At 33.4% G+C, this 72,089-nt stretch overlaps 2 protein-coding genes and 1 non-coding gene across 3 annotated transcripts; 2 read left to right on the top strand and 1 right to left on the bottom strand.

Annotated features, from left to right (window-relative positions):
* The first annotated feature begins 8,359 nt into the window (after window positions 1-8,359).
* On the top strand, window positions 8,360-17,595 carry LOC139861799 (RNA-binding KH domain-containing protein RCF3-like). Its single transcript, XM_071850305.1, has 8 exons — window positions 8,360-8,476; window positions 9,262-9,829; window positions 10,701-11,102; window positions 11,608-11,865; window positions 12,288-12,545; window positions 12,637-12,695; window positions 12,825-12,868; window positions 17,234-17,595. Exons 2-7 carry the CDS (start codon window positions 9,293-9,295, stop codon window positions 12,865-12,867), a joined length of 1,557 nt encoding a protein of 518 aa, XP_071706406.1. The 5' UTR covers window positions 8,360-8,476; window positions 9,262-9,292; the 3' UTR covers window position 12,868; window positions 17,234-17,595.
* Window positions 17,596-23,515: 5,920 nt separating this feature from the next.
* On the bottom strand, window positions 23,516-25,715 carry LOC139864758 (uncharacterized). The gene is made up of 5 exons (XM_071853327.1): window positions 25,557-25,715; window positions 24,861-25,490; window positions 24,551-24,766; window positions 23,978-24,211; window positions 23,516-23,821 (listed from the first exon to the last, which is right to left on the bottom strand). The coding sequence occupies exons 1-5, from the start codon at window positions 25,713-25,715 to the stop codon at window positions 23,516-23,518; spliced, it is 1,545 nt and encodes a 514-aa protein (XP_071709428.1).
* A 14,638-nt stretch (window positions 25,716-40,353) lies between these two features.
* On the top strand, window positions 40,354-40,460 carry LOC139865302 (small nucleolar RNA R71). The gene has a single exon (XR_011764829.1). It is a non-coding gene; the product is annotated as a small nucleolar RNA R71 (small nucleolar RNA).
* Window positions 40,461-72,089: the final 31,629 nt, after the last annotated feature.

The raw sequence follows: 72,089 nt of genomic DNA on the forward strand, positions 1-72,089 counted from the left end.
CAAGTAGTACATACTAGTTAAGATTCACACGTAATAGCTTAGTACGAAATTATTTATTAAACCATATATATATATATATATATATATATATATATATATATATATATATATATATATATATATATATATATATATATATATATATATATATATATATATATATATATATATATATATATATATATATAAGTATACATATATAATTCTTCAGGAAGAATGCGTCAATACATCTTAACTCATTATTACTAATATTCCTTGGTATCTAGGGGCGTATGATGTTGATATCCGAGGTACCGAGTGTGATGTTGAGGCGTGGAATGCAGATGTTGTTGTTGGTGAAGCTGATGCTGTTGGTGGTGATGCTGATGGTACTGGTGGTGCTGGTTATGCTGCTGGTGCTGCTGATGCTTGTAGATATTGCACCATATTCTCCAGAGCCACCACTCGAGCGCGAAGCTCGTTAACTTCTTCTATTATATTGGGATGATTGGCGGTTCGGACATGGGGATGAATAATATCTAGAATTCTAGATATTATATAATCGTGGTGAGCTGTTCTGGAAATGAGGGTGAAAATGGTGTTTCGGATCGGTTTGCCGGTAAGTGCTTCAGGTTCTTCGCCAAGTGGTGAATTCGGTTGGTGGAAGGGATCACTTTCTTCTTGCCTCCATTGATTGAGTCTGCTATGAACCCACCCCCAATTTATCCAAAATAGATGATGGCTAACTGGTTGGTTCATTCCGGTTACGCTGATATTGGAGCTCGAGAAGTTCGAAGAATCCATATTATGTGTTTGGAATTAGGGTTTGATATGAAATGGGTGTTGAATATTGAATGATATATTTGTCTCCTTGAATATGTATATATAGCAAAAGATTTTCGTAATTTACGGAGAAAATTTAGGAAAAGTGTCAGACAAAGTCTATTGGGATAGATATGATAAGATATGATTTGTCTATACTCCAATAACGGCAGTATGACGTGTCGAGATCATAAAATGATAAGTATGTAATCTGATAATCTTTCGATTAAAGACTTTCAATTCGTATAATATGATAACCCAATGACATTTTCTGGTTCGCAAACCGATGCATAAAGGCATAAGGCATATATGTACGTGACATATAACAGGGAGTTATATACGTTTGAGTATGAATAGTAACAATTATAGGAGTTTCAAAAATCATGGATAATGTTTCATGTAATACATATGTTATACACAAAACCATGATAAATGACATAGGAATGTCAAGAATTTTTGAAATCATGGTGTTGCATTTAAATGCGGTGGCGGAATTGGATAATACTTAGGACAGTGAGCAGAGTTCTTAGATTGACTTGACATTCTAAGATAAGTAAAGTTTCTAAAGTATAGTGTAGCATTTAACAGTTAAAGGCAACAAGTAAAGGCACTATGGTCAAGGAAAGTTGTAGTCCTACATTGCTAAGGTACTTAATTGTATAAGGCACACATAAAATGCAATCCTGGTTCTCTACAACAAACTGCTCTGATACCAATCTGTGACGTCCTCCAGATAGGGCCTGAAAGAATAACGTCACTAAATATATCAAATTACAATTGTATAAACGAGAACGACTCTATATGAGACGTTTTATTGAGTTTTGCAGCGGAAGATAAATAGATTACATTGTATTTAATGAACAATGCATTAAATGTCTTTAATTGATATGATATGAAATGCATGACTCCAAACATGGCAAGCAATCATCATCAAAGCAGCAGATATACAGCGGAAGCAATATTTAAGTACCTGAGAATAAACATGCTTAAAAAGTCAACACTAGGTTGACTGAGTTCATAGGTTTGTCATAAATAATGATTTCAGTAATAGTGTTAGACCACAAGATTTTTGTTCATAAGCTTGGCCTCGTAGGGACCAATTAGTAGATCTCGCAGATCCAAAAGTTGTTCATAAAGTTGGTCTCGTAGGGACTAAAAAGTAGATCACGCAGATCCAAAAGTTATTCATAAGCTTGGTCTCACAAGGACCAATTAGTAGATCACGCAGATCCAAAAGTTGTTCATAAGATTGGTCTCACATGGACCAATTAGTAGATCACGCAGATCCAAAAGTTATTCATACGCTTGGTCTCGCAGGGACCAATTAGTAGATCACGTAGATCCAAAAGTTGTTCATAGTTTGCCCCAAAGACAAGTTGTGTTTATACTTGTCGGTTAGGAACTTAGTCGGACATAGCCGGGTATAGCATAGTTTAAAGTTGGTACTTGTGTCTAGCGTGTAAAACAGTTATAAAAGTTGTGCATGTATTCTCAGCCCAAAAATGTAAAGAGTAAAAGGGATCTATAAACTCACGAAAAATCAGTTTTAGTATTTGTATTCATTTCATAAAAACAGTTATAAAAGTAGCGCATGTATTCTCAGCTCAAAAATGTATATAAAGTTTAAAAGGGAACTATAAACTCACGAAAAATCAGTTTTAGTATTTGTATTCATTTCATAAAAACAGTTATAAAAGTAGCGCATGTATTCTCAGCCCAAAATATAGATAAAAAGGGAACTATGAAAACTCACCTTAAATAGCAGTTGAAGTATTCCTTGAAAGGAATGAAATGAATGGAAATAAGTGACCGGGATCTCAATCTAGAGATAGAATGTACGATCAGATGTTGTCTGATAGACATAAGTATGGTAACTATACCAATGATAATGGTTTTCTGAAAGAAATTCCATTTTCGGAAAGGTTACTATCTATGGAAAGTTTCCACTTTTAGTAAGTTTCCATGTTTAGTAAGTTAGTGTTGAATACTAGTGAGTTGTTCTTAATAAGTCCACCACTTATTAAGTGTGTAAGTGACTAAGTGTTGTTCACTTAGTGAGTATATGATTACTATAGTCGGGTTTGATATTGTGCACCATACCCAAACATCTATGCCACCGCCGAGTCACTTGAATGATCTATTTTTACCGGTTGGCCCAGGATTTCTCGACCAAAATCTAAGTTTGGCATTCGAAATCCACAAGCGTCCCATAGTGGTACCAACGATCACCCTAGGCCTTAAGTAGCGTTGAGGTTCATATATAGTGCACGTTATCTTGATTATAACCTTGGTGATAATAATGATAGTAATAATAATAATAATTGAAAATGGAAACATCACTCACGTATCAATATTGTGACTCAATATTGCAGGAAAAAGTACGTAGATGTAACGGACATTACAAATGCTAGGTTAACCTTACGAACAATACCCATACTTTCCTTAGCTCTATCCCGCTCATAAAACCCGTTTTGAAATGACCCGCTCATGACTTCGTCGTAGTATTTTATGTATAGATAATAATATGTTATAATTCAGTAGGCTTATAACTACCTTTAGTGGTTTGATTCTTGATTAAGAATACTAATAATGAAGTGTAAGAATAAAGATGATAATGGAGAGAAAGAAAGAAACACTTTGTAAGTGTGAGACATGGTGCAAGTTTAATGCTTGCATTCATGAGTATTTATAGACTAAAGTTTCAATATAAAAATACATACTTTATGTACCAAAATTGACTATATGTATACTAGTTTATAATTTTATTTTTAGTCAACATAAGGATGTACTAGTTTATACTTTCTTTTTCTTTTTTATTTATTTTTAGTCAACATAAGGATGTATTTGTTTAGGATTCTTTTTTAGTCTCATTATTATTATTATTATTATTATTATTATTATTATTATTATTATTATTATTATTATTATTATTATTATTATTATTATTATTATTATTATGATTATGATTATTATTATTATTATTATTATTATTATTATTATTATTATTATTATTATTATTATTATTATTATTATTATTATTACTACTACTACTACATGATAAGTATTATTTTCTTTTTACTAGTTCATTACATTGAAATATATATATATATATATATATATATATATATATATATATATATATATATATATATATATATATATATATATATATTCATTTCGAAATATATATTTGAAATATTTATTTAATATTTAGTTTTTCAAAATCAATTATATTTTAAAGTTTATTTTAAAATTATTTAAATAATAGAAATTATTATAACACGTAACGTTTTTAATTAATATATATATATATATATATATATATATATATATATATATATATATATATATATATATATATATATATACACATAAAATTGTTCGTGAATCGTCGGAATCATATAAAAGTTAGGTTTAAATTTAGTCGGAAATTTCCGAGTTGTCATAGTGGTGGTGGCTCGTGGTTTAATATAGAAGTAGCAGTAGTAAGTGAGGGTTTGTGGTGGTTTCAAGTGACGGATGGGGTGGCGGTTGAGATGGGTTCACAACGAAGAAGGTGAAGAGGTGGTTCTCGAATGATGAAGGTGATGATCGGGAGTTTGATGGAAATGGGTTTTTGATGCCATGGTGGATGTTCACAATTAGCATAGAAGAATGAATATGGGTATGAAACTGGTAATTGATTCCCACTTGTGTAGACATATTTATATATAAATAATAATAATAATGTAATAATAATAATCTATATTCAGTGAATTGGAACGTGCAGTAACAGTTTAGCATAGTAATCAAATTGTAATCAACTTTAATAATATATATAGTTAGCAGCCATTCAATTTGTACTCTTCTACCGACAGTTCTCACGGACTGTGTATCGTGCGAAATCAGTGGCGAATAAAAGTGTTCAGAAAAATCCCATATTTTTAAATTAACTATATTTATTTATTTTGGTCATCATGGTATAAAATTCGATCCTTAATTTGTTAAATAAAAATTACATCAACTGTCCCTCCCAATTCTGGGTAAAATATAAAAAGTGTTAAAATTTAATAACTAGATCCTAAATACATTTTTAGTAAGCCTAATTTTTATAGAACTAATTTTCGAATCACCGTTTATTTTAAAATCATATAAGTTGAATTTAACTTACTTAATATTGATTGACTGACAAACGAGTGCTATTATCGTTTACTAAATAAATTCGAAACCATATAAATATACATTCAATATACCTTATATATATATATATATATATATATATATATATATATATATATATATATATATATATATATATATATATATATATATATATATATATATATATATATATATATAGATTTATTTTAATAATAATATCACATATTATTTTATTTACATAATTAATTAACTCATATAATATTTTAATTTATAATAATATATATATATATATATATATATATATATATATATATATGTATCTATTTACAAATAGTGGTTCGTGAATCGTCGGGAATAGTCGAAAGGTAATTGAATAAATGAAACAATTCGGAATTTTTGAGACTCAACATTACAGACTTTGCTTATCGTGTCGGAAACATATAAAGATTAAGTTTAAATTTGGTCGAAAATTTCCGGGTCGTCACATTTGGCGACAAACTCTACTCAAACGCGATACTTGCAGTTTCTCGATCTTCTTGTTTAACTCGCTTCGCACTCAACAATCTCCCACTCGAAGAGACGTTAAACAACCTCAACTATACCAGATTACATGTCTCGACTTCATTGAACCTACCCATCTATACCACCAAGAAAGCTTCTTGGGACACGCACATTCTAACCAACAAGTTAGCAGCTTTCGATAAAGAGTACTTCAACTACACTCGCCAAAACGTAATCTTCACCTGTTAATTGTGTTAGACACCCACAACAACTCTAGATCACCCGATTATGGAACTCCATTTGAACACCGCCGAATAAACACCCGGGACACGCTGCACTTCCATGCCATGTGAAGGAAGACTTTCGACACTCAAATAGCTGAGTAATAATCAGATCTTCGTTGCTAGCTTGGGTCATCTCTCGATTTATGCGCCACCATTGAAGTGTGCGAGACTTCAATCACAGGATTTTAAACAGGAGACAAAACCGCCTCAACTCATCACTCTAGACACGCCAACCCTGTCACCGACATGTCATTAATCACCCTCATACAAAATTTCCGTTTATCACTGATTTTCCTTCCCAGCAATCAAAAAATCTGACAAACGCCCTTGTAGACTATTCATCAAGGCTCCAGTGAGAACGCAGTCACAACCTCGAAATCTACACTTTCAACTTCCACTTTCACGCTGGTACACTGATCCTTATAGCTATGAATTTCACGAACCCATCTTCTCAATCTCAAGCACGCTCCCACTGTACGAGTAAGAAAAATAAACCGCTGCTACCCGAGAAAAATCTGTTTCGTACCACCCGATCAGTTGCAAATTTCTTTGCCAATGGAGAGTAAAACAAGTACCTGAGTATCTAGTCGGAATCGACGCACTAACACTGTGAAAATCAGAGAAACATATCGCACAACCATCTCTACAACTCCCACTAGTCGTCCAACTCCCACTTACCCGATACTTCTGTCAGTTCCCAAACTCACTCCGAGTTCCCGATACTCTCAACAATATCTTGAAAGCTTCAAGTTCCAGGACTTACAAGATTATCCACTCCGTCAATCACCTAAGAACCTAACTGGTAACCCTTAAGGAAAAAGCTCGTTTGTTGAACCAAACATCACCCAAAACCCTGAGCACTGGTCGAATGCGTTCTATCCGACACCCTTCGTCAACCAATCTCCTTAGTGAGAGAAGCTCTAACCTGCCTGCATATTCCACACACTTTGAAATATCCAACCAAAACCTTTGGTCGTTCCGTTTCAAAACCGCAAGCATAAAAAACTTCCCCGTAACTCTCGCTGTCGGTAATAACCCGGATGTAATCCCCTCGTTATCCAAACCCCAAACCTGAGAGATCACCCTCGTGAGCTTATGTAACAAGCCAAAATCCCAAAATATCCAGCTCGTATCGCCCGAGTTTCCAAGACTAAACTATCTCGCACTCGGGTCATCAAAACCCGAAAAGTTCACCCTGAAAATCTGCCCATATTCGAAAAATCGTATCTGAAAATCCAACGGTCCGATCATCACCAAATTTAAAACACCAGTAGAACCGACTGTATTACATTACCAGTAAAAATTTCAGAAAGATCTAACGGTAGATGAATTTAGAATGAATTTTCTACTTCTGTTGCGCAATCACAAAACCCTAAGAGTTTTCATGACGGTTGTCAACTTCGAAAACACATAACTCCAAATCTAACGGTCCGATCACTTTTAAATTTGTACAGCCTCTAGATCTATTTGTCGACCACCTACAGTCCAATTTTCAGGTAAAGGTCGATCCAACGGTAGACGAACCGTCAATGATTTTTCTACTACAGCTACGCAATTAAACCCTTACCTGAGTTACTGTAACTTCGAAAAAACATATCTCTCAATTGAACGGTCCGATCTCTACGAAATTTTGACCACAATTAGATCTATGAGTCGATAACCCCCGGTTAAAATATCCTGGCGATCCAACTCTTAACGAACCCGCTATGAATTTTCTTCTGCAGCAGTTGCTTAACATCCGAATTTTGAAAACTCTCCCGCAACATAACTTATCGATCCGACTACCAACTCCGTTACCACCGCGAGCCACCATAATAATCTATTAGTAATCATAGACAATTATAATAGATTATATCACGAGTACATAGACCATACCCGCGAGTTCTTCGCTATCAACTAAGTCTCTAGATCTCGATCCATGTTGCACAAACCCTAGATCTATCGTTTGTTCATGCTTTCAATTCGCCATCGCTCCCACTCGAAACCATGAGCTCTTGATACCACTTGTTAGGATTATTGGACCCAAACAAGACATATGATTTAATCTAATCACACACCCACGAACGACAAACGAATTAGCTAAAGCAATAAACGACACAGGGATTTAACGTGGTTATATCCCAACTCCAAACAAGGAGAAGGGTTTACTCCACGGGCGCAAACCAGAGAAATTTTCTTATTATTTTCGTGCACAGTATTTACAGGTTACAATGAGGGTATTTATAGTGCAAATAACAAAACATGGAAAGATCTAGATCGACTTGCTGGCCAAGGAAACTGTCGCGTTCCGCGACACCATGTTGCGTTTCGCGACAAACAATGCTCCAACGCGACACCAAGACGCGACAACATCCAACTCGATCCCTGACACACCTGTCGCGTTCCAGTCGACTTCATCACGTTCCAACACGTCGTGTTTGGCGACAAACTCTACTCAAACGCGATACTTGCAGTTTCTCGATCTTCTTGTTTAACTCGCTTCGCACTCAACAAAAAAGCCCCGCGAATTCGCGGGTCTTCAACTAGTTAAATTTAAATTAAAGTTGCGATAATAAAAAGTCGATTGTCGAGTGAAATTAAGATAAAAGCGTGTAAAGGAGGTTAAATGTCATTTCTTATAACAAAAAGGGTGATACATGTAAAATAAAATGAGCAACGGTGGCCCTCTTTCGGTGCTGAAAAACCCTACTATCAAAAGTTGAAGAACTTACTGTAGCTCACACACATACCGTGCTCAAACTCTACAATCAGTACGCATTCTTATTGATTTCTTTTCGATTATATAACATATCACGCATTTTGTATTTAATTTCGAACATTTGATCGGTAAATTAAACTTGAATCGATTGTTTAGCTTAAATTTGATATGTTGTTTCGATTATGTATTGATTGAGATAATAGTAACTTATTTTTCCATAATCGTGCTGTTACATTGCTAGTAAGTAGAAAATCATCATTGATGAGAGAACAATTAGGTTTGACGATAACGTAGATTAATATCACGTTTTAGGCCTTCAGAAAACTTCTGTTATTATTATTTGGTGCTATCCTTGTATTCAAACAAACCATTAGTGATAGTGAAGACTAATTTAATCTACTCATCTCAAAATTTGATGCTTATAGTAACTACTTACTGAACTGCAATTATCATATAATTAGTAGACTATCAAGAATCTAAAGTTAGACTATGGCTTTTTGAAAAAGAAAAAAAAGGAATCTGAAGTTAGACAATAAGGTTGAAGATCCGCTGCAGAGACATCAAACTAACTTATTATTAACCTAAAAATATACAAACCATACAGTTAGTAATCCCTTTAACACACTATTCCCAAATATAAGTTCTCGAGGGAAACCAAGGTTGGTCTAGCTTTTATTCTGCCTCTTTATATGATGTATGCATCAAATCAAATTTGAGAGATGTATCGATTGGTAGATAAAACTATTTCGAGTTGTAGTGTGTGTGCCATTGTTTTGGGTAAGCTAGTTCTCTTTATTATTATATTATTTATTATTATTATTTTTTGTGGAGTTACAGTTAGAGTGATTGGTCTTAGTAATTTCTGCCAATGGCTGGCCAGAAGAACGACTATGGAAGAACAAATCGTGTTGATGAGAAGGAGTCACATGGTATTGGACCAGATGATACGGTATACAGATACTTGTGCCCTGCAAGAAAGATCGGAAGTATTATCGGCAGGGGTGGAGAAATTGTGAAACAAATGAGATCAGACACTCAGGCGAAAATTCGAATTACTGAAAGTGTGCCTGGTTGTGAGGAACGAGTTGTGATAATATATAGTTCATGCGAGGAAACTAACAGTTTTGGAGATGATTATGATGATTTTGTTTCACCTGCATTGGATGCTCTGTTTAAGGTGCATGATAGGGTTATTGCTGAAGAATTACCTATTGATGATGAATTTGAAGATGCTGAACAAGTTGTTACTGTAAGAATGCTTGTGTCTTCTGATCAAATTGGATGTGTGATCGGGAAAGGTGGACAAGTTGTCCAAAACATACGTAGTGAAACAGGGGCTCAAATTCGTATTCTGAACAGTGATTACATACCTTACTGTGCATTGAGTTCTGATGAGCTTCTCCAGGTGTGATTTTCTTTTCTTTTTACATTTTAGTCATCAGGTGCTATATAATTCACAGAAATATTAAAACATGGCCGATAGAAATAACTAATTGGGTTAAATAGTGTTACCTGAATTGCCATTCTGGTAAATTTATGCTAGTGACTCTTAATCCCATTTTACACTCTGCTTCATAGCGATGCTGTTTTTCGTCACGTTTTATATAAGAAGTTATCTCATATAATGAGACTTCGCCACACACTCAATTACCTGACAAGTATTTTGATTTTTACATCTATACTCATAAAAGAACTTTTCAAATACTATTTCTTACAGATTGTTTTTTTACAGCTGATAATCTGATTTCAATGATTTAAAGTCATAAAGTCAGTTTGAATTAGCACATCCAAACATTCCTGAAGTTCACTTTTTCTGATTTGTGCTTTCATATATATATATATATATATATATATATATATATATATATATATATATATATATATATATATATATATATTAAGCATACATATAAGTATTTGCTTTTTTTTTGTTATATGGTACCATAAAAGTCACCAAGTTGCCAATTATAATTGTACTTCCATTTTAGATTCCAAGTTTTGGCTGGAACTTGGAAAAATTAGCATAGAGTAATTGAACATATTGTCTAATATAGCCATATCACAGAATAGTGAGAATGGTAAACATGGTGGATGTGCATAATGCATTTAGTATACCGAGATAATCTATAATCAAATTCAATATTAAACTATTTGTATTCTCGTTGTTAATTTATTTCAGCACCAATGATGCAATTTCTGGCCTTGGATCATAATTGGTTTTCTTTCATAAAGTTTTTTTTTTTTTTTTTTTTTTAATTGTATGATTTATTTTGTAGATAAGTGGTGAAACTACAGTTGTCAGAAAAGCTCTTTATCAAGTGGCATCTCGGCTTCACGAAAATCCATCAAGATCCCAGCATCTGCTTTTGTCTGCTTCCAATATCCACAGAGCTGTTGGTGGTGGTTACTTGAGCCCAAACCCTGGTGCACCACATCACACGGGTGTCGGCTCTTTAATGGGTCCTTACGGGAGTTACAATAATGATGGGGGCGATTGGGCTGCATTAGCAAAGGATTTTTCACTTCGTTTTGTTTGTCCAACTGAGAATATCGGGGCTGTCATCGGCAAAGGTGGTTCAATTATTAAACAAATACGCCAAGAATCTGGTGCCTCAATCAAAGTTGATAGCTCTGTTGCTGAAGGAGATGATTGTCTTATAACTGTATCTGCAAAAGAGGTATCATTACTCTATCCAGACTCTAGAGGTAGCAAAACAGATGGGTTGGGTAATTGGTGGAAACAGTTTTTTTTTTTTTTTTTTTTTTTTTTTTTTTTTTTTTTGGATCTGGTCTATATAACAGGCTGGAACTGTTTGTGTTGGCCTGAAGCATTTTCTTTTCCAGATATTGATTTTGTAGAATTATTTAGTGGGTAAAATGTGATTTCAATAATAATTTGTTTTTTTTACATAGGCGGTGTTATTAGGTTGTACGCATTTAAAATACATTTTTGGGTGCCGTTTCACCTTTTTGAGCTGTTTAGCCCATTTTGACCCATATTGCTTTTTAGCTATTTTTTATCTCCCCATTTGCTGCTATAGATTTAAACATAACCCTAGCTGACATGTTTAATGTGTTAAAATATGGCACCTCTACTTCAATCATATCTTAAAATGTTGATGACTATAAACTTAGATACTTTTCACAACATTAACACATGTTATTTCCCTAATATATTAACAGGTATTTGAAGATCAATCACCAACAATTGATGCAGCACTGCGTTTGCAACCACGATGCAGCGAAAGAAGCGAAAAGGATTCTGGAATTCATGTACTAACTACACGTTTGCTAGTTCCAAGCTCACAAATAGGATGTTTAATCGGTAAAGGTGGGGCCATTATTTCTGAGATGAGAAGCTCAACTAGAGCAAACATCCGTATAATAACCGTCTTGGAAAATCTTCCCCTAGTTGCTTCTGAAGATGAAGAGATGGTCCAGGTACTTCTTCTATTTCAGAACCTCCAAACTACAAAAATTTCTTTGAATTCCTCATTCTTTAAATACATATATGGTAGATGTAGCAGTTTTGACCCATTTGACTTATCTTGTTATCTCTAATGGACTGAAGGTGTAAAACAGTAATTACTTAAAGGATTGAAAGTCATCCAAAGTGTACTATCAATATATAAAACCTTTCAAATTACTTCATGAAACAATCAAAATGAATTATTTCCAAAATAACTTATATTTGTAAATGTAACTGCAATTGTAATTGAGTCGCTCAATATCAAAAATTTGGGACAAAAAGTGCGTTGAGGTCATCAGAACCCTAGCGTACCAAAAGTACCCAATTTAACCCTAATCCAAACCAAAAGACACCCGTTTTCCACTTGTAAACAAGACTACTTTATGTTGTATAGATCAGTGGAGACATCAATGCTGCTGGCAGTGCTCTGTTACAAGTAACAACACGGTTAAGAGCCAATGTTTTCGAAATGGAGGGAAGCAGAGCGGCTATCTCATATCATTCCGTGCCCGTTGACTTGCCTTATGCATCAAGACATGGAAACCGTGACGGTAATTCACGCGGACGTGGACGTGGTCGTGGGCGTGGACGTGGACATGCTTCTCACTCTCGCCGATATGATTCTGAGTTGGACGGTTACGGTGATTCCCAGGTTATAACCGAATTAAATCGAATTTATCTAAGATCAACTATATATACTTTTTTTTCTTTCTTTTGTTTAATCACATTTCATGTGTTTTTAGATCCCGGAGAGTAGGTATGGATCATATGATGGTTACTCGGAGCGCCCTTCTAGTGGCGGGTAAAGATCTTTTTTCATTTTTTTATTTAGGTTATGACGTGTTATACGTCTCCTTATGGCTGTTTTTTTTATCCGTTTCCATAAATTATGAAACTTTATTTGGATTCTAATCAACTCTCATGTTGCTAGGTTATCTAATCCTATTTCACATGGGAAACATCATGGTTATTAAGGTACATAGTTGTTTCCTCTTGTTTATTCTAATTTTCATTTGGATTCTTGAGCGTTTAGAGGAGTGATTAACACAAGGGACAATATAAACCCATTCACCTAGGAATGGGTCAATTCGAAATTCGGGTTAGTTATTATTATTAATGGGTCAAATATGTATAAGAAGTTATGAAGGGTACATGTTGAAAGTCACACAAAAAGTGCAAATTAAAAACCTAAAACCTCGTAAATCTTTTTAATCCAATTAATGAAACTGCTAATGCTATAAATATAACCTTTTGTAATCATACCCCAACTCGAGGAACCAAAAACTGAGCCATTTCAAGATTTCACTTAGGGCCATTTGTCATTATATCATAACTTGAACCATGTATTATACTATACAACTAGCTTTAATAGCCCGTGCGTTGCACGGTGGCTAAAAAAGTTGGTATAGTAATACGTTAATATTTGTACATGTTGTATCTGCAACTAACAATATGTTAAATCACGCATGTTCCATCTACATGATTAATGATAAAGGAAAGAGATCAAATACATGTAGATGTTATGTTAAGTCACACATGTTTCATCTACATGTTTAATGATAATAGAAAACGATTAAATACATGTAAACGTTTCAAATGGACCATAAAATTTAAAATTCAAAATTCAAAATTGCTCATGACGTTTCGATTTTCTTATCCTTACACAACCTGAATTGATACATTCAACATGTAGCAAATTATATTTTTATATAATCTTTGCAACTATCCATGCTATTACATAACGAATATACAAACAGAATATGTATTTAATCATACATGCTCGTCTACGAATATAAATAGTAGGCTCCAAAAAAAATTCCAAAGGAGATAATACTCTTCTTCGTTGGAGAAAAGAAGCGCTATTATTATCCTTCACACTATTAACCAAGCAACATGTCTTTCCATTTACGGTCGACCATCCATTTCTTTTGGTTTTATGTAGTTATTGGAGTTTCTCTAAAAGAGAACACAAAGTACATGCTTAAAATGAGTGCAATTGCAAAAGTTGACATGTTGATGCCATCTTGTAAACCAACGGCAACCGCAAGAGCAGTAACGGTTGCAGAATGCGATGATGACATTCCACCAGATCTAATCAGCTTCTTAAGATTCTAGTTGACCCTTTGATAAGTGCTATATACCCAAAAGAACTCATTTGTGGATACATGTCTTAAAAGTTTAGTGTGCAATTAAATACATTAAGCAGTTGATAAAATGTCACTAATATTAAAAAAAATCTTTAGGCAAACCTATTGCTGATAAATGGCAGTATGCAATATGAGGATCCAATCCATTGTCTACGTTCATATACAGCCCTAGAAACCAAATAAGCGGAAAATCCTCAATCAGATTTGGTAGAAGGCCCACTGATACAGTTGGTGCACTGATAGCTTTATTAGTTTAGACTTTAGAGGTTAGTATAAAATATAATCGAAGATATATCAACCATGACATTAACCTTCAAATAAAAATAATTTCAAATTATAGTTACATAATTTCAGATATGTTGTAAAAACTCAGTACATCAATTCTCAAATAAGTTCATGGGGCATATTATGGGGTATATATACATGGGTCAAGAGTGAAAGCAAATAGAACTTATCTGAAATGCCCCATTTAGTTGATCATTGCAGCCCCATTTGGTTGATCATTGCCGCCCATATTTGATAAAACATGTCTCTCAATTCATATGACTCTTAATTAACGAAGCTACTATCTGCATAATTGAATTATTAACAAATATACAAATCAGTTCTAGATTCGTAAATATAAGTTTACATACATCAAAGAAGTTTCAATAGCCAAACAATAGTAAAAGTAACTTCTTGAAATTAAAACCATACACATTTAAACATGTAAGTTATAACTAAGTTACACATGTTACGATTTAACCTCTATAACGATTAAAGCTTGGAAGTAGAACTAAAAAGATATTCATATCAATATATGAATATCTAAAAAAATTTCACCTCATACACCCCATTTCCTATGTTATACACTGTACAGATCCAAAAAAAAAGCACCATCTAAGCATCATATTAGAATTATAAGAATCAAAATCAATTAAACACTACATATAATATCAGATCAAAGCTATAGCAACAAAAGTGCAGACTTCTATTAATAAGAACCACACCAACTATGAACTAAACTAACATATATGACATAAAAGGAATACAAAAATGATATTCTAAGAGTGGCATATACTTTTTAGCAACTTATTGACTTGTGATTAAAAGTATATGAATCAACAACAACAAAACCCAATACCACATGAGTGGTGTATGGGGGAGGTGAGATGTAGACAATCCTTCCCCTATCCGAGAATAAAGACAAATCATTTCTCCACCCAGAGTGAAACACTCTCAAAAGTAGAGAAAGTCATCCCTCTCTCTATTCGACGGATAAAGAGATTGCTTCCGAGAGGACCTCCGGCCTTTAAGTAGGAAAAAGTTTTTAAAAAAAATAAAAAATAAAAAAATAAAAATAAGTAGACGCCGTGAAAATGGTAGAATCAAATTTCCATGGGTTTTAAATCCTGCCTGGAATTTAATTTAGGCTCTAAGAGTCAGTCAAGTCGCCAATAAATCGACGATTGCTGTCGACTCAATAGAGCCTATAAAAGTATATGAATCGATTATATAAATTTACCATTAGGATGACTCGATTAAATGGATTTTTCGGTGACATCTAAATCGATTATGTGCCACGAAATACAGCTACAACCTACAGTAATAAACCAAACGAACAAAAAATACATTTAAATAAAGAAGATGGGATAAACGAACTAAACATAAATTAAGCCAAAATGTTAAAAATAAAAAATCCAAATAACCATGAATCTTTTAAACCAAGAAAAAAACATAAATTCTCTATCAAGTAAAGCATGCAGCGAATTCAAAATTTTATGGATGATTGTATAATTTGATTAAGCTTTATTTGTTGATTCGAATATTAAGAAATTGAAAGTTACTGAAATGGATTAGGTGTACTGGCAATTGCAAAAGACATTCGGCAACAAAAGACGGAAAATTGTTACTTTTGGAACCTGAGATTCAACTGCAAAGAAGACAATAGGAAACCTGAGATTCATATCGATTTTTTACACCTAAATCATGGAAAGATCCAATCAATATCTTTATACCTAAAATCATACCAACACATAAATAATGTAATTCAAGAAGCAAATAACTTGAATTAAAATTTTTATACTAACATCCAAACAATAATGACACAACAACAAAAATAATAATTCAACTTATAGTATCTGAAATATAACCTGTAGTAGCCGTCTAAAATCATAATCAAATCAGTCAATTTATCTACAATTTAAAAACCCCAAAATTTAAGATCGGACGTTACAACAACTGATACAAACTTAATTAGACCAATAATATTATATTATGATTAAACACATTTGAAATCAAAATTGAATCTTTGATAATTATAAACAGCACAAACGAATCCAGGGAATATGTGTTTTTAGTAATTAACTAATGAAAATATCAAATCAAATATGTAGCAAATTGAAATACCTCTATAGAATCGTCTTCATATCACAGTTGATTCAGGCTTTTTTGCTTCGCAATGTTTATGCCAGATTCGTTTTTGACTCATCGCGAAACAGAATGGTAATCAAAGTAATGGGATGAAAACAAAATAAAGAACCCTAATTGCGATATGTTTCATCTTCATTCGACCGTTTTGGTGATAATCGAAGGGGTTGTGTTTTGTATGATGAAGATGATGATGAATTTGAGTGAAACGACAGTTAATTAGTGAAACCCTAGAAGTTTGAAGAACAGGAAGCGTCGAGTGAAAGAGATAAAGAAAGGATATGAGAGAAAGGGTTTTTTTTTTTTTTTTGTTTTAAAAAATGACGAATGAAAGGTTGACAGATGGCAGAACGTGAGGTAATTGTAAAAGTAATTAGAGAAGATTAAGGGGTAATTAGTGGGAAGACACGTGGATTAATCATATGCTTTATAATAGGTTATAGATAGATAGATAGATAGATAGATATACTAATAGACACCTGAAAGCATGTCATTTAGTTGGGAATGAATGTCGTTTTTGACCCTCCGTTCACACTACCTTTAAAAAAAAAGAGGAGGCTGGCCAATTTTTTTGGTTGTTTTGTCTTATTAGGCAATGAATTCACAATTTGTTTTTTAACGGGTTATTGATTTTATAAAAATGTGATCTCGATTTTGTCCTATCTACTGTTCTTATAATCTTTGAAATTTTATACATAACAAATCACCCGCAGCAACGCGCGGCTTACCCCTACCTCGTTGATATCTAAAGCTCTTTTCTTTTTCATCTTTTTTTATGTACCAGCTGCGAACACCCAGTTTTCCAGCCTTAAACAAGAAGAGGAGACGAAAAGGACACGTGTAACTATGTTTTGTTGCTTTATTAGAGGACTTGTTTAGCTACACAAAACTTATCGCTGCTATACCTAGATACTGTGGTCTCAGGAATTCATGCTTGTCTAAACCCTCGTTACCTGGATTACATTTGTTCTGTAGGATAATAGTTTTTTCTTTGTAAATATTGTTAGAACAATCATCGTTTTTTTTGCTTCATCTCTCCCAAGCATTAAGTGAAAGTTGTGCTTATCTTAATTGCTGTCTTTAGTAATCAGTATGTATATCTAACTTTGTAGCTTTGTGGCTCAGCTTCTATGCAACTCGATTCCTTGCTCCCAACTCATTTTTATGTTAATACTCGGTCATCTACTACATTTAAAGAGTGTGAAATTGAGCCAATTATCAGAATGTGTCAATAAAAAAGAATTGAAATGATTGTTCTAAATCAGGTTAACAACTCGATGATATTCATGTTGGTTAGAAGCTCTTATTCTAATTGATGTTGAAATTCAGAATGCTTGTACCGACAGACTCTTTAATGTTTTGAATTTTGGTGACAAATATAACACGAGACAACCTAACTGATCAAGCGAAAATTGACTTGAGTGCAATTAGTTGAAATGACTAACCTTCGGAAGGGTTTCCTTCGGTTAACGTGATGAGTATGAGGGGTGTTGTGGTGGTTAACTTTTGCCGAGCCTCCAAGGTGAGCTTAGAAGAGTGATCAGCGGTGGTAAGTGCAAAATGTTGATTAATTCCTAAATGTGTGATTATGAGCAGTATTTATAGGCATAAGATGGCGGTTACCAAGGATAACCACCACTAGCCCACTAAACCACGATTACCACTCCTGGAATCCTCTAATCATGCCCACTAACTGCTCCACGTTCTCCTGATTTGTCGGACGGACAAGTAGCTGTGTAAACCAAGTCAAATGGTTAACTGTACGCTACGGGTGGCGTGGCGTAGGGATAATCGTGGCCTGAGAGCGACGTTGACTTGGTATCCAACCAGGAGCTGAAGCTAAACATCCAGCTACAGGATACGCCATGCGTCTCACATGACGGCCATGGCGGGACGTACGTCATTAAGTCCCCCCAGTTTGGTTGGAATAAAATTGCCTTTGATTGTAACCAAACTATATTGAATAAAATATTATAAAAGGCCATCATTACTGACACGCTGTAAACGTCAAATCTTGTTTCCTCGTAGGGTGTGCTAGGGGATGATGTCAGCAATCATTACGTTTTACAGCTGTAAAAATGAAACGCCACGAATCCAACGGCTGTGGTTCAACATCCCTAGGACACGTGTTCGATCAGGATCAAGGCCCAGTAACTAGGCCCACAGTAAGTTTTTTCTATAAATATGACGTTTTTACCTCCTCATTTTTACATCTCTTTCTCCACTTCCTTATTATTAAACAATTTCTTATCTCCTCTCAATACTCGTGCCGTTTTCATTCTAAGGTAAACCAAAATGTCTAAGGCTAACGTTTCTACGGAAAACACGACCGTTACGACGGAAGAGATGGAGAAATTTATAGCCGAGTATCCGGTACTTCGAGACGTACCGACAATGGTAGCGATACCCGGTCAGCGTGCCGACGAGCCGCCACAAGGATACTTTACCTTGTATTAGAAGGCAGTGGCGTTGGACAACCTGCGTTTTCCGTTGAGCCCATTCGTGGCGGCTGTACTAGACCATTATCACATTAGCGTCTCGCAATTACATCCACACGCATGGCAGCGTGTTACTATTTTCGAGATGTTTTTTAGGGCACAAAATAGACCCGCGAGTCTGAACGTTTTTCGAGCGACGTTCAAACTCACTGCTTCCGGAAAGGGGTGGTACACTTTTGAGAAAAAGTGTAACTTTACCACTAAGAAGTCTCCGTCCCTCCATGATTGGAGAGGAATGTTCTTTTTTGCCGGGACCGATCTGCTGGGCGAAGGGCGTGCCCACCTCGCACAATGGCATTCCAAGCGTTCTCCAGACGTCTCCAAGACTCCAGACCTTAACCAAGGGGAGCGGGAGCTTTTTAATTTGTGTAAGGACGCTACGCTTGAGATGCGTCCTTACGGCGAGGTGATGCTGAAACTCTGCAATGTTCAGCATTATTGGCCATGGAGTGACAGAGTGCCATTGATCATGTGCGACGGAATGAGTATGCTCTTCGTGCCGTTACGTCTTTAAACTTGTAAGTATTCTGCTCATGTAATTTTTCTAACTCATATTCTTTTGCAGAGATGGATTTCAACAGAGTTCTCCGCCGCCTTACTCTTGATGGCGTTTCCTTCAAGAGATTCCCAAAGGCCAACCTTCCGGAAGGTCATCCTTTGAAGGGTGATGATGTTGCTGCTGGTTCATCCACCAACGCTGCCAGCGACGTGACAACAACACAACCTACAACCGGCTCAACTCCTGTCACCAATCCGGATCCGATATCCGTCGCTGTTTCCACAATTCAGCCGGAACAGCAACTACAACAGCATAAACGCCCCCATTCTCCCCCAAAAGTGACCGTATCGACTGGCGGTCACAAAAAGAGGAAAACGCCGCGAGAAGTTGCAGAAAGCAACTTAAAAACTTTTGAAGAGATTCCCAGCCAAGGTGGGTATTATGAAAACCCTGATAATAACCCCGCTACGTCACCAGAATCCCAATGGGAGAAACTAATCAAGTTTGTTATTTCTCTAGGGTTACGCATGGGAGTCCCTATCGTCCATCTTCAAGATTCATCCGACGCCCAAGTAAAGGCGTCGGAAAAAGACAAACTGAAGGCATCCGGTTCTGGCGACGCGTCCGGCCAACGTTCCACTTCTTTGGAGGAGCCTTATTCTCCTGGTTTTGGAAAACAACCCACCTTCAGTCACATGGAGACCATGTGGAACGTGTCTCACAGCGACGCTCTGTCGCAGTTTGAGTATCTGCAACGGATTTGCCCTCCGGTGCTTTATGAGGCGGTCCGAAAAATGCCTGATAGTGCCGCCCGCCGCGCCAGGGTTCAACATATCTATGAAGGGTTGGTGTTGACCCGCGACGAGCTTCAGCGGACCATTGAACTGGATCAACGCGCCCTCCGCGCTGAAGCCGACGGTAAAGAGCTGAATGCTGAAATTGTCCAAGTTAGGGAAGAGTTGAAGCGAGCTAAGCAAGCCGCTGCCGAAGCAGAGGTGGAAAAGAAACAGGCCCTAAGGGAGGCCCAAAAGGCTATCAAAGAGATGGCCTTACGCGCTGAAAAAGAACAAACTGCGCTAAAGGACCTGGAGGCGGCGCATAAAGAGCTGGCGGAGGAGAAAGCCAGTAAGGATCTCCTCACCGCCCAAAACCAAGAGTTGTCCGCTGCCAATCGAAAGGTAGCGGACGATTTTCAAGAGCTTTGCAGCCTCATCCCCTCTATTTTTTTCAAGGCTCTCTAGGCGCCGGAGGTAAAGGAGCCGTTCCAGAATTTGGTTGACGCTACAAGGAAAGTGGAGCGTTTGGACGCGTATACCACGTTGGTGGAACATGTTGAAATAGCAGAACCAATTCCGGAGGCGATCCGAGACATGGCGGATGAGGACGCCTACGACGTCCATGATGCGGCGGTCAATGCCTGCGCGGCCATTAAGGTGCCGTTTATTGAACAGATTGGGCCGACACCGGACCTTACCTTGGCCAAATTGAAGAAGATGATCCCGTAGTTGTAGGGATTTTTGTAATTCTCTTTTCATTTTTGTTCCTAATGTAATGGTTGTAATTAAATCAATGAAATATCAATTCCTTATGATTCTTGTTATTTTACTTGTGTGTTCCAACTGTAGTAAAACGTGTTAATATAAATATGTACGTACCGTCGTCACGGCAACGTACCGTTTGTCAAGGTTACACTTGGTAATTGTCGACATTGCACTCATCTACTTAGTGCTGGGATTAATGCGACGGATACGAAATCCGGAGGCATCCCGTTCCGAGGGCTAGGCATACCTCCAATACGCCTAGCGTCGCCAATGCCGTCCAAAGATTAGATGATGTCTTTTTTCATGGCATAAGTAACTTGTGAGTGGATGATAGTGCTCTAAATGAACATATATTTAGTATCAATATCCTTCCAATATGTAAAGCTTTTAGTTGTAATTGTTCTATTTTTATGTAATATTCGTTTAAATAAATAAGTGCGAAGACAAAAGAAGAAAACGACGATTTGAAGACGCAAATGACCAAAAAGCTAAAAAGTACAAAGTACAATTCAAGTGGTTCAAATTATTGATGAGAAACGTCTAAAAATTACAAGAGTACAAGCCGTGAAACGCAAAGTACAAGATATTAAATAGTACGCAAGGACGTTCGAAAATCCGGAACCGGGACCAGAGTCAACTCTCAACGCGCGACGCAACGGACTAAAAATTACAAGTCAACTATGCACATGAATATAATATAATATATAATTAATTCTTAAAATTATATATATATATATATATATATATATATATATATATATATATATATATATATATATATATATATATATATATATATATATATATATTATATTATATATTAAAACCGTCGGCAAATTAGAAAACAAAGTTAGGTGAGCTGGATCAGAGGTCCATGCGATTGCATGGCCTGGAGGCACGATTTCCATGCGATCGCATGGCAGCAGTTTGCTGGTCAGGTACTATAAAAAGGCAACGAATTGGACGAGTAATATACACTTTTTTTTTTCTTCTTCCTCTGTAATCATAATTATATTTTTAATTATAATTTTAATTTTAAATTAAGTTTAATAATAATTGGGTTATTGTAAGGAATGTTTTAAGGTTTTGTAAGGCGAAACTCTGTCCGTGTAACGCTACGCGATTAATCACCACTGTAAGCTATGTTCTTCCTTTTTAAATTAATGTCTAGTAACTAAGTTATTATTATGCTTATTTGAGCCAAAGTAATCGTGATGTTAGACTAAATATTAAAGACGAGGTTATTAGATTTTGTACCATAATTAAGGTTTGGACAAAAGACCGACACTTGTGGACATTGGACTATGACTATTAATAGATAGGGGGTATTGTCTAATCGAATGATAACTCATTAGAATCTGTCGAACCTATCTTCAAATTAGTTAATCTAATAATTATTAAAATGATTATGTATGTCCTATTTAGTGACGTTTATACGACATCTTTTACGATCATTTAATTAATTATTCGGGTTGGGTAATTGATTATTCATTCTGATCAAGTGGGTAAATTAATATTCATATCTCATTAAAACATGGGTGGATTACATACAAGGATAATTGGTGTAATTGTTAACAAAGTTATAAAACCTTGGATTACACGCAGTCGATAACCTGGTGTAATCATTAAACAAAGTATTAAAACCTTGTTACAGTTCAAATCCCTAATTAGTTGGAATATTTGACTTCGGAAATAAGGTTAATTTGACAAGCATTTTATAATTATGACCGATGGACTATTATGGACAAAAACCAAATAGGTATCAAATAATCCAGGACAAAGGACAATTAACCTAGGGTAATAAATTAAAATCAAACGTCAAACATTATGATTTCGGAAGTTTAAATAAGCATAATAATTTTAATTCATATTTCATCGTACCTTTATTTACTGTCATTTTAATTACTGCAATTTACTTTCTCGCAATTTAAATTCTGTCATTTATATTATCGTCATTTATCTTTACGCTTTATTTAAAATCGACAAACCGGTCATTAAACGGTAAAGCCCCCTTTTATAATAATATTACTACTTATATATATATATATATATATATATATATATATATATATATATATATATATATATATATATATATATAAATAGTTAATAAAAATATAGCGTTAAAATCAGCTAGCTCCCTGTGGAACGAACCGGACTTACTAAAAACTACACTACTCTACGATTAGGTACACTGCCTATAAGTGTTGTAGCAAGGTTTAGGTATATTCCATAAATAAATAAATAAAACTTGTGTAATTTGTATCATATTTTGTAGTATTTCGCAGTAAAAATAATAACTATTTCGTATACACCGCTGCACACATCAGTGGACTTACATTTATAACGCCGAAGCGCGGCCAAAACAGTTACACAATACATTAGTAATGAAGATTGAAAAAATGCATTTAATTGAAAACTGAAAACAAAGAAGTCTAATGCGCGATGCGCTTACATTTGTGGTGATCAATCACAAACTTGGTAGAATGAAAAAGAAAAATTTTCAACAACGAAACGATTCGAAATATTTAAACATAGAACTTCTTTAAGTTGGTTGCGTGCCAGGTACGCGACACAAATTTGTCGTCATGCGTCTTTAGGTTATACGCTCCGTTGCCAAGTGCATCTGCAATCACATACGGGCCTTCCCAATTGGGTCCCAATTTTCCAGTATTCTCGACCCGGCTGGCGTTGTTATTACGCCACACAAAATCACCGGGGCGGAAAGTACGTTCCTTCACACATTGATTGTAATACTTGGCAATTTTCTGTTTGTTCGACGCTTCCCTGATAGTGGCGACGTCACGCCTTTCCTCCAACAAGTCCAAATTTTCCTTCAAGCTAATGACGTTGGACTCATCATTGAATTGTACCACACGTTAGGTTGGGACAACAATTTCAGCGGGTATCACCGCCTCGGTACCATATACAAGGCTGAATGGCGTTTCTCGATTACTTCCTTTTGGCGTGGTTCGGAACGCCCATAATACTTGTGGAAGCTCATCTGCCCAACCTTTACTGTCCGTGTCCAACCTTGCCCTTATCCCGACAACGATATCCCTGTTGGTGACTTCGACTTGCCCATTTGCCTGCGGATGGGCAACAGAGCTGAAATTCTGTTTGATATTCAACCCGTCACACCATGAACGAAACGGATCGTGAGCAAACTGTTTGCCGTTATCACTTACAATTTCGTGTGGTATTCCGAAACGGCACACGATTTCCTCTCAAACAAAATTCACAATCTGTTTACCCGTTATGCTCTTTAATCTTTTTGCTTCAACCTACTTGGTGAAAAATTCAATTGCAACGACCAAGTATTTTCCATCCGGGAAGGGGCCTACCAAATCAATTGCCTATTTGTAAAAGGGCCAAGCAGACGTCACGGGAATTAGCTCATGCGCCGGCATGTGAATTTGCGGGGCGTGACGTTAGCATGAAGCACAAGCTTTGATGATCTCTTTCGTGTCACGGTACATGGACGGCCAAAAATACCCTAGCCGCATTATCTTCCCCACAACGGTCCTAAATCCTATATGCATGCCACAAGTCCCTTCATGCACCTCCCTTACGATTGTTTTCGCCTCGCTTGGGCCGACACACCTTAAAAGCGGTGCCGTGAAGGATTTCTTGAACAGAACTCCATCCCTTAACATGTACATAGGTGCTTTCATACGAATCTTACGTGCCGTTGCCCCGTCAGCTGGCAACGTCCCGTTCTTGAGATACGTAACGATGAGACTCATCCACGTCTCGACCTCTTCTACAGTGGCTGCCTCCTGTGATTATTTTGCAAGAAAATCAGGACATGTGTACGTTGTGTTTTAAACAGATTATGCATATAGCGTGTTTGTTATCGAAGCGAGTCGATACCTGTACCACGTCAGTGGATTTTTGACTAAGGACCTCCACCCAAACGTCCTTGGCGAAGTGGCTGATCACGCTTGATGCGAGTTTGCTGAGTGCGTCGGCCTTTTTGTTCAAGGATCGCGACACTTGCGTTATTAAGAAACGCTCGAATTTGTTGGCCATTTCTTCTGCCAATGCCAAATAATTTTGCATAGCCGGATCCCTAGCTTCAAACGTCCCGTTCATCTGATTCGCCACGAGTTGGGAATCAACCGACACCTTTAGGTATTTTATTCCCATCTTTTCAGCCATTCTCAAACCAGGCAGCAATGCCTCATATTCCACTTCATTATTGGAGGCGGGGAACTCGAAACGCAACGCGTAGGTATGTTCCTCTCCGTCAGGGCCAATTAAAATTAGACCTGCACCCGCTCCGTCAGAACTCGATGCTCCGTCAGTGAATAGTTCCCACGTGATGATATTTGGTACTTCTTCGACGACCGGCGCTGGTGGTGCGGCGCATATGAATTCAACCATAAAATCTGCCATAATCTGGCCTTTGACAGCTGTACGGGGGGCGTAATGGATTTCATGTTCACCCAGTTCGATTGCCCACTTGGCTAGCCTAACAGAAACCTCCGGTTTACTCAATACCTGCATGAAAAACTTGTTAGAATAAATTTCCTCCAAGGTGCTCCGGTCTCAATCGCCGTACCGTACCTGTTTAATAGGCGAATCAGTTAGCACTAGCATTGGGTGCGCTTGAAAGTACCGTCTCAACCGTCTTGCGGTGTGGACCAACGCGAAAATAAGCTTCTCAATCGGTTTGTAGTTGACTTCGCCATGTTGTAGCACTTTCCTCACAAAATAAACTGGCATCTGTGTGCCGCCACGCTCCGCGACGAGCACCGAGCTAACAGCCTCTGTTCCCGCCGCCAATATTTATAAATTCGTAAAAAATTATTACGGAACGGTTACTTTACCCGGTACCGGTGTCGTCAACGTCGGCAACGTCCTTATCAAAGCCTTCATTTCCTGGAAAGCATGATTCGCTTCAGGAGTCCAGTCGAAGTTCCGTCCCACGTTGTCTTTCAACACTTTGAAGAATGGAAGTGACCGTTCTGCCGCCTTTGACAGGAATCTGAACAACGCTGCCAACTTGCCGTTCAGACTTTGTTCCTCCTTTCTCGTTCGCGGTGCTGCCATTTCATCAATAGCTTGAATTTTCTTAGGGTTTGCCCGTATACCACGCGTTGTGACGACGTGCCCCAAGAACTTTCCCTCCTCGAATCCAAAACTACACTTCTCCGGATTCAGCTTCATGTTGATTTTTCGTAGAGAGTCGAACGTTTCCTGAATGTCCTTCAAAAGGTTCGTTTCGGCGTGACTTCTGATTACTATGTCGTCGACGTATGCTTCCACGTTTCGATCGATCTGTTCTTTGAATGCAGCGTCGATGACCCGTTGGTATGTTGCGCCGGCGTTTTTTAAATCGAAGGGCATCTTTTTGTAACAAAAAATGCCTTGATCTGTGTGGAACGCGGTTTTGTCCTCGTCGCGTTCCACCATTTGGATCTGGTGATAACCCTTGTAAGCATCAAGGAAACATTTGAAACGAAAGCCCGCCAACGACTCTACCTTCCAGTCTATCTCTGGTAGCGGATAGTTGTCTTTGGGACAAGCCTTATTGATGTCTTTGAAGTCGACACACATCCGCCACGAGCCGTTCGCTTTTTTGACCAGTACTGGATTGGCAACCCATGTTTGGTACTTAACCTCTCGCAGCATGTCTGCTTGTACCAACTTTTCCACTTCATTCCTTAGGAAGGCGCTACGCTCCGGAGCCATGCCCCGTTTCTTTTGCCTTACTGGAGTCATACCCGGGTTGGCGTTTAAACGATGTTCTGCAACGGTACGAGGTACTCCCGTCATATCTGACTCTTGCCATGCAAACACGTCAGCGTTGTTCGCCAAGAGTTCACATAACGCACTTTTCGTTGCGTCGGATAGTGTTTGTCCAATCTGTATTGCCTTATCAGGAAAGGAATGGTTGATGATAACGCTTCCCCCTTGCTCAATCGGTGCCGTCTGATGTAGCGGCTGTTCGACCTGGCCCACAATCGGGACCCGATAAGAGAAAACAGTTGCAACGCCTAAAAGAGTTGGGAATTTCATCATGCCATGCACAGTTGATACTATCGCGCCGAATTCGCACAACGCTTCCCGTCCCATGATAATGTTGTACTTCGACTTGGCTTCTGACAACCACGAAGTTTAAAGCTACCGATCGTCGTTTCGTATTTTCCTCTAACGTAACGTCAATGCTTACTCGACCCAGAGGCTAAGTCGTTTCGCCTGTGAATCCCGCGACGGGATGGAGTGGGGGTTTTAGTTTATCCTACACATCTTGTGGTAGCTGTAAGAAGCAATGTTCGTATAAGACGTCAACGACGCTTCCCGTATCTACATAAATTCTCGAGACCTTGCATCGTCCTACCGTGGCGGTTATCGTTACGGGCAAGTCGGTAGGACAGACTCTCCAAAAAGCAGGAAACGTGATAGGGGCACATTCCCATTCCTCCAAAACTTCCGCCTTACGAACGTGACCCGCATGCCACATTTGTACCATGTGGATGTGCTTTTCTGGAGCTTTTTCTTTTCCCCGTTTCCAGGCAAATTTCTTCGTCCCGGGGACTTTGACACGCGACGGTTTTAGATGGTCGAGTTCCCCCAATTTCAGCCGTTCAACTATCACCTTCTTTAGTTCCCTGCAGTCGTCCACGTCGTGACCTTTATCTTCGTGAAAAATACACCATTTACTTTTGATGTTATGCGAGGTGTATACGAAATAGTTATATTTTTATTGCGAAATACTATTAAATACGATACAATTTTACACAAGTTATTTATTTATTTATAGAGTGGATATACCTAAACCTTGCTACAACACTATAGGCAGTGTACCTAATCGTAAAGTAGTGTAGTTTTTAGTAAGTCCGGTTCGTTCCGCAGGGAGCTAGCTGAGTTTAACGCTATATTTATTTTAAACTATATTTGTATAAAAATATATATATAATTAATATTATTATTGTTATAAAAGGGGGATTTTACCGTTTAGTGACCGGTTTGTCGATTTTATGTCTTAAGTCACAATTAAAACCTAATGTAAAATATTAAATATAAATACAACTTAATTTAAAGCGTAAAGTAAATGACGATAAATAAAAGTGCGATAATTAAAAGTACGATAAGTAAATGACGATAAATAAAATTGCGATAATTAAAAGTACGATAAATAAAATGACGATAAATAAAATTGCGATAATTAAAAGTACGATGAGATATAAAATAAAGGAATTATGCTTATTTAAACTTCCTTAATCATGATGTTCGACGTGTTAATTTTAATTTATTACCATGGGTTAATTGTCCTTTGTCCTGGATTATTCGATATGTCCATCTGGTTTTTGTCCATAACAGTCTATCAGTCATAAATATAAAGTGCGAGTGTCCTCGTCAAATTATCCTTATACCCGAAGTCAAATATTCCAACTAATTGGGTACTTAAACTGTAATAAGGTTTTAATACATTGTTAATGATTACACCAGGTTATCGACTGTGTGCAATCTAAGGTTTTAATACTTTATTAACAATTACACCAAGTGTCCTTGTATGTAATCCACCCCTGTTTTAATGAGTCTATTGACTATTAATCCATCCCCGTGTCCGGTTAAATGAACGATTATTAGTACTTATAAATATCCCGCCCATCGTGTCCGATCGAGTGTATGTGGTTATTTATAATTACCTCAAATTGTAAATCTCTATATTAAATTAATGAACTATCATTCAGTTAAATAAATATAAAGCCCATTAATAGCCCATAGTCCAATTTCCACAAGTGTCGGTCTTTTGTCCAAACCCCAATTATGGTCCAAAACTCAATAACCTCGTCTTTAATATTTAGTCCAACATCACGATTACCTCGGCTTAAATAAGCATAATAATAACTTAGCTACGAGACATTAATTTAAAAAGGTTGAACATAACTTACAATGAGTATTAATCGCGTAGTGTTACATGGACAGAATTTCGACTTACAAACTTAAAACATTTGCCACTATAACCTTATTATTATTAACTTAATATTAAAATTAAAATATAATATATATATTGAGAGAGTGAGATTGAAGTATGATATGGTGTGTTTAATTCGCTGAAAACTCGTCCAATTTATAGACCTGGCCAAACTGTTCTTCCCATGCGATCGCATGGAATTATAGCATCCAGGCCATGCGATCGCATGGCCAGCTGGATCAGACTATATTAGTTTCTAAAACGTGGGCTGCGCGTATTTATTTAATATATAATATAATATATATAATTTTATATAATTAATTATATATTATATTATATTCTTGTGCATTGTTGACTTGTAATTTTAGCTCCGTTGCGTCGCGCGTTGATAGTTGGTTCATGTTCCGTTTCCGGATTTTCGAACGTCCTTGCGTATTATTTAATATCTTGTACTTTGCGTTCCGCGGCTCGTACTCTTGTAATTTTGAGACGTTTCTCATCAATAAATTGAACCACTTGGATTGTACTTTGTACTTTTTAGCTTTTTGGTCGTTTGCGTTTTCAAATCGTCGAATCTGTCTTTTGTCTTCACCTTTTTATTAGTTAAACGAATATCACTTGTAAATAAAACAATAGCAACTAAAAGCTTGTCTTTCTTGAAGGATAATGCTATGAAATATATGTTCGTTTTTAGCATTATCAAATATTCCCACACTTGAGCGTTGCTTGTCCTCAAGCAATATAGAACTTGAATATAGTTTTACTAGAATCACTTCTTTATTCTTCACACTTTATAAATCAGTGATTTTAATATGGCGGTATGAACAATGATAGTAACGATGTGGTTTACAGTGCCACATGACTATAAAAATTTAGATCCTTTAGGAAATTCAATCTAGTTTTTACCCTAGATAAGTTTTCCGGAATAACCCTTCACCGGTGTTTGCAAAATATTTTTGTGGGTTTTGTGGGTTTCAGATTTGAAAATTTTAGCTCAAAACTTGCGGTTTTGTGTCACCCACTTGCTAACCTTGTATTAGGGAAGCAACACATCCAGTATACTTGTTCTGTATATTATCTTTCGGTAAACTACCGTCCGATTGTAAAGGAAAGCGTTGAACATGCAACTTTTAAGGCAATGTCCCGTGACATGCAGATAATTATGGTCGAAAGCTTGTCGAATGCAATTACTATCCTTTGTAGGAGCAATAGTAAAGATCACCCTATAGTTTTTTGGTCTGGCACAAGATCCTGTCTTCGACCATGCTATGCAACCACCGTTCTTACGGTTGACACCCGATTTGGTTCAGGTGACCTAATGAATTCCAGGTGAATTCCTAGGATTTTACGTTCAATGGTAATGAACACATTAAAAATGGGTTTTCAGAAAACAAATCGATTTGTAATTTGATCAAAATATTTTCTCGTTCAAGCTCGAGTTTAGATATCATTGAATTCCATGAGTTTGAATTCTCAATCTTTAAGGTCAATCTCAAGGATTGAGTAATATCAGGCTTAAAAGCTGATTTTTGATCTTTAAGGAGATTATCCTTTCTGGGGATATGATTCATTAGTCTTATAAGCTAATTTGTACGGTGCCCCCCATTGTACGAGACAGATCCTCTCATGGTTAGGATAAGTCTGACCACTTGGCGACTCTGTTTGATGCTGAGGTCCGTGGATTTCCAACTGATTTTCGAGAAAACTTTTCAAGGTTTTTCGTAGACTCTACAACTGGTCTGGATGACAACTTCCTGACCTAAATCAAGAAGCGCGTGTCTTTTTCTCGGAAGACTGTACTTCCTTATAAATTCTATTTATATTACAATGAACTGGGTAAAACTGATTAATATCGTTTAAAATAAAAGTATCTTTAATTATTTGTACAAAAATATGTGATATATGTTCTAAATAACTTGGTAAATTTTTCCCACACTTGGCTTTTATTTTTCTTTCTTTGCCTTTTTATTCTCCTCTATTCCATTTTAAATGAATTCAAGCGTTTTGGGTTGTTTCTCAATTTATGTCCTTTCCGAGATAACAATAATTTCGGTATTAACACCTAGTTTTATCGTTCATAAATATGTATAAACATGATTTTGAGTTCATTTAGTTAAAAAAAATTTTAAAATTTTTACTAGAAGTGGGTAGTCGGTATATAAGACTAGGGCTGTTCTTTATTATCAGAGGGCACTAGATTCTAATACAACTACTGCGTTACTAGTAAAGTTTAACGGCGGATATTAAACCAAGTGTATAAGTCTTGTACTATTTAAAAACTGAAAGAATTTAATCCCTTCCCACACTTAAGATCTTGCAATGCCCTCATTTGCAAGAAATCAGTAGCAATTTAAATTATTGAGGGTGATTAGCGTAAAAAAATGATTAAATTTTACCAAAGTTTTCAAACATATTGTTGTTTGTTTTGAATGATAAATGATGCACATCATTTGTTCATTCCCGCAGTTGTTATATCACATTTATTTTGTATCTTGTCGTCAAAATTAGTTGCTTTTGCTGAACTTAATGCCAGTCTTTGAAAATGCGCTGTTTTACCCTGTTGTGTACATGAGATAAAATACATATAATACAAATATAAACATGCATGGTAATTTGAAATGGGACTTAATATCCCACTTTCAAATTACAAAAATGAAATATTAGTATACAATAATAAAAATATTAAACATTACATAAAAGTATCAAAATGTTAAATGTTTAACATAAATAGATAAAAATAATAAAAGATAAGACATCACCAATGGAACACTATTGATTTGGATAGGGGTTCCAGTTCATATCATCGCTCGGGTTCCATGGTTGGTGATAGGTGTTCTGGTAGGCTTGATTGGGGTCGTACAGGTCAAAGGGTGGTCGCATGTCGGGCTGATGTGGTGGATAGTAAGCAGGTCGAGTCGGGATGTAGTTATTTGCTACCTGATATTATAGTTGGCTCATGATTTGGTGCTGATGAACTTGCCAGCTCTCGTGTTGGCGTCGCCTGGAAGTCTCATACTCATTTGCGGCTTGCCACTGCTCATACCGATGATGCCTAGCCTCATTACTCATTTCCACCTCATCTATACGCTGGAAAACATCAGTAAAACTATCCCTAATGACATCCCTAATGTCATCTGCTTCCTCCATCTCCTCATCCGAACCTCTCTCTACCTGTGGATGGGTGCCATGATATGGTATTGGCATATTGTGCCTCCGTTTTAGTACCTTTGCACCCTGATAAACCTGCAAGCCTATGCTCTCGGCTTGTTCCTCAACTACCATCATTGGACCCCCGTGTTCCCTATCTACACCTAAGTACTCTCCAATGAGAGTAACAAAAATACCTGTTCCTATTATTCCCCCTTCCTGTATACCTTTCACAACTTTAGACAAATAATACCCAACACAGTAGGGAATATTAAGAAAGCCTCTAGTGTCTCGAATGCACTTAAGGTAAAATAAATCGTTTAGAGTCATTTTCTCCTTGTTTTTACCTCTTTGTGTAATCGAGTTAGCTAAAAATCTATGTATTATACGAAGCTCTGCTTTGTTAATGTCTAAATATGAGTGTCTTCCGGCCCGTGTAAACACATTAAAATTTGACATAAGCCTCCATACGGTGTTAGCATCAAAATTTCTATATACCCTCTCACCGTGATAAATTAAAGCTGTACAATCAGGTGATAATAATTCAGTGGGGGTGTAAATCTGTAAAGCTCTAGCCATGTCTATCATAGACATCCTGTACATCCTACCTCCAAGTAAAAACCTAAGAAAAGTCTTATCGTCTAACCTATCTACATCCTTATTTAAGGCTATAGTACTCATTAGCTCAACACACCACTCCTTATATACAGGCCTACGAGTGGTAAATAAACGTTCCCAATCGGGAAAAGAAGAGCTGCCATACCTTTGGATTAGATGCTGCCTAACTGAGTTAGCTAGGCTGACCCTTACCAAAGGCTCCCAATCTATTACCCTTGGTACCTCTACATTTTTGGTCCAAAGCTTAAATTTGTTACTTTGGTACGTCGGGTAATCTCTCCAACTTCTATCAAACCTTAGATTGGGGTGTAACTCCTCTTCATAAATTCTCGAGTGTTCTATTACATGGTGAACGGGAAATACTACGTAGGCAATAAAAAATTGTGGTTCTGGTTCATAGTATGGCACGTGTTGATCATAATGTTGGTGTTGTTGTTCCTGTTGTTGCTCCGGTTCGTGATATTGCATCTCTGGCTGTGGTTCCGGATCAGGTTGCCTAGACGATGATGATGCACCATCAGTATCGGTATTTCTCTGCAAAACACATTAAACACAAAATTTGTGCATCCAAATATGCATTAGTGTTAGAAAAATAACAAATTAAAATAATTACAATAACATGTTTAATCCATATTAAACTTATACTCATTTTCATATTTTTATCAATTCTACGATTTTTCAAATAAACATATATGAAAATGTATACAAAGTTCATAAGCATTCAACTCAAATAATATGTTAAAATAACCATTACTAGCAATTAAACAAGTTTCAAATGGCATTTATATCAAATTAATCAAGTTCATGAATTTTAGACTTAAAAAGTCCACTTTGATGCTCAAAAATCATGTTTAGGATCAAAGTTTGGATCATTTAGCTACCTAAACTTGTTACACTACTTAATTTAGCAATAACCCATAACAAAAATTGGCCATAACCTGTTTATATCAAAAAGCCCCAAATTGCTCAAGAACACAAACCCTAGATTTCTAAAAATTTTGAAGTTTAAGGCTTCAAATCATGACAAATAGCATCAATCTAGGTTATATACGCATAATATACTAACAATTTAACTCTAATTACACTAGAAATTATCAAAATTAAATTAGGTAAAATTTAGCTCAAGAACACTAAAATTCGAATTTAAAGAGTTTTAGGGGTGAAATCGTTACCTTCTTTGAAAAACTTTTGAACAACCGCATGATTAGAGCGGATTATAGCAAGAAATTTAGTTGAATTTGATTAAAAAATGATGATTTTAGGTGATTATGTGTGTGTGTGTTCGTGTTTGAGTGTGTGTGATTGTGTGGACAGAGAACCAGTCGATGGCCTTTTGGCCTGATCAGTTTTTTAGCTCCATGCGATCGCATGGTTTATCTGTGCAAACCCCATGCGATCGCATGTGGTGTAATTCTTTTTTTTTTATTAAAACCTTTGACTTATAAAATAAAAAATGAAATAAATTTAAAATTTTGTTTCCTTTTATATTGAGGGCGTTTCGGTACGTTGACCTAGTTTGTCCTTCGACAAAATTTTAAAAATTTGTCTTTTTAAAGCGTTGTTTTAAAAGCTAAAATTTTTGGATTTTTTTTAATGTTTTTGGCATACTTTAGATCAATAAAATTAAAAATAGTGATAATAAAATTTCTCGTCCCGCCCTCTGGTAAAGCAATTTCGGTTCAACGACCTAGTCTTCAACTCACGACGAATTTTAAAAATCATATTTTTAACTTAATGAAATAAAGTACATTTTTGTTTTTAAATTCACACAAAACTTAAATTGAAAATGCATAAAATTTAAAATTCATATAAATATCATTAATATTTTTATACATTAATTTTACAAACTTATATTGAAAATATTAATTTTTAAAATATTTAAAAACTTAAATATATTGGTATTAAAAATTTACAATAATAATTTATTATTAATTTAAAAACAAGTAAAATTAAAAATCTTTTTGGTTTTTTTTCCCCACTTTAATCAATCAAATATTATCAAAAATATACGCCCCTCTTTTGGGTAAAGTAATTTCGGTTATTTTACCTAGTTTTACTCCTGACGAATTTCTGAAATATTTTGGATTGATTGATTAAAGATATTTATACTTTATGAATAAACGGTAAATTTCGCAGTGATGTAATAAATTTTTGTATGATATCAATAATTTTGGTTTCGCATACCTAATTTTATTGAATATCAATTTAATACTTTATAGCGAACGATTCAGCGTTTATTATCAAAAGGTTAAAAACAATAAAAATAAAATAAAACTGTACATACTTACATATGAGAAAGAATTCTCAGAGACCTGCTTTAGCCGACTCATAGGAGAGTCGTGTGATTTGGTTTTCCATAGCTACATAAGCGTAACCTCGATTCTTCAATAACTTTTCTTCTAAACATATTAACGGTCCTTCTCTGCATAGAGTAACAAATTCGGTATTTGAATATGTCTGATTGTTCGAACATTTACCTTCGTGTGACCATTTTCCACATTTATGACATCTTTCAAGGTGTCTTGCTCTTCTTTTTGTTGCGAATTTTGATTTTCCTTTACCAAAATGTATCTTATGATGATCTTTCCTGAGTTCTTTCCTCACTTCGTCCATTTTGCCTCTTATGAATGATACCAGTTCACTCGGAAAGATGTTATTATTACGTTTAGTAATCATAGCGTGTAGTAGTAGACCATGGTTCAGATCAAAGGAATTCTTCATCTCGTAAAACCTACAAAAATAAAAATTCAGAATGGAGGGAGAAGACTAGTTCTTTAGGGTCTGTTAGTGAAAGACCATTCGGATTCCATTCTCGGAAACTACACGAGAACAGAATATCTAACTCTAACAGAAATACATATTACCCTTAAAAGATTCGAATCTTCCCACACTTAGTTAGCTGTGGTGTCGAAATTGTGATTAACTTCATCTTCAACTTCCATTGGATTATCTATGTAATGTTTAACTCTGTGACCATTAACCTTAAATTCAATCCCATTTGAATTTAACTCTACTGTTCCGTACGGGAAAACTCTTTTGACTATGAATGGTCCAGACCATCTTGATTTCAACTTTCCAGGAAATAGCTTGAATCGTGAATTAAAAAGAAGAACTCTATCTCCTTCTTTAAATACTTTTGAACTTCTGATTCTTTTATCACGCCATTTCTTTGTTCTTTCCTTATAGATTAACGAATTTTCGTATGCTTCATGTCTTAATTCTTCTAATTCGTTTTGTTGACTTAACCGTAGACGTCCGACTTCATGCAAATCTAGATTACATGTCTTCAAAGCCCAAAATGCTTTGTGCTCAATTTCTACTGGAAGGTGACATGCTTTTCCGTAAACGAGTTTAAAAGGTGTGGTTCCAATTGGAGTTTTGTAAGCTGTTCTAAAAGCCCAGAGTGCATCCTCCAATTTCATGGACCATTCCTTCGGATTTGATCCTACGGTTTTCTCTAGAATACGTTTTAAAGCTCGGTTGGTATTTTCAACTTGTCCACTTGTTTGTGGATGATAAGCGGTTGAGATTTTATGAGTTACTCCATATCTTTTGAGAACTTTTTCAAGTTGATTATTACAAAAATGAGTACCCCGATCACTTATTAAAGCTTTCGGTGTTCCGAACCTTGCAAAAAGACGTTTTAAGAAGTTGACTACAACTCGTGCATCGTTAGTTGGGAGAGCTTGTGCTTCCGCCCATTTAGATACATAATCAATGGCAACGAGAATGTAGAGATTATTATGAGATTTTGGAAATGGACCCATAAAGTCAATACCCCAAACGTCAAATACTTCACATACTTGAATGACATTTTGTGGCATTTCATCACGTTGACTTATTTTTCCGGCCCTTTGACAAGCATCACAGGATTTACAAAGAAGGTGTGCGTCTTTGAAAATTGTAGGCCAATAGAATCCAGCGTCATAGACTTCCCTTGCTGTTAGTTGAGGCCCATAATGCCCTTCTGTTGGTCCTGTGTAACAATGGTTTAAGATTTGACTAGCTTCATCTCCGAATACGCATCGGCGTATTATTTCATCGGGATAGCTTTTGAATAAATGTGGATCTTCCCAGAAATACTGTTTTATATCACTACAGAATTTCTTTTGTTTTTGGTATGACAACCCTTTTTCAAGGAATCCACATACTAAGTAGTTTGGATAGTCTGCAAACCATGGAATTTCATTATAATCTATCTTCAATAGATATTCATCAGGGAAGTTATCTTGTATAGCCGATTCATTTAGAACTTCTAATTCAGGATTTTCAAGACGAGAAAGATGATCAGCTGCGAGATTTTCTGCTCCCTTTTTGTCTCGGATCTCAATATCGAACTCTTGTAAGAGTAAGATCCAACGGATTAATCATGGTTTGGCATCTTGTTTTGAAAATAGGTATCTAAGAGCAGAATGGTCGGTATAGACCACCGTTTTTGCTAGAACGAGATATGAACGAAATTTGTCAAAAGCAAAGACAATAGCAAGGAGTTCTTTTTCAGTAGTTGTGTAATTCGTTCGTGCTCCTTGTAATGTCTTACTAGCGTAATAGATAGGTTGAAATCGTTTTTCAATCCTTTGTCATAAAACGGCTCCCATTGCAAAATCACTTGCATCGCACATAAGTTCAAATGGTAGATTCCAATTTGAAGTTATCATGATCGGCGCATTAGTGAGTTTTTCTTTAAGAATATTAAAAGATTTGATGCATTCATCTGAAAAGATGAATGGAGCATCTTTTTCTAGGAGTTTATTCATAGGAGTGGCAATTTTAGAAAAGTCTTTTATGAAACGTCGGTAAAAACCGGCATGCCCTAGAAAACTCCTAACTCCTCTAACATTGGTGGGATGTGGTAGTTTAGCAATTACATCTACTTTAGCTCTATCCACTTCAATTCCTTCCTTTGAAATTTTATGACCAAGAACGATGCCTTCTCTAACCATGAAATGGCATTTCTCCCAATTAAGTACTAGATTTGATTGCTCGCATCTAATAAGCATTCGTACAAGATTAACTAGACATGATTCAAAAGTATCACCGAAGACTGAAAAGTCATCCATGAAAACTTCCATGCATTCTTCTATCATGTCGTGGAAAATCGCCATCATGCACCTTTAAAAGGTTGCAGGGGCGTTGCAAAGTCCAAATGGCATGCGTTTATAAGCAAAAGTACCATATGGGCACGTGAATGTGGTTTTCTCTTGGTCCTCGGGTGCGATTGGAATTTGAAAATATCCGGAAAAACCGTCAAGAAAACAATAGTAACTATTCCCGGCTAATCTTTCAAACATTTGATCAATGAAAGGTAAGGGAAAGTGATCTTTTCTGGTGGCGTCATTTAATTTTCTATAATCAATACAAACACGCCATTCTGTCACAGTCCTAGTAGGAATAAGCTCATTTTTTTCATTTGTGCTGACAGTCATGCCACCCTTCTTAGGTACGCATTGAACTGGGCTTACCTATGGACTATCAGAGATTGGATAAATTAAACCTGCATCTAGCAGTTTAATAATTTCTTTCTTAACAACATCTTGCATATTAGGATTTAGTCTTCGTTGGCGTTGCACATAGGTTTTATGGCTTTCTTCCATAAGGATTTTATGTGTGCAATATGAAGGACTTATTCCTTTAATATCATGAATCTTCCATGCAATAGCTGGTTTATGAGCTTTTAGCACAGAAATGAGTTGAGATTTTTCATTTTCCGTAAGAGAAGACGATATTATTACAGGTAATTCAGATTCACCATGTAAATAAGTGTATTCCAAATGGTCTGGAAGTGGCTTTAACTCTAATGTCGGTGGTTCTTCTATCGATGATTTGTATCGATATCTGTCTTCCTCTTTTAGCATTTGGAGTTCTTCTGTTGTTGGTTCATATTCATTAGCCATAAGTGTAGCTAACATTTCAGCTTCATCAATTGGTTCAGTCCCTTCTCCTAAAGAACATTCTCCTGTTCCTTGTAATTCTGGAAATTCTTCTAACAATTCTGCATGTGAATCTATAGTTTGAATATAATAACATGTATCATCTGCAGATTGTGGTTGTTGCATGGCTCTATCAACAGAAAAGGTAACACTCTCGTCCTCTATACTTAGGGTCAGTTTCTTACCAAACACGTCTATTATTACTTTAGCCGTGTTTAAGAATGGTCTTCCTAATATTAGAGGAACTCGAGAATCTTCTTCCATGTCCAGAATAACAAAATCTACTGGATATACTAAAGTACCAACTTTAACTAGCATGTTTTCCATTATCCCTCTAGGATATTTTACTGATCGATTGGCTAGTTGTATGCTTATTCAAGTTGGTTTCAATTCTTCGAGGTCTAGTTTAGCGTATAATGAATACGGCATTAAATTTATACTAGCACCTAAGTCTGCCAATGCTTTTATTGAACTAAGACTACCCAGAAAACATGGAATTGTGAAACTTCCTGGATCTGAGAGTTTTTCTGGTAGTTTATTCAACATCACTACAGAACAATTAGCATACATTGTAACAGCCGAGAGTTCTTCCATTTTCTTTCTATTTGTGATTAGATCTTTTAGGGACTTAGCATACCTTGGCATTCCTGAAATCACATCAATGAAAGGAAGATTGACATTTATTTGTTTAAACATATCCAAGAATTTAGATTGCTCGGCTTCAAGTCTTTCTTTTCTCATTTTACTCGGGTAAGGAAGCGGTGGTTGGTATGGTTTAGCATAAGGCTTAGCCTTAACTGTGTTATCTTCATTAACCTTTTCAACTACCGGTTCTTTTTCCTTTTCTTAATCAGATTGTGGTTCTTGTGGAGTAGGAATAGAGTCATCAGAATTTACATGCATTTCAGGTGGTTTAAGTGTAATACCACTTCTTGTGGTAATGACTTTAGCTGTTTCATTCCGGGGGTTAGCATTTGTATCGCTGGGTAGACTCCCCGATTTTCTTTCACCTATCAACCTTGCTAGGTTACTTACTTCTTGTTCCAGATTTTGAATAGAAGCTTATTGATTTCTAAATGCTTGAGCATTTTGTTCATTGGTTTGTTTCTGAGATGTAAAAAATTGAGTTTGAGATTCAACTAGCTTTGACATCATGTCTTCTAAATTTGTCTTTTTATCATCGGTTTGTGGTGGTTTATTTTGAAAAATAGGTCTTTGCTGATTGTAAGTATTGTTATATACTTGTTGATTGCTAGGACCTTGTTGGTTGTTGTATGGAACATTTCGGCTATAATTCTGATTGTAGTTTGGTGTTGGCGGTTGATAATTACTTTGATAATTATTTCCAGGCCTTTGGTTCATGTATGAAACATTCTCTCGTTGTTCCATTGTTTGTTCAATACTGAGACAATCTTTTGTCAAATGTGGTCCTCCACACTGTTCACAACTAATTCGTATTGCGTGAATATCCTTAGTCATCTTTTCCATTCGTCTCTCGAAAGTATCTAACTTTGCGGAAATGAAATCAAAGTCATGGCTAGAATCGGCTCTAGCCGCTTTAGATGATCTAACGATGTCTTTTACTTGATGCCACTCATGTGAGTGGGAAGCAATGTTATCAATAATTTTGTAAGCTTTAGTTGCGGTTTTCTTCATAATGGAACCACCGACTTCTATATCGATGTCTTTTCGTGTACTAATATCGCATCCTTGGTAGAATATTTGTACTATTTGATAAGTGTCTAAACCATGTTGAGGACATCCTCTTAACAACTTTCTAAATCTTGTCCATGCTTCATATAAAGTTTCATTTGGCTTTTGCGTGAACGTAACAATTTCTCCTTGAAGTCTCACGGCTTTAGATGCCGGAAAGAATTGTTTAAGAAAATTTTCAACTAAGACATCCCATGTATCAATTGCCCCTTCAGGTAACGATTCTAACCAATCTTTGGCTTCTCCCTTTAAAGTCCAGGGAAATAACATGAGATAAATCCGTTCATCCTTAACTTCTCTGATTTTGAATAAAGTACAGATCCTATTAAAAGTTCGAAGATGTTAGTTTGGATCTTCCTTCGGCGCACCACTAAATTGGCATTGATTAGTTACCATGTGTAGGATTTGTCCTTTGATTTCATAATCTGGCGCATTAATGTCTGGTTGAGTAATTGCGTGACCTTGGCCAGTGCGTTTAGCTCTCATTCGGTCTTCCATACTTAGAGGTTCCAGATTTTTCATGATTGAATTTGTTGAATCTGAATCACTAGAGGATTCTGATTTAATGGTTTCTTCCTCAACAATCTCTGGATGAGTGATTTGTGGTTCAGGAGGAATGATTAGTGGTTCAGGATCTCTGAATTGTCCCTGAATATCCTGCGGGTTCTCAATTGTGAGGTCGGGTTCAAAAAATGGATTATCGGAAATTTGAACTGGAGTACTTGGTTGACTAGATGACGATTCTAAAGAAAAATCAACGGCGACAATATTGGCTAGATGTCTTGATCGAGTTACAGGTGGTGAACGTATGAAAGGTGGTGAACGTTTTGCTCGGTGCATTCACTGAATATCCTATTAGTTATAAAGATAAAAATTATATAAGTTATCAAATTAATAGACTTTTCTGATTTTGCCCACGTTTCGAATAGCCAATAGATGCAGCAAGTAGTCAGGACCCTTTAAATCGGAAGCCCACAACTCGCCACTAACAAATCCAACTATTACTACGAACCAGAAAATTTTGGATGTCTATCAATTTAACCGCTTAAAATAATTTTTCGTCGAAATTTAAAGAAAATAAAGAAAATTCTATGTCCTAAAAACTAGAGCGTAGAAATGAGAAAGAAAAAGAGCGCGTCGAAAAACGTCGAAAAATAAAAGGTCGAAAAATAAAAATAAGAAAGTAAAGCGTCGAAACTTAAAAGTCTAAAAACTAAATATTAAAAGTTGCGTCTAAAGGTATTAAAGCTTAAAAGGAATTCTATATCCAAAACGGCAATAACTTAATTAGGCACTAAATTCTATTAAATATTAAAGCGATAAGTGACGTCGTAAAATTCTAAAGCGCCTAAATCTTAGTCTAAATGTGATGACCCGGGAATTTCCGACCAAAATTTAAACTTAATCTTTATATGATTTAATGTTTCCGACACGATAAGCAAAGTCTGTAATGTTGATGTTTCAAAAACTTTGAACTGTGTTCATGTAATCAATTACCCTTCGACTATTCCCGACGATTTACGAACAATTGTGTGTAAATAAATATGTAAATATATATATATATATATATATATATATATATATATATATATATATATATATATATATATATATATATATATATATATAAACATCTTGAATTAATAAGGTATACTTTGATGAAGTGGAATTAAAAATGTAAAATAATAATTAGAATAATTAAGTCACTATTAAAACGAATATATATATAAATGTATATATGGTATTATTATAAATCTATATATGATTTCTATTAATAAGTATTAATATTAATATATTGTAATAAATATAAAATATATAAATATTAAATATTCAAATATGATAAATATAAAATAAGTGTACATAATTAATAATATGTAATGTTAACATATTAAATGTAATTGTTATGTTATTATTATTATTATTATTATTTTTATTATTGTTATTAATATTAATATTAGTTATTGGTATTATTAATATTATTATAACATATAGTATACAAATATGAAGTCGATACATGTAATTTATTATTGTTAATATTATTGTTATTAATATTATTATCTTAAATATAAAAGCTATAGATATAAATTTAATACATACAAATTGTTAGAGTATCATTATTACTTTCAATATTAACATTTATATTAGTAATTATTAATGTAAAAATGAATATATATATATATATATATATATATATATATATATATATATATATATATATATATATATATATATATATATATATGAATCGTTATATTATAATTATTACTAATAATATGATCAATATTATTATTAGTATCAATAACAATATTATTATTATCATTTCTATTTTTTATTTTTAATATTATCAATATTATATTTCTATTATTATTGGTATTCTTATTAAAATTATCAATAGAGTTATATTATTAACTAAAAAAAAAATTAATTAATATGATAGATATATATAAACGGATATATATATATATATAAATAAATAAAATTATATAAATACAACTACATAAATGAATATATAAACAAATATAAAGATATCCAATTATTTATATATATATATACTGATATATATGTATACGCTGCATATACAGATATTTAAATAAAAAAATGTTATATTTGGGATACCATATATATATATATATATATTGATATGTAATACTGACATATAATTAGCCAGCTATTCACCTATTTATATCTCTATCAGATATATTTTGTTTTTGTTTATATCCAACGACCCTGTTATGCTTGTGATACCAGCTCGATTTAAACAACCCTACCACAAGGCTTTTATCAATTTAGAACAGCAGGTTATCACCCACTTTTGCGAATTAATCTAAAGAAACAGATGTAGATTAATTTTTTTTTCTTCTTTTCTTTTTATCAACGAAACCTCTGGTACTATTATTTTTCTTCATATTTCGAATTCGAACCTTTTAGCAAAATCTAAAAATGCAGAAACATTCTAATTCATTGCTTGAAACTTTTTTCAAAGTTACAAAATCTAATTCGAAGAAACGATCAAGAATTTTCAAGTCAAAGTTTTTGAACTAAAAAGTCAAACAATTGTTCTTCATTAAATTCGAGTTCGTTGTTACGTTTTGAGTTTAATTAATGATGGAGAAAGTTTTTAGGAAGGAATTGAAACATAATTTGTTTTATAATCTTTGTCTAATTCATAGCCATTCGAAAAATCAATTTTTTTTTAAATATTGCAGCGATGGCCTGCTGGGTCTTTGTTTCTTTATATATTTTTTTTTCGATTTCAAATACCTCAAAATTAATCATAGATGATTGTGTCTGGTTGGTTTGCAAGTCCTAAAACAAATTATACGAGTTATGGGTTAAGTTAATCAATATGGTCGATGCATTTGAAGGAGATGAAGAGGAGGCAGCAAATATTACGGGTCATATAAGTTAAAAGGGGAAATAAAACAGAAAACGGGCTTCAGCCCAGACGGTTTAAGGAGGTGACGGGTAACCTAGAGGTCGGGAGTTCGAATCTGGTTCACAACAATGTTTTTTTTTTAAACTCCTTTTGAGGTAGTCATTTAATTTCCTTATTATTTTTATTATCATTATCATTATTTATTATTATTATTATTATTATTATTATTATGATTATTGTTATTATTATCTTTATTATTGTTATTACTAATGTTGTTCTTAGTATTATTATTATTAAATGTATTACTAATAATATTAGTATTACCATTATGAATATTAATATTATCATTATAATTATTATTATAAGTATTATCATTATTATTATTACTATGATTATTACTACCATAATTAGAAAAACAATACAACCTATCATCATTATAGTTAATATTAGTGTTATTACTACTCATTTTATATATTAGATAATATTATCAATATTGTTGTAAAAAAAATAAAAAATAACTTATCTTATTATTGTTATTAAAGATTATCATTATCATTCTTATTATTAGTATCATCATTTTTAATAAAGTTATCCTTATTATTATTAATAAATCATTATTATCTAAACTATCATTTTAGTAAATAAATATTTTGAACATTAAATATACTTATTACATGTACTATAATTATAATTAAATTTCACATAACTATATATACCAAACCTATTAAGATTATTTATATAAATACTTACAAATGACAACTATCGATTTTTAAATGTAACATTTAAACAATTATATATATAAATATGGACATATTAATATAACTATATAAATATTAATCATTTTGAATATATACACAAATCAATTATAAATAATATATAAATTAAAACATAATGAAAATATTTGTTCAGTTATGATTATATGTTTTAATATAAATATACAAATGATATAGGTTCGTGAATCCAAGGCCAACCCTGCATTGTTCAATATAGTCATATGTATTTTTACTACAAAATACATTAGGTGAGTTTCATTACTCCCTTTTATATATATATTTTTGGGACTGAGAATACATGCGTTGCTTTTATAAATATTTTACGAAATAGACACAAGTACTTAAAATTACATTCTATGGTTGGATTATTAAACCGAATATCGCCCTTCAAGTCTGGTAACCTAAGAATTTAGGGAAATGGCCCCTGATTAACGCGAATCCTAAAGATAGATCTATGGACCTTGACAAGTCCCATTCGGGGTACGAATGCTTTAGTACTTCGAGATTATTATTATACAGACGAGAGGTTCTGTTTGGGGATATTCTATGCATTAAAGTTAACGTCGGTTACCAGGTGTTCAATCCATATGAATGATATTTTTGTCTCTATGCATGGGACGTATATTTATGAGAACTGAAAATGAAAATCTTGTGGTCTATTAAAATGATGGAAATGATTATTTATGTTAAACTAATGAACTCACCAACCTTTTGGTTGACACTTGATAGCATGTTTATTCTCAGGTACGAAAGAAATCTTCCGCTGTGCATTTGTTCATCTTAGAGATATTACTTGGAGTCATTCATGACATATTTCAAAAGACGTTGCATTCGAGTCTTTGAGTTCATCAAGATTATTATTTAGTCAATTATAGTTGGATATATTATGAAATGATATGCATGCCGTCAACTTTCGATGTAAAGCAAGTTTGTCTTTTAAAAACGAATGCAATGTTTGTAAAATGTATCATATAGAGGTCAAGTACCTCACAATGTAATCAACTATTATGAATTGTTTATAATTGATATGGACTTCGTCCGGATGGATTAGGACGGGTCATGAAAGTTGGTATCAGAGCGGTGGTCTTAGCGAACCAGGTCTGCATTAGTGTGTCTAACTGATAAGTCGTTAGGATGCATTAGTGAGTCTGGACTTCGACCATGTCTGCATGTCAAAAGTTTTGCTTATCATTTCTAGTCAGAAATCATCTGCTTATCATCCTTAGGAAATTACCTGCTTATCATTCTTAGTCTAGACATGTCTTACTGCCTCTATTGCATAGACAGTGTATAGATAAATTCATATCTTAGCGTATCTGTTATTGTTACCTTTGCCTGACAGCTTCCGTAGATTCCTCCATAACTTATGAGATTTTAGTATTATATATGCATATGTAAATTATGTATTGCAGGGTACTAATCTACATCCTATAATCTATTTCTTATCGAAAATCCTTCATCTGATCGTACGAGATGAATTCCTCAACCAGTTCGAGTCCCTCAGATTTCGATAGTTATTCCGATAGTTATTCCGACAGCTATTCCGACATGGATATTCACCTAAGCTCCGAAAGCGGTGTCACCAGAATGAATCAATCAATCAGCCATCCCCAATTCATCTGATGGGTTCGTAGTCGACTTAATCAATGGAGATGCGAAGAAGGCGATCCTTTCCACAAACCAAATTGCCCTCTTGGCGAAGAACCTAAAGCACTTACCGGCGAACCTGTTTGAGACACCATTTTCTCGCTTATTTCCAGGGTAGCTCGTCACGATTATATTCTATTCACAATTCTAAACTTTATTCATCCGTTCGTTCCGATCGACAATCATTCCAGAATAATATAAGAAGTCGACGAACTCCGCGCTCGAGTAATCAATTTGGAGAATATGGTGCAAAATTTACCAACTTCATCAACATCACCGGCACCAACAGTACCACCAACATCGACACCAGTACCATCAACAACCCAAGTTCAACATCACACAACTCAACATCTCATTATGTACCTCGAGCATAATCATCAATCTGCGAATCGTTCTACATCATTTATCTTCGTTCGACATGGCGATTATGTAATCTTTAATGTTTTAGAGATTATATATTCTTGTTCTAACGGTAAATCAAATGAGATTAATATCACATTAACTCATTAAATCCATGATTATATCTGAAGAAAATATATATGTATATATATTTTTATAAAGATTGTAATTAAAAATTCTTTCGTACAAACTGTTAATGGTGAAAATATTTTAACGGGTAGGTAATACTCGAGGAATATTTAGATTTCACATTAATAAGTTACATTGTACATTCTTCGAATCTGATTCAACAATCATTTACTATCCTACTTACAACCACCGATATACGTATCCGTTCACCGCAGAATAATCATTTTCATTCAATTTCATATTTGGATTTTGACCTATCAGAATCCAACAAGTGGCATAATGAAGAAAACATTTGACAAAATAAAATTTGTTAGAAACAGACAAATTAACTATGAGAAATTTTGTTAAGAATCCACACTAACTGTTCCTAGCTAACTGTTAATTCCGTATTACATTTTAATTATCGCAATTTATTTATCGCAATTTTAATTCTCGCAATTTTATTTATCGTCATTTAATTTCTGTTATTTATTTTACGCACTTTATTTATCGTCATTTAAATACTGTTATTTACGCATTTAAATATAGGGACACGTATACAAGGTTTTGACATATCATATCGACACATCTATATATATTATTTGGAGTCACCATAGACACTCTATATGCAGTAATGATCGAGTTCTCTATACAGGGTTGAGGTTGATTCTACAATAATATATATAGTTTGAGTTGTGATCGAGTCTGAGACATGTACACCGGTCACGATACGTATTAATTAATTCGAATATTATATATTAAATTATATATGAATTATTGGACTGTCAACTGTGGACTATCGACTGTGGACTAATAACATTGGACAATTAAAATGAATTAAAATATTGATTAGAACATTTGAAACTAAACAATTCTTCAAGTTTGTCACTTGATTTCATCTTAAACCTCATTTGTATCTTGACAATTATAATCTGCGTTCAAACCTTTCACGAATCTTGGGAACACCTAAATCGAGAGGATGAACCAACCGCATTTCATCTACGGAAGAAAAGATTGATGCATACAGTTATGCACCTGAAAAACTCTCGAAAACTGAGTAAACGTTTAACACATATCTGTACTAGCTCCTTTGGCGTTGTTATTACCGAAAATAACTTTGCAATTCCTTTTCAAATTAACCAATTTTGTCACAGCTCCAGCAAGTCAACTTCGACTTTTCGTTCAAAACAACCTTATTATAACCTTGATATATATGCGTGCTCTTTTATTGTTACCGGAGAACCTTTTATATTCCATCGTATTACCAGCAGATGTACCAGCAACCTCGTTGCTCCTTGGCTCAAATCTCTACGACAAATCAATATATTTATCTATTGAAGTCTTATCATGAACTCATCGATATCTTGTAACGATAATTACCATACCCAGTACCGGAAGGCATCAATCGATAATCTCTAAATTCTCCGCGATTCTACGACAACAATTTATATATATATATATATATATATATATATATATATATATATATATATATATATATATATATATATATATATATATATATATATATATATATAAATATAACTTCTATCTCCTGGATTTACGAATTTCAATTCTGAATTTCTGAAAAGCGCTTTAGCTTATGAATCAGTTTCCTGAGTTTTGAAAAAGCTGATGAAGGAGTGAAAACTGCCTTAACAGTCAAAAGTTTGATGATAAAGAATGGAGTGTTGGAAAAGCTCAAAGATTTTGATACGGAAAAATGAATTGAGCAACTCATGAAAGAGACTCTGAACAAGAACTAAACTTGTACATAAAAGAATTCTGATGATTCTGTTTCTGATGAAATATTTAACGAATACCTTGCTCCTTAATCGCTCTAAATCATCGCGAATGAATTTCTTCATCACAATTTGATTCAGAAATTCCAACATATCATCGTATCTTTCATTATAAATATCCTCCATATTTCTGAAGATATTTTCATAACTATTCTTATCTGAAATCATTAATCTCTTCGTGCTATCAGTGTTGCATCATATAGAAACTGTTAGTTTCTATATTCTGTAAACTTTCGAGCTTAAAATATGAATGTTATTGAAGTAATGTTGGGAACTGAAGCATGAGTTAGTATAATATAATGACACTTGATCAACGTGATTATATTACAGTAAGTCATGCTGAGTTTCTAATGAAACGTGATGATTCACAGACTATAACGTCATCATGTGCCTTGTCACACGACTCTTACATTCAATCTAATCTCTAAACATATCAAGAACATATTCTCTTGATAATTCTATCTTTCCTCTTGAATTCTGGTAATTTAACCAATCAAGATCGTGCTATTACAATTTCTATCTTAGAACATTAACTCTGTTCATTCTGAAATTCATATCTTCGAATTCTGGACCATTTTTCACTTGACTTAAAGTCGGGAAGAGAAAACAAAATAATGGGACCCCAACATATAAAAGAAACGAAGAGGGTGGATTTATAGTGTAAAATCAGACAGAGCAATCGAGACAGATCATCGCATTTAACCAAAACGGATTCTAATTTTCTTAATTATCGAAGAACCAAATTTTATTACGAAGATTTTCTCTAAATCCCTTGAACTCCGGAAATCAACCATATCTACGTCAAAAGATATGACGAAACATTATTTATTCATTTCACTCTTTTGTAACAGCTTCATTCGTACTCTTCGAATAATCGAATTGTTTTATCCGTATTACTCAATGATGATAAAACTCTATTTATCAACTCTTATTCGTCATGAAAACATTTTTATTGTTAGCCATTACCACCTCACTCAAATTTCGGAACGAAATTTCTTTAACGGGTAGGTACTGTGATGACCGGGGAATTTTCGACCAAAATTTAAACTTAATCTTTATATTATTTAATGTTTCTGAATGATAAGCAAAGTCTGTAATGTTGATGTTTCAAAAACTTTGAACTGTGTTCATGTAATCAATTACCCTTCGACTATTTCCGACGATTCACGAACAATTGTGTGTAAATAAATATGTAAATATATATATATATATATATATATATATATATATATATATATATATATATATATATATATATATATATATATATATATATATATATATATATATATAAACATCTTGAATTAATAAGGTATACTTTGATCAAGTGGAATTAAAAATGTAAAATAATAATTAGAATAATTAAGTCACTATTAAAACGAATATATATATAAATGTATATATGGTATTATTATAAATCTATATATGATTTCTATTAATAAGTATTAATATATTGTAATAAATATAAAATATATAAATATTAAATATTCAAATATGATAAATATAAAATAAGTGTACATAATTAATAATATGTAATGTTAACATATTAAATGTAATTGTTATGTTATTTTTATTATTATTCTTATTATTGTTATTAATATTAATATTAGTTATTGGTATTATTAATATTATTATAACATATAGTATACAAATATGAAGTCGATAAATGTAATTTATTATTGTTAATATTATTGTTATTAATATTATTATCTTAAATATAAAAGCTATAGATATAAATTTGATACATACAAATTGTTAGAGTATCATTATTACTTTCAATATTAACATTTATATTAGTAATTATTAATGTAAAAATGAATATATATATATATATATATATATATATATATATATATATATATATATATATATATATATATATATATATATATATATATATATATATATATATATATATATATATATATGAATCGTTATATTATAATTATTACTAATAATATGATCAATATTATTATTAGTATCAATAACAATATTATTATTATCAGTTCTATTTTTTATTTTTAATATTATCAATATTATATTTCTATTATTATTGGTATTCTTATTAAAATTATCAATAGAGTTATATTATTAACTAAAAAAATAAAAAAATTAATTAATAAGATAGATATATATAAACGAATATATATATATATATATATATAAATAAAATTATATAAATACAACTACATAAATGAATATATAAACAAATAAAAAGATATCCAATTATTTATAAATATATATATATACTGATATATATATATATATATATATATATATATATATATATATATATATATATATATATATATATATATATATATATATATATATATGTATACGCTGCATATACAGATATATAAATAAAAAATGTTATATTTGGGATACCATATATATAAATATTGATATGTAATACTGACATATAATTAGCCAGCTATTCACCTATTTATATCTCTATCAGATATATTTTGTTTTTGTTTCTATCCAACGACCCTGTTATGCTTGTGATACCAGCTCGATTTAAACAACCCTACCACAAGACTTTTATCAATTTAGAATAGCAGGTTATCACCCATTTTTGCGAATTAATCTAAAGAAACAGATGTAGATTTTTTTTTTCTTCTTTTCTTTTTATTAGCGAAACCTCTAGTACTATTATTTTTCTTCATATTTTGAATTCGAACCTTTTAGCAAAATCTAAAAATGCAGAAACGTTCTAATTCATTGCTTGAAACTTTCTTCAAAGTTACAAAATCTAATTCCAAGAAACGATCAAGAATTTTTAAGTCAAAGTTTTTGAACTAAAAAGTCAAACAATTGTTCTTCATTAAATTCGAGTTCGTTGTTACGTTTTGAGTTTAATTGATGATGGAGAAAGTTTTTAGGAAGGAATTGAAACATAATTTGTTTTATAATCTTTGTCTAATTCATAGCCATTCGAAAAATCAATTTTTTTTTAAATATTGCAGTGACGGCCTGGTGGGTCTTTGTTTCTTTATATATTTTTTTTTTCGATTTCAAATACCTCAAAATTAATCATAGCTAATTGTGTCTGGTTGGTTTGCAAGTCCTAAAACAAATTATACGAGTTATGGCTTAAGTTAATCAATATGGTCGATGCATTTGAAGGAGATGAAGAGGAGGCAGCAAATATTATGGGTCATATAAGTTAAAAGGGGAAATAAAACAGAAAACGGGCTTCAGCCCAGATGGTTTAAGGAGGTGACGGGTAACCTAGAGGTCGGGAGTTCGAATCTGGTTCGCAACAATGTTTTTTTTTTAAAACTCCTTTTGAGGTAGTCATTTAATTTCCTTATTATTTTTATTATCATTATCATTATTTATTTTTATTATCATTATTATTATTATTATTATTATTATTATTATTATTATTATTATTATTATTATTATTATTTTTATTTTTATTATTATCTTTATTATTGTTATTACTAATGTTTTTCTTAGTATTATTATTATTAAATGTATTACTAATAATATTAGTATTACCATTATGAATATTAGTATTATCATTATAATTATTATTATAAGTATTATCATTATTATTATTACTATGATTATTACTACCATAATTAGAAAAACAATACAACCTATCATCATTATAGTTAATATTAGTGTTATTACTACTCATTTTATGTATTAGATAATATTATCAATATTGTTGTAAAAAAAAAATAAATAACTTATCTTATTATTATTATTATTAAAGATTATCATTATCATTCTTATTATTAGTATCATCATTTTTAATAAAGTTATCCTTATTATTATTAATAAATCATTATTATCTAAACTATCATTTTAGTAAATAAATATTTTGAACATTAAATATACTTATTACATGTACTATAATTATAATTAAATTTCACATAACTACATATACCAAACCTATTAAGATTATTTATATAAATACTTACAAATGACAACTATCGATTTTTAAATGTAACATTTAAACAATTATATATATAAATATGGACATATTAATATAACTATATAAATATTAATCATTTTGAATATATACACAAATCAATTATAAATAATATATAAATTAAAACATAATGAAAATATTTGTTCAGTTATGATTATATGTTTTAATATAAATATACAAATGATATAGGTTTGTGAATTCAAGGCCAACCCTGCATTGTTCAATATAGTCATATGTATTTTTACTACAAAATACATTAGGTGAGTTTCATTACTCCCTTTTATATATATATTTTTGGGACTGAGAATACATGCGTTGCTTTTATAAATATTTTACGAAATAGACACAAGTACTTAAAATTACATTCTATGGTTGGATTATTAAACTGAATATCGCCCTTCAAGTCTGGTAACCTAAGAATTTAGGGAAATGGCCCCTGATTAACGCGAATCCTAAAGATAGATCTATGGACCTTGACAAGTCCCATTCGGAGTACGAATGCTTTAGTACTTCGAGATTATTATTATACAGACGAGAGGTTCTGTTTGGGGATATTCTATGCATTAAAGTTAACGTCGGTTACCAGGTGTTCAATCCATATGAATGATATTTTTGTCTCTATGCATGGAACGTATATTTATGAGAACTGAAAATGAAAATCTTGTGGTCTATTAAAATGATGGAAATGATTATTTATGTTAAACTAATGAACTCACCAACCTTTTGGTTGACACTTGATAGCATGTTTATTCTCAGGTACGAAAGAAATCTTCCGCTGTGCATTTGTTCATCTTAGAGATATTACTTGGAGTCATTCATGACATATTTCAAAAGACGTTGCATTCGAGTCATTGAGTTCATTAAGATTATTATTTAGTCAATTATAGTTGGATATATTATGAAATGATATGCATGCCGTCAACTTTCGATGTAAAGAAAGTTTGTCTTTTAAAAACGAATGCAATGTTTGTAAAATGTATCATATAGAGGTCAAGTACCTCGCAATGTAATCAACTATTATGAATCGTTTATAATCGATATGGACTTCGTCCGGATGGATTAGGACGGGTCATGAAAGTTGGTATCATAGCGGTGGTCTTAGTGAACCAGGTCTGCATTAGTGTGTCTAACTGATAAGTCGTTAGGATGCATTAGTGAGTCTGGACTTCGACCGTGTCTGCATGTCAAAAGTTTTGCTTATCATTTCTAGTCGGAAATCATCTGTGTATCATCCTTAGGAAATTACCTGCTTATCATTCTTAGTCTAGACATGTCTTACTGCCTCTATTGCATAGACAGTGTATAGATAAATTCATATCTTAGCGTATCTGTTATTGTTACCTTTGCCTGACAGCTTCCGTAGATTCCTCCATAACTTATGAGATTTTAGTATTATATATGCATATGTAAATTATGTATTGCAGGGTACTAATCTACATCCTATAATCTATTTCTTATTGAAAATCCTTCATCTGATCGTACGAGATGAATTCCTCAACCAGTTCGAGTCCCTCAGATTTCGATAGTTATTCCGATAGTTATTCCGACAGCTATTTCGACATGGATATTCACCTAAGCTCCGAAAGCGGTGTCACCAGAATGAATTAATCAATCATCCATCCCCAATTCATCTGATGGGTTCGTAGTTGACTTAATCAATGGAGATACGAAGAAGGCGATCCCTTCCACAAACCAAATTGCCCTCTTGGCGAAGAACCTGAAGCACTTACCGGTGAACCTGTTCGAGACACCATTTTCTCGCTTATTTCCAGGGTAGCTCATCACGATTATATTCTATTCTCAATTCTAAACTTTATTCATCCGCTCGTTCCGATCGACAATCATTCCGGAATAATATAAGAAGTCGACGAACTCCGCGCTCGAGTAATCAATTTGGAGAATATGGTGCAAAATTTACCAACTTCATCAACATCACCGGCACCAATAGTACCACCAACATCGACACCAGTACCATCAACAACCCAAGTTCAACATCACACAACTCAACATCTCATTATGTACCTCGAGTATAATCATCAATCTGCGAATCATTCTACATCATTTATCTTCGTTCGACATGGCGATTATGTAATATCTAATGTTTCAGAGATTATATATTTTTGTTCTAACGGTAAATCAAATGAGATTAATATCACATTAACTCATTAAATCCATGATTATATCTGAAGAAAATATATATGTATATATATTTTCATAAAGATTGTAACTAAAAATTCTTTCGTACAAACTGTTAATGGTGAAAATATTTTAACGGGTAGGTAATACCCGAGGAATATTTAGATTTCACATTAATAAGTTACATTGTACATTCTTCGATCTGATTCAACAATCATTTACTATCCTACTTACAACCACCGATATACGTATCCGTTCACCGCAGAATAATCATTTTCATTCAATTTCATATTTGGATTTTGACCTATCAGAATCCAACAAGTGGCATAATGAAGAAAACATTTGACAAAATAAAATTTGTTAGAAATAGAAAAATTAACTATGAGAAATTTTGTTAAGAATCCACGCTAATTGTTCCTAGCTAACTGTTCCTAGCTAACTGTTAATAACGTATTACATTTTAATTATCGCAATTTATTTATCGCAATTTAATTATTGCAATTTATTTTATCGCAAATTTAATTCTCACAATTTTATTTATTGTCATTTAATTTCTGTTATTTATTTTACGCACTTTATTTATCGTTATTTAAATACTGTTATTTACGCATTTAAATATCGGGACACGTATACAAGGTTTTGACATATCATATCGACACATCTATATATATTATTTGGAGTAACCATAGACACTCTATATGCAGTAATGATCGAGTTCTCTATACAGGGTTGAGGTTGATTCTACAATAATATGTATAGTTTGAGTTATGATCGAGTCTGAGACATGTACACCGGTCACGATACGTATTAATTAATTCGAATATTATATATTAAATTATATATGAATTATTGGACTGTCAACTGTGGACTATCGACTGTGGACTAATAACATTGGATAATTAAAATGAATTAAAATATTGATTAGAACATATGAAACTAAACAATTCTTCAAGTTTGCCAGTTGATTTCATCTTAAACCTCATTTGTATCTTGACAATTATAATCTGCGTTCAAACCTTTCACGAATCTTGGGAACACCTAAATCGAGAGGATGAACCAACCGCATTTCATCTACGGAAGAAAAGATTGATGCATACAGTTATGCACCTGAAAAACTCTCGAAAACTGAGTAAACGTTTAACACATATCTGTACTAGCTCCTTTGGCGTTGTTATTACCGAAAATAACTTTGCAATTCCTTTTCAAATTAACCAATTTTGTCACAGCTCCAGCAAGTCAACTTCGACTTTTCGTTCGAAACAACCTTATTATAACCTTGATATATATGTGTGCTCTAAAATGTCCCGTTCTTATTGATTAAAAACGTTCCATATTAATTGATTTCGTTGCGAGGTTTTGACCTCTATATGAGACGTTTTTCAAAGACTGCATTCATTTTTAAAACAAACCATAACCTTTATTTCATAGATAAAGGTTTTAAAAAAAAACTTTACGTAGATTATCAAATAATGATAATCTAAAATATCCTGTTTACACACGACCATTACATAATGGTTTACAATACAAATATGTTACAACAAAATAAGTTTCTTGAATGCAGTTTTTACACAATATCATACAAGCATGGACTCCAAATCTCGTCCTTATTTAAGTATGCGACAACGAAAGCTCTTAATAATCACCTGAGAATAAACATTCTTAAAACGTCAACAAAAATGTTGGTGAGTTATAGGTTTAACCTATATATATCAAATCATAATAATAGACCACAAGATTTCATATTTCAATACACATCCCATACATAGAGATAAAAATCATTCATATGGTGAACACCTGGTAACCGACATTAACAAGATGCATATATAAGAATATCCCCATCATTCCGGGACACCCTTCGGATATGATATAAATTTCGAAGTACTAAAGCATCCGGTACTTTGGATGGGGTTTGTTAGACCCAATAGATCTATCTTTAGGATTCGCGTCAATTAGGGTGTCTGTTCCCTAATTCTTAGATTACTAGACTTAATAAAAAGGGGCATATTCGATTTCGATAATTCAACCATAGAATGTAGTTTCACGTACTTGTGTCTATTTTGTAAATCATTTATAAAACCTGCATGTATTCTCATCCCAAAAATATTAGATTTTAAAAGTGGGACTATAACTCACTTTCACAGATTTTTACTTCGTCGGGAAGTAAGACTTGGCCACTGGTTGATTCACGAACCTATAACAATATATACATATATATCAAAGTATGTTCAAAATATATTTACAACACTTTTAATATATTTTGATGTTTTAAGTTTATTAAGTCAGCTGTCCTCGTTAGTAACCTACAACTAGTTGTCCACAGTTAGATGTACAGAAATAAATCGATAAATATTATCTTGAATCAATCCACGACCCAGTGTATACGTATCTCAGTATTGATCACAACTCAAACTATATATATTTTGGAATCAACCTCAACCCTGTATAGCTAACTCCAACATTCACATATAGAGTGTCTATGGTTGTTCCGAAATATATATAGATGTGTCGACATGATAGGTCGAAACATTGTATACGTGTCTATGGTATCTCAAGATTACATAATATACAATACAAGTTGATTAAATTATGATTGGAATAGATTTGTTACCAATTTTCACGTAGTTAAAATGAGAAAAATTATCCAATCTTGTTTTACCCATAACTTCTTCATTTTAAATCCGTTTTGAGTGAATCAAATTGATATGGTTTCATATTGAACTCTATTTTATGAATCTAAACAGAAAAAGTATAGGTTTATAGTTGGAAAAATAAGTTACAAGTCATTTTTGTAAAGGTAGTCATTTCAGTCGAAAGAACGACGTCTAGATGACCATTTTAGAAAACATACTTCCACTTTGAATTTAACCATAATTTTTGGATATAGTTTCATGTTCATAATAAAAATCATTTTCTCAGAATAACAACTTTTAAATCAAAGTTTATCATAGTTTTTAATTAACTAACCCAAAACAGCCCGCGGTGTTACTACGACGGCGTAAATCCGATTTTACGGTGTTTTTCGTGTTTCTAGGTTTTAAATCATTAAGTTAGCATATCATATAGATATAGAACATGTGTTTAGTTGATTTTAAAAGTCAAGTTAGAAGGATTAACTTTTGTTTGCGAACAAGTTTAGAATTAACTAAACTATGTTCTAGTGATTACAAGTTTAAACCTTCGAATAAGATAGCTTTATATGTATGAATCGAATGATGTTATGAACATCATTACTACCTTAATTTCCTTGGATAAACCTACTGGAAAAGAGAAAAATGGATCTAGCTTCAATGGATCCTTGGATGGCTCGAAGTTCTTGAAGCAGAATCATGTCACGAAAACAAGTTCAAGTAAGATCATCACTTGAAATAAGATTGTTATAGTTATAGAAATTGAACCAAAGTTTGAATATGATTATTACCTTGTATTAGAATGATAACCTACTGTAAGAAACAAAGATTTCTTGAGGTTGGATGATCACCTTACAAGATTGGAAGTGAGCTAGCAAACTTGAAAGTATTCTTGATTTTATGAAACTAGAACTTTTGGAATTTATGAAGAACACTTAGAACTTGAAGATAGAACTTGAGAGAGATCAATTAGATGAAGAAAATTGAAGAATGAAAGTGTTTGTAGGTGTTTTTGGTCGTTGGTGTATGGATTAGATATAAAGGATATGTAATTTTGTTTTCATGTAAATAAGTCATGAATGATTACTCATATTTTTGTAATTTTATGAGATATTTCATGCTAGTTGCCAAATGATGGTTCCCACATGTGTTAGGTGACTCACATGGGCTGCTAAGAGCTGATCATTGGAGTGTATATACCAATAGTACATACATCTAAAAGCTGTGTATTGTACGAGTACGAATACGGGTTCATACGAGTAGAATTGTTGATGAAACTGAACGAGGATGTAATTGTAAGCATTTTTGTTAAGTAGAAGTATTTTGATAAGTGTATTGAAGTCTTTCAAAAGTGTATAAATACATATTAAAACACTACATGTATATACATTTTAACTGAGTCGTTAAGTCATCGTTAGTCGTTACATGTAAATGTTGTTTTGAAACCTTTAGGTTAATGATCTTGTTAAATGTTGTTAACCCAATGTTTATAATATCAAAAGAGATTTTAAATTATTATATTATCATGATATTATGATGTACGAATATCTCTTAATATGATATATATACATTAAATGTCGTTACAACGATAATCGTTACATATATGTCTCGTTTCAAAATCATTAAGTTAGTAGTCTTGTTTTTACATATGTAGTTCATTGTTAATATCCTTAATGATATGTTTAATTATCATAATATAATGTTAACTATATATATAACCATATATATGTCATCATATAGTTTTTACAAGTTTTAACGTTCGTGAATCACCGGTCAACTTGGGTGGTCAATTGTCTATATGAAACCTATTTCAATTAATCAAGTCTTAACAAGTTTGATTGCTTAACATGTTGGAAACATTTAATCATGTAAATATCAATCTCAATTAATATATATAAACATGGAAAAGTTCGGGTCACTACAGTACCTACCCGTTAAATAAATTTCGTCCCGAAATTTTAAGCTGTTGAAGGTGTTGACGAATCTTCTGGAAATAGATGCGGGTATTTCTTCTTCATCTGATCTTCACGCTCCCAGGTGAACTCGGGTCCTCTACGAGCATTCCATCGAACCTTAACAATTGGTATCTTGTTTTGCTTAAGTCTTTTAACATCACGATCAATTATTTCGACGGGTTCTTCGATGAATTGGAGTTTTTCGTTGATTTGGATTTCATCTAACGGAATAGTGAGATCTTCTTTAGCAAAACATTTCTTCAAATTCGAGACGTGGAAAGTGTTATGTACAGCCGCGAGTTGTTGAGGTAACTCAAGTCGGTAAGCTACTGGTCCAACACGATCAATAATCTTGAATGGTCCAATATACCTTGGATTTAATTTCCCTCGTTTACCAAATCGAACAACGCCTTTCCAAGGTGCAACTTTAAGCATGACCATCTCTCCAATTTCAAATTCTATATCTTTTCTTTTAATGTCAGCGTAGCTCTTTTGTCGACTTTGGGCGGTTTTCAATCGTTGTTGAATTTGGATGATCTTCTCGGTAGTTTCTTGTATAATCTCCGGACCCGTAATCTGTCTATCCCCCACTTCACTCCAACAAATCGGAGACCTGCATTTTCTACCATAAAGTGCTTCAAACGGTGCCATCTCAATGCTTGAATGGTTGCTGTTGTTGTAGGAAAATTCTGCTAACGGTAGATGTCGATCCCAACTGTTTCCGAAATCAATAACACATGCTCGTAGCATGTCTTCAAGCGTTTGTATCGTCCTTTCACTCTGCCCATCAGTTTGTGGATGATAGGCAGTACTCATGTCTAGACGAGTTCCTAATGCTTGCTGTAATGTCTGCCAGAATCTTGAAATAAATCTGCCATCCCTATCAGAGATAATAGAGATTGGTATTCCATGTCTGGAGACGATTTCCTTCAAATACAGTCGTGCTAACTTCTCCATCTTGTCATCTTCTCTTATTGGCAGGAAGTGTGCTGATTTGGTGAGACGATCAACTATTACCCAAATAGTATCAAAACCACTTGCAGTCCTTGGCAATTTAGTGATGAAATCCATGGTAATGTTTTCCCATTTCCATTCCGGGATTTCGGGTTGTTGAAGTAGACCTGATGGTTTCTGATGCTCAGCTTTGACCTTAGAACACGTCAAACATTCTCCTACGTATTTAGCAACATCGGCTTTCATACCCGGCCACCAAAAATGTTTCTTGAGATCCTTGTACATCTTCCCCGTTCCAGGATGTATTGAGTATCTGGTTTTATGAGCTTCTCTAAGTACCATTTCTCTCATATCTCCAAATTTTGGTACCCAAATCCTTTCAGCCCTATACCGGGTTCCGTCTTCCCGAATATTAAGATGCTTCTCCGATCCTTTGGGTATTTCATCCTTTAAATTTCCCTCTTTTAAAACTCCTTGTTGCGCCTCCTTTATTTGAGTAGTAAGGTTATTATGAATCATTATATTCATAGATTTTACTCGAATGGGTTCTCTGTCCTTCCTGCTCAAGGCATCGGCTACCACATTTGCCTTCCCCGGGTGGTAACGAATCTCAAAGTCGTAATCATTCAATAATTCAATCCACCTACGCTGCCTCATATTCAGTTGTTTCTGATTAAATATGTGTTGAAGACTTTTGTGGTCGGTATATATAATACTTTTGACCCCATATAAGTAGTGCCTCCAAGTCTTTAATGCAAAAACAACCGCGCCTAATTCCAAATCATGCGTCGTATAATTTTGTTCGTGAATCTTCAATTGTCTAGACGCATAAGCAATCACCTTCGTTCGTTGCATTAATACACAACCGAGACCTTGCTTTGATGCGTCACAATAAATCACAAAATCATCATTCCCTTCAGGCAATGACAATATAGGTGCCGTAGTTAGCTTTTTCTTCAATAACTGAAACGCTTTCTCTTGTTCATCATTCCATTCAAATTTCTTCCCTTTATGCGTTAATGCAGTCAAGGGTTTTGCTATTCTGGAAAAGTCTTGGATGAACCTTCTGTAGTAACCAGCTAGTCCTAAAAACTGGCGTATGTGTTTCGGAGTTTTCGGGGTTTTCCACTTTTCAACAGTTTCTATCTTTGCCGGATCCACTTTAATACCTTCTTTGTTCACTATGTGACCGAGGAATTGAACTTCTTCCAACCAAAATGCACACTTTGAAAACTTAGCGTACAATTCTTCCTTCCTCAATACTTCTAACACCTTTCTCAAATGTTCACCGTGTTCTTGGTCATTCTTTGAGTAAATAAGTATGTCATCAATGAAAACAATGACAAACTTGTCAAGGTATGGTCCACACACTCGGTTCATAAGGTCCATGAACACAGCTGGTGCATTAGTTAAACCAAACGGCATGACCATAAACTCGTAATGACCGTAACGTGTTCTGAAAGCAGTCTTTGGAATATCATCTTCTTTCACCCGCATTTGATGATACCCGGAACGTAAGTCAATCTTTGAATAAACAGACGAGCCTTGTAGTTGATCAAATAAGTCGTCGATTCTCGGTAGTGGGTAGCGGTTCTTGATGGTAAGTTTGTTCAACTCTCGGTAGTCGATACACAACCTGAATGTACCATCTTTCTTCTTGACAAACAAAACAGGAGCTCCCCACGGTGATGTGCTTGGTCGAATGAAACCACGCTCTAAAAGTTCTTGTAATTGGCTTTGCAGTTCTTTCATCTCGCTGGGTGCGAGTCTGTAAGGAGCACGAGCTATTGGTGCAGCTCCTGGTACAAGATCTATTTGAAATTCAACGGATCGATGTGGGGGTAATCCCGGTAATTCTTTCGGAAATACATCGGGAAATTCTTTTGCAATGGGAACATCATTGATGCTCTTTTCTTCAGTTTGTACTTTCTCGACGTGTGCTAGAACAGCATAGCAACCTTTTCTTATTAGTTTTTATGCCTTCAAATTACTAATAAGATGTAGCTTCGTGTTGCCCTTTTCTCCGTACACCATTAAGGGTTTTCCTTTTTCTCGTATAATGCGAATTGCATTTTTGTAACAAACGATCTATGCTTTCACCTCTTTCAACCAGTCCATACCGATTATCACATCAAAACTCCCTAACTCTACTGGTATCAAATCAATCTTAAATGTTTCGCTAACCAGTTTAATTTCTCGATTCCGACATATATTATCTTTTGAAATTAATTTACCATTTGCTAATTCGAGTAAAAATTTACTATCCAAAGGCGTCAATGGACAACTTAATTTAGCACAAAAATCTCTACTCATATAGCTTCTATCCGCACCCGAATCAAATAAAACGTAAGCAGATTTATTGTCAATAAAAAACGTACCAGTAACAAGCTCCGGGTCTTCCTGTGCCTCTGCCGCATTAATATTGAAAACTCTTCCGCGGCCTTGTCCATTCGTGTTCTCCTGGTTCGGGCAATTTCTAATAATGTGGCCCGGTTTTCCACATTTATAACAAACTACATTGGCATAACTTGCTCCGACACTACTTGCTCCGCCATTACTCGTTCCGACACCATTTGTTCCTTTCGTTCTATTAACCCCTGGTCCGTAGACCTCACACTTCGCCGCGCTATGACCATTTCTTTTACACTTGTTGCAAAATTTGGTGCAGAACCCCGAGTGATACTTTTCACATCTTTGGCATAGCTGCTTCTGATTGTTGTTGTTGCGGTTATTATTGTTGTTGGGATGATTGTTGTAGTTACTGTTGTTGTTGTTGTTGTTGTTGTTGTTGTTGGGCCGTTTGTTGTAGTTGCGATTGATGTTGCGATTGTTGGGATAATTGTTGCGATTATTGTTGTAATTGCTGTTGTTGTTGTATTGGTGATTCTTATCACCGTTTTCCTCCCACTTTCTTTTGACTTGCTTCACATTGGCCTCTTCAGCAGTCTGTTCTTTAATTCTTTCTTCAATCTGGTTCACTAGTTTGTGAGCCATTCTACATGCCTGTTGTATGGAGGCGGGCTCGTGTGAACTTATATCTTCTTGGATTCTTTCCGGTAATCCTTTCACAAACGCGTCGATCTTCTCTTCCTCATCTTCGAATGCTCCCGGACACAATAGGCACAATTCTGTGAATCGTCTTTCGTACGTGGTAATATCAAATCCTTGGGTTCGTAACCCTCTAAGTTCTGTCTTGAGCTTATTGACCTCGGTTCTGGGACGGTACTTCTCGTTCATCAAGTGCTTGAATGCTGACCACGGTAGTGCGTACGCATCATCTTGTCCCACTTGCTCTAGATAGGTATTCCACCATGTTAACGCAGAACCTGTGAAGGTATGCGTAGCGTACTTCACTTTGTCCTCTTCAGTACACTTACTTATGGCAAACACCGATTCGACCTTCTCGGTCCACCGTTTCAATCCGATCGGTCCTTCGGTTCCATCAAATTCCAAAGGTTTGCAGGCAGTGAATTCTTTGTAGGTGCATCCTACACGATTTCCTGTACTGCCAGATCCAAGGTTATTGTTGGTATGTAGCGCAGCCTGTACCGCGGCTATGTTTGAAGCTAGAAAAGTACGGAATTCCTCTTCATTCATATTCACGGTGTGTCGAGTAGTCGGTGCCATTTCCTTCAAAATAGTCAAATGGAACAAGTTAATCATACAGAATATTAAGAGTAGTTAATAGTATTTCGTAGCATAATATGAACTCATTTATAAAAGCTTTTTCTTCATATTAGCATTTTATAAGTTTAAATTCGGGTAGTACCTACCCGTTAAGTTCATACTTAGTAGCTAATATACAATTCAACTACTACAATTCTATATGAAAAACTGATTGTAATAATATTTCACGTTCAAACTTTTATACAATATTTTACAAACTTACAATACCGCTTATTTTACATAAAGCATGAAATATAGCACACAATAACTTTGATACAAGATAGTTGTGAAGTTAATTCTAGCTAGTACACAAGTCGTTCAGCAAAGGCAATAAAGACACGTAATTCATACGTCCAGAAACAAGTCATGCATTCTGGTTTTACTAGGACTACTTCCCATCCTTGGTCTTATGGAACATAACCGTTATGGCCGTTGATAAGACAGCGTGTTGTAACGTCGTCAAAGGGACGAGGGTTACGTAATGACCAACAGTCTCGTAATAACCTAAAAACCTCATTTCTTATCCCAATTACCGACTCCGTTACTTGTGGGAACGTTTTGTTTAATAGTTGTAGCCCGATGTTCTTGTTCTCACTTTGGTGAGAAGCGAACATTACTAACCCGTAAGCATAACATGCTTCTTTATGTTGCATGTTAGCCGCTTTTTCTAAATCACGAAGTCCTATATTCGGATATACTGAGTCAAAATAATTTCTTAACCCGTTGCGTAAAATAGCATTTGGATTCCCCGCAATATATGCGTCAAAGTAAACACATCGTAACTTATGGATTTCCCAATGTGATATCCCCCATCTTCCGAACGAAAGCCTTTTATAAACCAAGGCATTCTTGGAACGTTCTTCGAATGTCTTACAAACTGATCTCGCCTTAAATAGTTGTGCCGAGGAATTCTGACCGACTCTAGACAAGATTTCATCAATCATGTCTCCGGATAGGTCTCTTAAAATATTGGGTTGTCTATCCATTTTGTGTTTTTATACTGTAAAATAGACAAGAGTTAGATTCATAAAAAAAATACTTATTAATACAAGCAATTTTTACATATATCATAAAGCATAAGCACACTATATTACATATATTACACCACACGAATATAACTATCTTATTCCGACTCGCTCGTTTCTTCTTGTTCGGTTTTGGTTCGTTTTGCCAAGTTTCTAGGGATATATGATGTTCCCCTAATACGAGCCGTCGTTGTCCACATTGGTTTAGAAAAACCTGGTGGTTTAGAGGTTCCCGGGTCATTGTTACAACTTAAGGACTTCGGGGGTTGACGATACATATAAAGTTCATCGGGGTTGGAATTAGATTTCTCTATTTTTATGCCCTTTCCCTTATTATTTTCTTTTGCCTTTTTAAATTCAGTTGGGGTAATTTCTATAACATCATCGGAATTCTCGTCGGAATCCGATTCATCGGAGAATTGGTAATCCTCCCAATATTTTGCTTCCTTGGTGGAAACACCATTGACCATAATTAACCTTGGTCGGTTGGTTAAGGATTCTCTTTTACTTAACCGTTTTATTATTTCCCCCACCGGTTCTATTTCTTCTTCCGGTTCCGATTCTTCTTCCGGTTCTGATTCTTCTTCCGGTTCCGACTCTTCTTCCGGTTCCTCTTCGGGAACTTGTGAATCAGTCCACGAATCATTCCAATTTACATTTGACTCTTCATTATTATTAGGTGAGTCAAAGGGACTTGTTCTAGAGGTAGACATCTATCACATAATATCAAACACGTTAAGAGATTAATATATCACATAATATTCATATGTTAAAAATATATAGTTTCCAACAAAAATGTTAAGCAATCATTTTTAAAGAAAACACGGTCGAAGTCCAGACTCACTAATGCATCCTAACAAACTCGATAAGACACACTAATGCAAATTTTCTGGTTCTCTAAGACCAACGCTCGGATACCAACTGAAATGTCCCGTTCTTATTGATTAAAAACGTTCCATATTAATTGATTTCGTTGCGAGGTTTTGACCTCTATATGAGACGTTTTTCAAAGACTGCATTCATTTTTAAAACAAACCATAACCTTTATTTCATAGATAAAGGTTTTAAAAAAAAACTTTACGTAGATTATCAAATAATGATAATCTAAAATATCCTGTTTACACACGACCATTACATAATGGTTTACAATACAAATATGTTACAACAAAATAAGTTTCTTGAATGCAGTTTTTACACAATATCATACAAGCATGGACTCCAAATCTCGTCCTTATTTAAGTATGCGACAACGGAAGCTCTTAATAATCACCTGAGAATAAACATGCTTAAAACGTCAACAAAAATGTTGGTGAGTTATAGGTTTAACCTATATATATCAAATCATAATAATAGACCACAAGATTTCATATTTCAATACACATCCCATACATAGAGATAAAAATCATTCATATGGTGAACACCTGGTAACCGACATTAACAAGATGCATATATAAGAATATCCCCATCATTCCGGGACACCCTTCGGATATGATATAAATTTCGAAGTACTAAAGCATCCGGTACTTTGGATGGGGTTTGTTAGACCCAATAGATCTATCTTTAGGATTCGCGTCAATTAGGGTGTCTGTTCCCTAATTCTTAGATTACCAGACTTAATAAAAAGGGGCATATTCGATTTCGATAATTCAACCATAGAATGTAGTTTCACGTACTTGTGTCTATTTTGTAAATCATTTATAAAACCTGCATGTATTCTCATCCCAAAAATATTAGATTTTAAAAGTGGGACTATAACTCACTTTCACAGATTTTTACTTCGTCGGAAAGTAAGACTTGGCCACTGGTTGATTCACGAACCTATAACAATATATACATATATATCAAAGTATGTTCAAAATATATTTATAACACTTTTAATATATTTTGATGTTTTAAGTTTATTAAGTCAGCTGTCCTCGTTAGTAACCTACAACTAGTTGTCCACAGTTAGATGTACAGAAATAAATCGATAAATATTATCTTGAATCAATCCACGACCCAGTGTATACGTATCTCATTATTGATCACAACTCAAACTATATATATTTTGGAATCAACCTCAACCCTGTATAGCTAACTCCAACATTCACATATAGAGTGTCTATGGTTGTTCCGAAATATATATAGATGTGTCGACATGATAGGTCGAAACATTGTATACGTGTCTATGGTATCTCAAGATTACATAATATACAATACAAGTTGATTAAGTTATGGTTGGAATAGATTTGTTACCAATTTTCACGTAGCTAAAATGAGAAAAATTATCCAATCTTGTTTTACCCATAACTTCTTCATTTTAAATCCGTTTTGAGTGAATCAAATTGCTATGGTTTCATATTGAACTCTATTTTATGAATCTAAACAGAAAAAGTATAGGTTTATAGTCGGAAAAATAAGTTACAAGTCGTTTTTGTAAAGGTAGTCATTTCAGTCGAAAGAACGACGTCTAGATGACCATTTTAGAAAACATACTTCCACTTTGAATTTAACCATAATTTTTGGATATAGTTTCATGTTCATAATAAAAATCATTTTCTCAGAATAACAACTTTTAAATCAAAGTTTATCATAGTTTTTAATTAACTAACCCAAAACAGCCCGCGGTGTTACTACGACGGCGTAAATCCGGTTTTACGGTGTTTTTCGTGTTTCTAGGTTTTAAATCATTAAGTTAGCATATCATATAGATATAGAACATGTGTTTAGTTGATTTTAAAAGTCAAGTTAGAAGGATTAACTTTTGTTTGCGAACAAGTTTAGAATTAACTAAACTATGTTCTAGTGATTACAAGTTTAAACCTTCGAATAAGATAGCTTTATATGTATGAATCGAATGATATTATGAACATCATTACTACCTTAATTTCCTTGGATAAACCTACTGGAAAAGAGAAAAATGGATCTAGCTTCAATGGATCCTTGGATGGCTCGAAGTTCTTGAAGCAGAATCATGTCACGAAAACAAGTTCAAGTAAGATCATCACTTGAAATAAGATTGTTATAGTTATAGAAATTGAACCAAAGTTTGAATATGATTATTACCTTGTATTAGAATGATAACCTACTGTAAGAAACAAAGATTTCTTGAGGTTGGATGATCACCTTACAAGATTGGAAGTGAGCTAGCAAACTTGAAAGTATTCTTGATTTTATGAAACTAGAACTTTTGGAATTTATGAAGAACACTTAGAACTTGAAGATAGAACTTGAGAGAGATCAATTAGATGAAGAAAATTGAAGAATTAAAGTGTTTGTAGGTGTTTTTGGTCGTTGGTGTATGGATTAGATATAAAGGATATGTAATTTTGTTTTCATGTAAATAAGTCATGAATGATTACTCATATTTTTGTAATTTTATGAGATATTTCATGCTAGTTGCCAAATGATGGTTCCCACATGTGTTAGGTGACTCACATGGGCTGCTAAGAGCTGATCATTGGAGTGTATATACCAATAGTACATACATCTAAAAGCTGTGTATTGTACGAGTACGAATACGGGTGCATACGAGTAGAATTGTTGATGAAACTGAACGAGGATGTAATTGTAAGCATTTTTGTTAAGTAGAAGTATTTTGATAAGTGTATTGAAGTCTTTCAAAAGTGTATAAATACATATTAAAACACTACATGTATATACATTTTAACTGAGTCGTCAAGTCATCGTTAGTCGTTACATGTAAATGTTGTTTTGAAATCTTTAGGTTAACGATCTTGTTAAATGTTGTTAACCCAATGTTTATAATATCAAAAGAGATTTTAAATTATTATATTATCATGATATTATGATGTACGAATATCTCTTAATATGATATATATACATTAGATGTCGTTACAACGATAATCGTTACATATATGTCTCGTTTCAAAATCATTAAGTTAGTAGTCTTGTTTTTACATATGTAGTTCATTGTTAATATCCTTAATGATATGTTTAATTATCATAATATAATGTTAACTATATATATAACCATATATATGTCATCATATAGTTTTTACAAGTTTTAACGTTCGTGAATCACCGGTCAACTTGGGTGGTCAATTGTCTATATGAAACCTATTTCAATTAATCAAGTCTTAACAAGTTTGATTGCTTAACATGTTGGAAACATTTAATCATGTAAATATCAATCTCAATTAATATATATAAACATGGAAAAGTTCGGGTCACTACATGGTCTTTTATTGTTACCGGAGAACCTTTTATATTCCATCGTATTACCAGCAGATGTACCAGCAACCTCGTTGCTCCTTGGCTCAAATCTCTACGACAAATCAATATATTTATCTATTGAAGTCTTATCATGAACTCATCGATATCTTGTAATGATAATTACCATACCCAGTACCGAAAGGCATCAATCGATAATCTCTAAATTCTCCGCGATTCTATGACAACAATTTATATATATATATATATATATATATATATATATATATATATATATATATATATATATATATATATATATATATATATATATATATATATATATATATAAAACTTCTATCTCCTGGATTTACGAATTTCAATTATGAATTTCTGAAAAGCGCTTTAGCTTATGAATCAGTTTCCTGAGTTTTGAAAAAGCTGATGAAGCAGTGAAAACTGAAGACTGCCTTAACAGTCAAAAGTTTGATGATAAAGAATGGAGTGTTGGAAAAGCTCAAAGATTTTGATACGGAAAAATGAATTGAGCAACTCATGAAAGAGACTCTGAACAAGGACTAAACTTGTACATAAAAGAATCCTAATGATTCTATTTCTGATGAAATCTTTAACGAATACCTTGCTCCTTAATCACTCTAAATCATCGTGAATGAATTTCTTCATCACAATTTGATTCAGAAATTCCAACATATCATCGTATCTTTCATTATAAATATCCTCCATATTTCTGAAGATATTTTCATAACTATTCTTATCTAAAATCATTAATATCTTCGTGCTATCAGTGTTGCATCATATAGAAACTGTTAGTTTCTATATTCTGTAAACTTTTGAGCTTAAAATATGAATGTTATTGAAGTAATGTTGGGAACTGAAGCATGAGTTATTATAATATAATGACACTTGATCAACGTGATTATATTACAGTAAGTCATGCTGAGTTTCTAATGAAACGTGATGATTCACAGACTATAACGTCATCATGTGCCATGTCACATGACTCTTACATTCAATCTAATCTCTAAACATATCAAGAAAATATTCTCTTGATAATTCTATCTTTCCTCTTGAATTCTGGTAATTTTACCAACCAAGATCGTGCTATTACAATTTCTATCTTAGAACATTAACTCTGTTCATTCTGAAATTCATATCTATGAATTCTGGACCATTTTTCGTTTGACTTAAAGTCGGGAAGAGAAAACAAAAGAATGGGACCCCAACATATAAAAGAAACGAAGAAGGTGGATTTATAGTGTAAAATCAGACAGAGCAATCGAGACAGATCATCGCATTTAACCAAAAAGGATTCTAATTTTCTTAATTATCGAAGAACCAAATTTTATTACGAAGATTTTCTCTAAATCCCTTGAACTCCGGAAATCAACCATATCTACGTCAAAAGATATGACAAAACATTATTTATTCATTTCACTCTTTTGTAACAGCTTCATTCGTACTCTTCGAATAATCGAATTGTTTTATCCGTATTACTCAATGATGATAAAACTCTATTTATCAACTCTTATTCGTCATGAAAACATTTTTATTGTTAGCCATTACCACCTCACTCAAATTTCGGGACGAAATTTCTTTAACGGGTAGGTACTGTGATGACCCGGGTATTTTCGACCAAAATTTAAACTTAATCTTTATATGATTTAATGTTTCCGACACGATAAGAAAAGTCTGTAATGTTGATGTTTCAAAAACTTTGAACTGTGTTCATGTAATCAATTACCCTTCGACTATTCCCGACGATTCACGAACAATTATGTGTAAATAAATATGTATGTATATATATATATATATATATATATATATATATATATATATATATATATATATATATATATATATATATATATATATATATATATAAACATCTTGAATTAATAAGGTATACTTTGATCAAGTGGAATTAAAAATGTAAAATAATAATTAGAATAATTAAGTCACTATTAAAACGAATATATATATAAATGTATATATGGTATTATTATAAATCTATATATGATTTCTATTAATAAGTATTAATATATTGTAATAAATATAAAATATATAAATATTAAATATTCAATTATGATAAATATAAAATAAGTGTACATAATTAATAATATGTAATGTTAACATATTAAATGTAATTGTTATGTTATTATTATTATTATTCTTATTATTGTTATTAATATTAATATTAGTTATTGGTATTATTAATATTATTATAACATATATTATACAAATATGAAGTCGATACATGTAATTTATTATTGTTAATATTATTGTTATTAATATTATTATCTTAAATATAAAAGCTATAGATATAAATTTGATACATACAAATTGTTAGAGTATCATTATTACTTTCAATAGTAACATTTATATTAGTAATTATTAATGTAAAATATATATATATATATATATATATATATATATATATATATATATATATATATATATATATACATATATAGATATATATACATATATATATATATATACATATATATATATATACATATATATATATATATATATATATATATATATATATATATATATATATATATATATATATATATATATATATATATATATATATATATATATATATATATATATATATGAATCGTTATATTATAATTATTACTAATAATATGATCAATATTATTATTAGTATCAATAACAATATTATTATTATCAGTTCTATTTTTTATTTTTAATATTATCAATATTATATTTCTATTATTATTGGTATTCTTATTAAAATTATCAATAGAGTTATATTATTAACTAAAAAAATAAAAAAATTAATTAATAAGATAGATATATATAAACGGATATATATATATATATATATATATAAATAAAATTATATAAATACAACTACATAAATGAATATATAAACAAATAAAAAGATATCCAATTATTTATATATATATATACTGATATATATGTATACGCTGCATATACAGATATATAAATAAAAAATGTTATATTTGGGATACCATATATATAAATATTGATATGTAATACTGACATATAATTAGCCAGCTATTTACCTATTTATATCTCTATCAGATATATTTTGTTTTTGTTTCTATCCAACGACCCTGTTATGCTTGTGATACCAGCTCGATTTAAACAACCCTACCACAAGACTTTTATCAATTTAGAACAGCA

This window comes from Rutidosis leptorrhynchoides, chromosome 8 (genome assembly GCF_046630445.1).
Source record: "Rutidosis leptorrhynchoides isolate AG116_Rl617_1_P2 chromosome 8, CSIRO_AGI_Rlap_v1, whole genome shotgun sequence".
Classification (NCBI taxonomy): Eukaryota; Viridiplantae; Streptophyta; class Magnoliopsida; order Asterales; family Asteraceae; genus Rutidosis; species Rutidosis leptorrhynchoides.

Coding starts and splice junctions, on each gene's coding strand:
- LOC139861799 (XM_071850305.1), top strand. CDS start 9,293: ATGGCTGGCCAGAAGAACGACTATGGAAGAACAAATCGTGTTGATGAG. Junction 11,103..11,607: donor TAACTGTATCTGCAAAAGAG/GTATCATTACTC, acceptor ATATATTAACAG/GTATTTGAAGATCAATCACC. Junction 12,696..12,824: donor GAGCGCCCTTCTAGTGGCGG/GTAAAGATCTTT, acceptor TCATGTTGCTAG/GTTATCTAATCCTATTTCAC.
- LOC139864758 (XM_071853327.1), bottom strand. CDS start 25,715: ATGCCAGTTTATTTTGTGAGGAAAGTGCTACAACATGGCGAAGTCAAC. Junction 25,491..25,556: donor CTGATTCGCCTATTAAACAG/GTACGGTACGGC, acceptor TTTTTCATGCAG/GTATTGAGTAAACCGGAGGT. Junction 24,212..24,550: donor CGAAAACAATCGTAAGGGAG/GTGCATGAAGGG, acceptor TTTGTTTGAGAG/GAAATCGTGTGCCGTTTCGG.